The sequence below is a fragment of the Nycticebus coucang genome, chromosome 16 (assembly GCF_027406575.1).
Source record: "Nycticebus coucang isolate mNycCou1 chromosome 16, mNycCou1.pri, whole genome shotgun sequence".
In the NCBI taxonomy this organism is placed as follows: domain Eukaryota; kingdom Metazoa; phylum Chordata; class Mammalia; order Primates; family Lorisidae; genus Nycticebus; species Nycticebus coucang.
In genome coordinates, this window is record NC_069795.1 from 91912226 (window position 1) to 91984314 (window position 72089).

Below are 72089 nucleotides of genomic sequence, written 5' to 3' on the forward strand. Positions count from 1 at the left end.
AGTACAAAGGAAAGCAATATTTCTTTATGCGTGGTCTTTGAACAACTTGCCTCAAAATCATTGGTTAAAATGCACATTCCTGGCCCCCACCACAGGTCTAAAGAACCCAAATCACTGTCAGTGATTCTAAGACCTTTCAAACAAATGCCCCAATGAAATTGGATGGCTGTTAACACAACAAAACAAGACAGATTATGCAAAAGAAGCTGCCTGGTTAATTTATAAGCACGTCGGGTACATACATGAACATATAAATCATTTTCTCAATCTTTCAAAATCCAGAGGTTGGAGTAGGGATTCATACCCAATAAGGACTTGTTCATAACCCTCTGCTTAATCAATGAGGCAGGAAAGATGGTGCAAAGCTTCAAAGACACAATATTTTCTTTCATATACATCCCTGTGCTTCAATGAGAATGTGTGAAGTGGGCCTTCCACCAAAAGACAGAAAGAAGACCTTAAATGTTAAGGGCAAATGGTTGGGTCCTGCATCACTTGGAAAGGAAGATGGCCTTTTACTAATCAATCCAGGCTTAACAGTGTTTATTATAGATGGATATACAAATTTACACATAAACCAACTATATCTCTTGTGTTTGATTTTCCTTTTAACACATACAGACAATTTGTTTTCTCCCTAGACAAGATTTCTTTATTTTTTGCTCTAGGGGCGAAAAAAAAAAATTCCTAAAAACCCAAAGTATTAAAAAAAAAAAAAGTAGCAATTTAGGAAAGATTAAAAGCAATTGTTCTGTTACCCTTAGCAACAGAATCTAGACACAGCCAATCAGCAAAGTTGATGCGTTGTTTTGACACACGTGCACATATTTCTAACATAAATAGCAACAGAGACCTAATAACAGTAGGTTTTAAAGCTGGAAACTGATGTTATTTCAAATGTGTCAATCAAAAAGAACCTATGAAAGTGTTTTTTCTATCAAGCTGACATTAAGTATATGCTGTAATGGCTCCCTAAGTGATGGTAGACTTCCGTCAGGCCACACAGGAGACGCTAAATCTGTAATTACACCTCTTGCTTCTTGGAATGTGTCCTTTAGCACATCTCAAAAAAAAAACTTTAATAAAAAAATAAAATGTAAGTCCTATAGTAAAATTCATCTGTTCCTGTTACAAAAAAGTACGCCTAATAAGAATGAATAAAATTAGACTAGAATTAGCTTGTTTATCCCTAAAATAGATGCATTTCTGTAGTTCCTATGTCTGTTGAATTTATGATCAACTTGTGCCAGTAAATTCTTCTATCTAAATTTTTAAAAGTCTCTCAGAAATTAGCATTTGGGTAGAATAATAGGACAGAACAATAGTATTAGGCTGCCCTGAGGAAAATAAATTGGGTAGTTAAGGGTCCAGCTCTGGCGACATTTATTGCTCATTATGAAAAGGGATGGCTAGGGGTCAGGTTTCACCCTTCCTTGGATAGAATTGGTAGCATTATCATTAAAAATTAAATTAAAAAATTAACAACAGGTGCAATCTTTTGAGTGCTTGTATCAGGTGTGCACCATGCTGAGTGCTTTGCAGATATTACCTTGTGTAATTTTTGCAATGACTAAGTAGGTAGGAATTATTATTCTATTGTGCAGAGGAGGAAACCTGGGTTGTATAGCCTCGCTCCTATCATATGGCTGATAAATAAGTGCCAGACCTTGGGTTTTAATCCAGCCCTATCTTGTTCCAGGCAGAGCCTCTGCCCTTACCCATAGCTCATGTGGACTTGTACGACCCCCTCTCCAAATCAGGAGCCTCAGTGAGACACCTAGGAACTGGATGCAGCCCCTGCGCTGTCCTGCAACAGATGGTTGGCGCTGGTAAAGTCACGTGACTTCCTTGAACATCCTTTTCCTGATCAGCAAAGACTCTAATATCTACCTCCCAGAGCTATTGTAGGAGTCATTGAGATAATATTTGACAAAGCTCTTGTGCTTGATAAGGACTTTAATAAAAATTGGCTTTCTCTTCCTGTTTCCTTCTTTTTAAATACTTATGCAAAGCCAGGTGGTGAGAAGGACATTTTACTTAGACATTCAGTTATTTTTTAAATAAATCACCAAAAAGAAAAGTAACTTTGAAAATCCAAATTATTAAGACTTCAAATATCTAGCTGACCATCTTAGTAAAATACAACTAGAGGCCCAGTTCAACCCTTGCTAAATTAAAATCATGGGAAAACTTTTAAAATTACAGAATCTTGAGCTCTAAAAGATTTTCATTTATTCTACCCAGGGCAGGAACCAGGTAGTCATGTATGTTTTCTTTTTGTTAATACCCTTCCTTTTTTTTTTTTTTTTTAGGGTGAAATTCACATTGCATAGAATTAACAATTTTGAAGTGAAGGGTGGCATGTACTATTTCATAATGTTGAACCACCACCACCTGTATTTAGCTCTAAAGCATTTTCATCAACCAAAAAGAAAGTGCTGTGCCCATTAAGCAGGTGTTCTCAATTCTCTTTCTGCCCCAGCCCCTGGCAACCACCAATATGTGTGTTGTCTCTGTGGATTTACCCTTTGTGGGTATTTTGTGTAAATGGAATAATACGATATGTGATCGTTTGTGTCTAACTTCTACTTAGCACAATGTTTTGGGAGCTCATCATGCTACCTCTTGTATCAGTACTTTTTTTTTCTTTCCCATGGGTTTTTTTTTCTTTTCTCTTTTTTATTGTTAAATCATAGCTGTGTACATTAGTGCAATCGCCTGTACCCATTCCAAGATGCACCATAGATGTGGCCCCACCAATTACCCTCCCTCCACCAAAACCTCCACCCTCCCTTCCCCTTCCTTGGCCCTTTCCCCATAGCCTTGTACTGTATTTGGGTTATACCCTTCATGTGAAAGCTATAGTTTAGCTTCATAGTAGGGCTGAGTACATTGGATACTTTTTCTTCCATTCCTGAGATACTTTGCTAAGAAGAGTATGTTCCAGCTCCATCCATGTAAACATGAAAGAGGTAAAGTCGCCATCTTTCTTTAAGGCTGCATAATTTTCCATGGTATACATGTACCACAATTTGCTAGTCCATTCGTGGGTCGATGGGTACTTGGGCTTCTTCCATGACTTAGCAATTATGAATTGGGCTGCAATAAACATTCTGGTACAGATGTCTTTGTTATATTGTGATTTTTGGTCTTCTGGGTATAAACCTAGTAAAGGAATTATCAGATCGAATGGCAGGTCTATTTTCAGGTCTCTAAGTGTTCTCCAAATATCCTTCCAGAAGGAACGTATTAGTGGGCATTCCCACCAGCAGTGGAGAAGTGTGCCCTTTCCTCCACATCCACGCCAACATTTCTGGTTTTGGGATTTTGTTATGTGGGCTACTCTTACTGGGGTTAGGTGATATCTCAGAGTAGTTTTGATTTGCATTTCTCTGATGATTAAGGATGATGAGCTTTTTTTCATGTGTTTGTAGATCTTGTGTCGGTCTTCTTTAGAGAAGTTTCTCTTCAAGTCCCTTGCCCACCCTAAGATGGGGTCACGTGTTCTTTCCTTGTTAATACGTTTGAGTTCTCTGTGGATTCTGGTTATTAGACCTTTATCGGAGGTATAACCTGCAAATATTTTCTCCCATTTTGAGGGCTGTCTGCTTGCTTTACTCACTATGTTCTTGGCTGTGCAGAAGCTTTTTAGTTTGATCAGGTCCCAGTAATGTATTTTTGATACTGCTTCAATTGCCTGGGGAGTCCTCCTCATAAAATATTCACCCAGGCTGGTTCCTGCACTTTCTTCAAGTATAGTTTCATGTCTTAAGTTTAAATCTTTTATCCAGTGAGAGTCTATCTTAGTTAATGGTGAAAGGTGTGGGTCCAGTTTCATTCTTCTGCAGGTTGCCAGCCTGTTTACCCAGCACCATTTGTTAAATAGGGAATCTTTTTCCCACTGAATGTTTTTAATTGGCTTGTCAAAGATCAAATAACGGTAAGTAGCTGGATCCATCTCTAGGTTCTCTATTCTGTTCCAGACATCTACTTCTTTGCTTTTGTGCTAGTACCATGCTGTTTTGATCACTATGGGATTATAGTACAGTCTCAGGTCTGGTAGCGTGATTCCTCCTGCTTTGTTTTTATTGCTGAGTAATGTTTTGGCTATTCGAGTTATTTTCTGATTCCATATAAAACGAAGTATTATTTTTTCAAGATCTTTAAAGTATGACAATGGAGCTTTAATAGGAATTGCATTAGAATTATATATTGCTTTAGGCAGTATGGACATTTTAACAATGTTGATTCTTCCCAGCCATGAGCATGGTATGTTTTTCCATTTGTTAACATCTTCGGCTATTTCTTTTCTTAGAGTTTAATAGTTCTCTTTGTAGAGATCTTTCACGTCCTTTGTTAGGTATACTCCCAAATATTTCATCTTCTTTGGCACTACTGTGAAAGGAATAGAGTCCTTGACTATTTGTTTGGCTTGGTTATTGTTGGTATATATAAAGGCTACAGATTTATGGGTGTTGATTTTGTAGCCTGAGACATTGCTATATTCCTTGATTACTTCTAAAAATTTTGTAGTAGAATCCCTAGTGTTTTCCAGGTATACGATCATATCATCTGTGAAGAGTGAAAATTTGATCTCTTCTGACCCTATGTGGATACCCTTGATCGCCTTTTCTTCCCTAATTGCAATGGCTAAAACTTCCATTACAATGTTAAAGAGCAATGGAGACAATGGGCAACCTTGCCTGGTTCCTGATCTAAGTGGAAATGATTTCAATTTAACTCCATTCAATACAATATTGGCTGTGGGTTTGCTGTAGATGGCCTCTATTAGTTTAAGAAATGTCCCTTTGATACCAATTTTCTTAAGTGCTCTGATCACGAAGGGATGCTGAATATTATCAAAAGCTTTTTCTGCATCAATTGAAAGAATCATATGGTCTTTATTTTTAAGTTTGTTTATGTGTTGAATTACATTTATAGATTTACGTATATTGAACCAGCCTTGAGACCCTGGGATAAATCCAACTTGGTCATGGTGTATAATTTTTTTGATGTGTTGTTGGATTCTGTTTGTTAGGATCTTATTGAGTATTTTAGCATCTATATTCATTAGTGATATTGGTCTATAATTTTCTTTTCTTGTTGGGTCTTTCCCTGGTTTGGGGATCAAGGTGATGTTTGCTTCGTAGAATGTGTTGGGTAATATTCCTTCTTTTTCTATATTTTGGAAGAGGTTTAGTAGTATAGGTACTAGTTCTTCTTTAAATGTTTGGTAGAATTCTGACGTAAAGCCATCTGGTCCTGGGCTTTTCTTTTTAGGGAGATTTTATATATTTGATGCTATTTCAGAACTTGATAGAGGCCTGTTCAACATTTCCACTTCATTCTGGCTAAGTCTTGATAGGTGGCGTGCTTCCAGGTATTGGTCGATTTCTTTCAGATTTTCATATTTGTGAGAGTAGAGTTTCCTGTAGTATTCGTTAAGGATTTTTTTAATTTCTGAGGGGTCTGTTGTTATTTCATCATTACCATTTCTGATTGATGAAATTAGAGATTTTACTTTTTTTTTTTTCCTGGTTAGGTTGGCCAAAGGTGTTGTTGTATTCTGTTTGTCCATCCTTATCCTTATCCTGTTAATCCTATTTTATTGATCTTTTCAAAAAACCAGCTTTTGGATTTATTGATCTGTTGTATAATTCTTTTGTTTTCAATTTCATTTAGCTCTGCTCTGATTTTGATTATTTCTTTTCTTCTGCTGGGTTTGGGGTTGGAGTGTTCTTCCTTCTTCAGTTGCTTGAGATGTCCCATTAAGTTATTAACTTCCTCTCTTTCCGTTTTCTTGAGGAAGGCTTGCAGTGCTATAAATTTCCCTCTTAGGACTGCCTTTGCAGTATCCCAGAGGTTCTGGTAATTTGTGTCTTGATTGTTGTCTTGTTCCAAAAATTTGGTGATTTCCTTCTTAATCTTGTCTATAACCCTTCTATCCTTCAGCATAAGGTTGTTTAGCTTCCATGTTCTTGTATGGGTATGCAGGTTCCTGTTGTTATTGAGTTCAACTTTTATTCCATGATGGTCTGAGAAGATGCAAGGAATAATTTCTATTTTTTTAAATTTGCTGAGGTTAGATTTGTGGCCTAGGATGTGGTCGATTTTGGAGTATGTTCCGTGGGCTGATGAGAAGAATGTGTATTCAGTTTTGTTGGGATGAAATGTTCTGTAGATGTCTGTTAAGTCCAGATGTTGAGTGGTTGAGTTTAAATCTAAAATTTCTTTGTTTAGCTTCTTTTTGGAGGATCTATCCAGCACTGCTAAAGGGGTGTTAAAATCTCCAACTACTGTGGAAGTGGAGGAAATTGAGTTGCTCATGTCTGTTAGAGTTTCTCTTATAAATTGAGGTGCGTTGTGGTTGGGTGCATAAATATTAATAATAGAGATCTCATCATATAGAGTATTACCTTTAGCAAATATGAAGTGTCCATCCTTATCCTTAATTATTTTGGTTGGTTTAAAGCCTATTGCATCTGCGAACAGGATTGCAATGCCTGCTTTTTTCTGCTTTCTATTTGCCTGGAATATAGATGACCATCCCTTCACCTTGAGTCTATATTTGTCTTTTAATGTAAGATGTGATTCTTGTAGGCAGCAGATATCTGGCTTGAGTTTTTGTATCCAGTCAGCCAACCTGTGCCTCTTTAGAGTACAGTTTAAACCATTCACATTAATTGAGAGTATTGATATGCCTTTGGAGAGTCCAGTGGACATTTTTAATCCTTGTGCAACTGTGGAAGTTGGAATTTGATCAAAATTTTCTGGGTGAGTTTATTTTTGTGGTGGAGGATTACGCTGGTGTTTATGGAGGATAGGTCTGAGAATATCCTGGAGAGCTGGTTTAGTTGTTGCAAATTTCTTCAACATGTGAATGTCATTGAAGTATTTAATTTCTCCGTCATAAATGAAGCTCAGTTTAGCTTGGTACAGGATCCTGGGTTGAAAGTTATTTTGTTTTAGGATATTAAAAGTCGATGTCCATCCTCTTCTAGCTTGAAAGGTTTCAGCAGAGAGATCTGCAGTTATTCTGATATTCTTCCCCTTGTAGGTAATGGTTTTCTTTCATCTGGCAGCTTTCAGAATTTTCTCCTTCATATTAACTTTAGTGAAATTGATTATGATGTGTCTGGGGGATGTCTTATTTGGGTTGAGTTGTGCTGGAGTTCTGAAACTGTCTGCTATCTGAATTTCAGAATCTCTTGGCATGTCTGGAAAGTTCTCCTTCATAATCTCATGGAGAAGAGACTCTGTGCCTTGTGAAGCCACTTCATCACTTTCAGGGATCCCTATAAGACGAATATTGGTTTTCTTCAAATTTTCCGAGAGCTCTCTGAGAGAATGGTCTGTTTTTGCTCTCCATTTCTCTTCTTCTTTGAGGGTTTGGGAGCGTTTGAAAGCTTTGTCTTCAATGTGAGAAATCCTTTCTTCTGCTTGCTCCATTCTGTTACTGAGGGATTCTACTGTGTTTCTCAGATCTTTGAGGGATGCAACTTCTTGTCTCAATGTGTCGAAATCTTTGGTCATTTTGTCTTTGAATCCATTGAATTATTGAGATAACTTTTGGAATTCTAATTTGATCTTATTTGCTATCCAGATCCTGAATTCAATTTCTGACATCTCAGCTATTTGTTTGAGCATGGGATCTTGTGCTGTTTCTGCCCCTTTGATCCTTGGGGGAGTTGATCTACTCTTATTATTCATATTGCCAGAGTTTTTCTGTTGATTTCTCCTCATGATTGTTTTTCACCGTTGCCTCTGGCCATCCTCAGAGTTGGGGAGGTGTCTGTCCAAGATTAGACCCCAGCGGGATCACTCTGTTATTGCTGGATCTTTGTAGGGAGTGACCCTGTGTAGTTCCCCTGGGGCTGCTCTAGCTAGGGAGTTCTGGTTGTGGAAGCAGTTCTGGTTTGTGATACACCCAGATCCAGCAACAGGGCTGGGGGTGGTGCACACTTTGGCACAGAGAGCCCAAGGCTCCAGCAGTCTCTGGCCAGGAGAAGAGCTCTGCGCAAAGGGAGGGAGGGCTCCAAAGGTCATGCAACTACCAGAGTCCCTGTCCAGATGAACAGGCTAGTGTGGAAGCTGGGAGGACACAGGAGAGAGGATGCAGGGTTGCGTGGCTCCCGCAGTTCCTGGTCAGGGAATGTGGAGGCCCGGTGGGTGTGGGTCACCCGTCGGGGCTTGCTGCACAGCTCTTATGGAGGTCTGGGTGGCGCCAAGCCCAGGAGTTTGAGGTTGCTATGAGCTGTAACTTCATGGCATTCTACCCAGGGCAACAGCCCAAGGCTCCAGTGTGCCAAAACCGTCTCACTCTGCTCCTGAGGATTGAGGCTGTAAGGTAGCTCAGTCCCCGCCTTTAGGCTGCTCAGTCAGTAGGTTACTTTGACCTGCCCAATCCTTGCTCTGAGACCCTGAGGGTGGAGCTTGCCGGGTTAGTTCTTTCACAATGGCTTCCTGCGCCCAGCTCAGTGGCTCAGGCTGGGGCCCCAGACAATGCCCAAAGTTTTCCACACTCCTGCTCAAGCTCTCCCCAAGGCAGTTCAACTGAGTGCCAAGTCCAAGAACACTGAAACAGTTCACAGGTAAGGCCTTTCTGGTTTGTAGTCTCACTGCTGCTTGTACTTAGGGTTGCCGGCGGGATTAGGTCGATCGAACACAAGCAACCCCTTGCCAGTTTTTCACTGTTTTTGTCCTCCTCTTGGGGTCCAGAAGTCCCTTGCTGGCTCCCTGTATCCTCAAAGGGATGATTATAGGCATGTCCCACCAGTCAGAGATGCCTGGAGTCTTGTCTCCCCAGACTCGCTGTTCCTAGTTGCAGGGAAGCTGTTACTCGGCCGCCATCCTGTCAGTACTTTTTTATGGCTGAATAGCATCCCATTCTATGGATGTACTGTAATTTATTTACCATTCATCTGTTGATGAACATTTGGGCTATTTCCACCTTCTGGCTACCATGAGTAGTCCTTTTGTGAACATGTCTTTGTATGCATCTGAGTACCTGTTCTCAATTCTCTTAAGTGTCTACCTAAGAGTAGAATTGTAGAGTAATATGATAATTCTATGATTAGACTTTTGAGGAACTGGCAAACTCTTTTCCACAGTGCTGAACTAGTTTACGTTCTCACCAGAAATGTACAAAGGCTCCACTTTCCCCACATCCTGGCTAACACTATTTTTCCATCTTTTAAAATTATGATATCATAGTGGGCATGAAGTGGTAGTTCATGAATCATTTTGATTTGCATTTCCCTAATTATTAGCAATGTTGAATATCTTTTTGTGTGCTTGTTGGCCATTTGTGTATCTTTTCTGGAGTATTAGTTCAAGTCCCTTTTGAGAACCCATATTTTTAAAAGATGCCTCCTCTCCCTTAAAGTAGTTTCTAATGTGCAAAGGTTAAGAAGAATCATTGCTGTAAGGGAAAAGTAAAGAAGAAATAAGAAAGAGGATGCCAGTTACTTATTGTCTTTGCCATTTGCAGGTGGATAAACAAGTATTGGGTGATGTTATCAACCAGTCTTCCACAAACTCCTGTTACACCTGAAGAGTTCAAATGACAGGGACAAAACTGCATAAATGTGATCATGACTTCAAAGTGATATTGAAGGGCAATTTTAAAAGACTTAATTTTATGTTTATAGGCAAATACAACATCTTTTTTTTTTTTTCAAATACAACATCTTGATATGCATAGAATACCTGTTCTAGTGAGGCCAAAAGTGTTATTCTTTTGTTATATTTTAGGATACAGATTTTTCATTTTTAAGAAATTATGACAAGCAAAGGAAAATTATAGGCCTGAATTCAGATGAAAAATACAAGTTATTTCTGTCCCTGGCCAATCAGCATGCTTCTTCCCTCTCATCCACTTTGCCCCTCCTTACCTCTTCCCTTTGCTTTTTCTGTCCTGTAAATGATAATATGTGGAAGAATAGTAGAGAGGTTCATTTGATTCTTACACCCTACTAAGATGCCTATGTGGTCATTGTCAGTTTATTTTAATGTTGAAATCCAAAGACAGTGCTTATCTTGAACTTTCCATGTCAGAGAAATGAGAAAGAAAAAAAAAAAAACCATCATCTTGCAGATATCTAGGTGTCCATTGCTCCCTTTCCAATGTAAATGAGTTGTACTTATGGTGTAGGAATGACATTTTCTTTCATAAAAACAGTTTCATTAGAATGTCAATCTTAGATAATAGCTTTGACAAGAAAAGAAGAAGTATTTGATGACGAAACCTCTATTTTCAGGAAGTGCTATAAGCTGGGTTCTATAAGCAGGTAGCCAACCCTGGAAAAGGAAAGGGAGAAATAGGAGTGGCAGAGGGACTCATCAGACTGTGCTATAGGCCTGACGAATATGTGCTATCCTTGTATCAGGAGATCTGGAGCAAAGATTGCTCATTAGAAGAGTTCCACATTGGCCCTTGGTTCACTGGTCCAGGCCTTTGTTTCACTGCTTTGCCCAGTCATTGGCCAAGGGATCTCAGAATAAAGTGTGACCTTTGCTCCAGCATCAAGGCCTATGCTAATGAAGCCTACATATGGAGGTGCTGGCTCACCATGCTCCCTGCAGTTGAGTACCAGCCACTTTCTTGAAAGGGTTTCTTAGTGGTGCATCTTTGTGTTTACCATAGAAAGCAGTCTGCTCATTTGTCATAACTCAGATGGACAATTACAGTTAAGATGCAAAAGAATGCATGTTAGTTATTTCTTTATCACTAACCTAATGCTTTCTTTGGAGAAGGGATGGATTTTTTCTAAATATGCTGAAGCATCTCAAAACAATATAATTTCTACCCTTCTAGAATTTAGTGCAGTATTTAATGCACATCTTTTTGATTTATCTTTGAGAGGTAATTCCAATCCCAATATAATGTTAGGGTGCAATGTCAACTCATAGATCTGTATAGGGAAAGCTTAGCATGGTGGCTGAGCCACAGTAGGTGACTGGTAAAACTTTATTAAATGAATGCATGAATAAAAGATGCTGGCATGGATATGGAGAGAAGGGAAGGCTTTTACACTGTTGGTGGGACTGCGAACTGATATAGCCTCTTTGGAAAGAAGCATGAAGAACCCTCAAAGAACTCAAATTAGACCTTTCATTTGATTCCATAATCTCACTACTAGGCATATATCCAGAATAAAAAAATCCTTTTATCATAAGGACATTTGTGTTAGATTGTTTATTGCAGGCTTATTTTATAATCACCAAGACGTGGGAAAAACCTAAATGCCCATCAACCCAGGAATGGATTAACAAACTGTGGTATCTGTATACCATGGAATACTATTCAGTCGTACAAAAGATGGGGACTTTACATCTTTTGTATTAACCTGGATGGAGTTGAAATACATTCTTCTTAAAGTATCACAAGAATGGAAAAACAAGTATCCAATGTACTCTATAATAATATGAAGCCAGTAGACAATCTAATTCATGCCCACAGAGGAGCAAAACTCAATTCAATCCAAATTGGTGCAGAAGAGGGGAGGAAAGAGAGGGATTTGGGAGTTCCCACATAATGGGAACAATGTAAGTGTATATGGCACATCTTTTGGGTGCAGGACACAACTACAACAGGGACTCTACCTAACATGCAAACATTGTAATCTAGTTGTTTGTACCTTCACATTAATCTGAACAAACCAATAAATAAACTACATCATGAACTAGAGCAAGACTCTTGAGTGTTGCTTTAGTGCCATGATCTAAAGAGTGGTAGCTTAATTAACACAAAATGCCAGAATCAGGGGCGGTGCTTGTGGCTCAGTCAGTAGGGCGCTGGCCCCATATACCAACGGTGGCAGGTTCAAACCCAGCCCTGGCTGAACTGCAACCAAAAAATAGCTGGGTGTAGTGGTCCCAGCTACTTGGGAGGCTGAGGCAAGAGAATCGCTTAGGCTGAGGAGTTGGAGGTTGCTGTGAGCTGTGTGATGCCATGGCACTCTACTGAGGGCCATAAAAGTGAGACTGTCTCTACAAAAAAAAAAAAAAAAAAAAAAAAATGAATGCCAGAATCAATTCCTATTTTGAGTTTCTTGAAAGTTTTAAACTATGTTCTGTGAGACCTTTCTCTGTTTCAAATATTTGGACCATGGCAAAATCTCAAATTTAAAATACATTTTATAGGAGAATTTTCCACTTAATTATAAAACCCATGTGTATTTTAAGGAAAATTCATCCCACATGTTCCACTATTTAATTTACACTTAACTATAAAATAGTTGTTTTGTAAGAGGCTAAAGTGTCCAACAAGCCTTTGGTATTTTTCTTCCACATTTTTTTTTTTTTTTTAAGAAGTAGAAAGTTTCGGTTAAAGCAAAACTAATGAAACTCATCAGCCTGAATCTTTGGGCTGAAAATGGGGTGGGGTCTCCTGTGGGCAAGATGATGTCTCCTTTCCCCGACCTCCATTCCCTGCCCCTGTGGGCATTGGGTCTTTAGTAGATTGTGCAGAAACTCTGGGTGAGGCCGCAGTAACCAACTCTTGCCTGAGTCTATTTTGGGGGATAAGCCCTGTGTCAGCCACAGTACTTCCCCTGGTGGCCCTGATGTTCTGGCTCAGCAGGAGGAGTCCTTGCCAGATCGCAGAGCCAGGCTGAGGTCTCTTAGTAGTTAGCAGCAGAGTGAAAACTCCAGGGGCCCAAGGAACTCAAAAGAAAGAAAGAAACGTGAAATGCTGATCCCTGGGTCAATGCCAGGAAGCCTCCTCTGAGATGTAGCTACTTCTTTCAAGGATGTCCTGCGGCAAGAAGAAAAAGCCAGGGAGGTGCCTCATTAAAAATTAAGAATTATGTGCAGAGAAGGAGGAGAACAATTAAGTGTAATTTCCAGATCTTTCTATAAAGATAACTGAATGGCACCACAGATGCTTACCAGGCCACGGTGAGTTTTCTTCATCAACATAAAAGGCTTGGGGCATGCAATATTCTTTTTAAATGTTCCCATTTGAACTTACCATAGAAATTAGCACTTGGCTGGGCATTGTTTTAAACTCACAGCTTTCCCTTGAGCACTGCGGCTTGGGAACACTCAGTGAGACCAAATCTGTGGCTCCTTCTTCCCCCTTAAAGAGCTGGGGCTCCATAACTCTCCTTCGCTTAGACTTTAAAGAAGATTTGAGCAATCCCTCTGCTTGGCTGGGGATACTGCTTGATGTCCTTCTCTCTTCACCAAGGAGATGGCTTTGTGCTGATTAGCAGCAATGGTGAGGCCAGAGCCACTTAATAATGGGGACAACAAAGGTATCCTACCAGAAATGGTCAACCTGGCCTGCAAATGTGCCCCATTGTCCCCACATGGCCCCCAGAACTGAGGCTGAGGGGGTACTTTAGGGTGTAAATGGAGTTGCTTGCCGGAAACAATTGTAAAGTCAAACACATAGTAATAATTTGGGGATTGAATGCAATGTAGCTTATCTTGCACTGACAATTAAACTTTGATGGGTCATTACTTGTATTGTTGTTTATTTCTTCTAATTATTCCCACTAGATATTTCATTTTTAAATTTCTCCCCAACAGGGAGATGTTGGGGAGAGGGAGTTAGGCAGGGAAATCCTGCCCCTACCTTTCTAGCATAGAGCCCCATGGATGGTGAGGCCTGAGGGATGGAGAAGTCCTCAGCCTTCATCCCAGTACCCAGGGGGAGATGTGCACTGGAGCTGTGCTCAGTAGGGAAGAAAAGAGCTCCAAACTCATCTCACTGTGATGCCATTTGAGTGATTGATGAGAGAGAGTGAGAGGAGAGAGAGGTGACATTCTATACATAGACTGTGAGTAGTGGAGTGAGCTCTGAGAGCCAGGCCATATCCTTCACCTTCTGCTTTAGGTCTTGCCTCCCACAATGAAGAGAATGAGCAGAATGGAACATGTCAGAGAGACAGAGAGGCAGTGCTGCAGAATTGAACATACTTCTAGGAAGTAACCTGAAATACCAACTGATAGTCTGGTTATACCGAAGACTTTCTTTAGAGTCTATGAAGATTTGAATCTTGCCATACCTTAGATAACCTTGTAAAACCTACTGGAAACACATATGTACAGGAGACACTAATGTCCTTCACATGTATTTTTGGAATAAATAAACCATTAGTTTGGGTCCCTGTTTAACATTATTTTTAAAGCCAAATCAGTAGGAACACTCTTCTATTTTATCCAATAGATGTTACATATGCACAGAGTGCCAAAAAATACACACGTATGTTAAGAATGGAAAACACTATGTTAAAATTGTAATACTCAAGTCAGGTTTGACTTCTGCTATCACAAGAGATACAAGATAGAACATACAAGATAACAAATGTTACCAGTATATATCGAGTATTATAATTTTAATACAGTTTTGTCCTTTCTTAACATACATATACATTTTTTGCCACACTCTATATAATTGGGGATAAGAAAACCAAGTGCTATAAGTCAATGAGCCTCCACTTTGCATGTCTCAAGCATTGCTACCAAGCAGAATATATGCAGAAGAGCTTAGGGTGGGTTTGTCACTTGTGATAACCAGGAAGGTGGGGTGGGTGGAGGCCACTGCCAGAAAATTGGGCTTTCACACCTCTACCATGGAGGCACAGGGCCCTGGAACATGTATTGTGTTACCCATGTAGTGGATGATAAGACAATGACCACAGTCTGGGGGAGAGGTACCTTCTTCAGCATTAAAAAGGGTTTGTCTGTTGGAAACACTGGAACTCACTGGCTGTTTCCCAAGCATTTGCTTACTTCATCATAATCAGTAGGGCCTGTGGGCTCTGGAAATAGTTCTATAGATCACCAATCATTTAGTGTCCCCTCGTTAGCTATCTGGTGACATTATCCCGAATGTATTTCATCAAAACATCTTTCATGAAACATCAGCAACAAGTTTATTATATACCTTTAGCATATGAACTGCACATTAAATCTTTTCAAACTCAATAAATGAATGAAATATATAAAAAGTAATTTCTTATTGCCAGAGAAGACAACAAATATTTGTTAACTCTTTTCAAAAAATGTATTTAATTTCACAAAACCCCATTGATTTGTTGAGACTAGACCTTAAAGTATGGGTTCACTATGGATACTGTTTTGAAAGACACATTTCTTCCTCAAAATGTCATCCATAATGTGTCATTATGCAAAACTCGTCCTGTATGTCATCCTATAATGTGTTATATATTATGCAACATGTCTATTAATTCTTCTGTAAAGAAGAGGGTAAAGTAACTAAAGTTCATGACAAGTTGTTTTTGAATTCTGGCGTTATCTGTAATTAGTTCCTTTGTCTGTGTGGCTCACATTGCCTTTTCAATCTATGTGCCCCCCCTTTTGTGTTCCCCACCTGGGATATTTTTCTCTTTCCATCACATTTTATGCCACACTTTTTTAAAATGGAGGCTCAAGGTTGGCTGAGCCCAGTGGCTGCTCCTGGTTAGTCTTAGGGGACTCTCATCATTCCCATTTTCCTTCACTTCTTATAAACATGCTCATGTGTGCTTCGTGCACTGTGAATACTTTCTTTCAATTTTAGGTGTATTGATTTTGTTTTCCAGAAGAGTAGAATCCAAACATATAGTGAAGCAGTTACTAGAGACATACTTCACCAAAAATATATGGACACTATTCCTGAAAGCCACCAGAGTGTAAGCTCTGAAGGCAGCGATCTTTGTGTCACTGATAATCCTCAGTCCCTGGAACACAATAGATGCTCAGTATGTACTGGTTGAATAAATGAATATCCAGAGTCCAACCACATTGTCAATTACGATTGTTCTCAAAACTAATCCTTCATCAGAACTTCTTGGGAACTATAAAAATCACATGTAACCTTGTGACCCTTCATCTCCTCATTTGTGAAACAGTGATTATGATTAAGTAAGCGGGTGCTTGAGAAATTACTTGCTCCTTAATGACAAAATCCTCTAAGCTAATGTTCTTTGCACAGAATCCCTTGTTCCAAAATCAGCATGCTCTGGGACAGAAAGTAGCTACTTTCATTTCTAACCAGCATTAAGATGGCCAGCAGCTACTGGTACTGCTGTGTGTTTTGAGTCAGCTCCGAAAGGCAATCACCGACTGTCATCACCCACCTTTATTGTCTGAAAAACTACCGAATGAAACTTGGTTTTTATTCTAGTGTAGTGCTTTTGAAAGGAGGACAAGCAGAGATTATTTCTTAAGGTTACAAAAATTACAAAACTACGGCCTAGAAAATGCATTCTTTACTATTAAGAGATGCAGGGGTTTTGAAAGAGGGGATATGGTATTTGCTTAGTAGAGAATTCCTTTGGAAATACTTGGATCAGAAATGCCTAAGAATTCACACCTGTAAAATTCCTCCTGCGTTCAATCCCCATAACTAATTTCTCACCTTATTATGGTATTGGAATTACCTGAAATAAACCGCAAGGCAACTGCTTGTCAGGAGGAGTCCTATCTTCATCTGAGGAGGAAAGTATTAAATATTAGTCAGGTGACAGGAAAGAATGGGAGACGCACACCATAGACCTCGTTGCCTGGAATTTATGAAACACGTCAGTTATCGAGAGGATTCTCAGCAAGACAAGAGAGGGGCAGAGGGGGAAGTATTCAGGTTGCATTTCTAGGTGGAGTCCCTTCTACCCTAAACCCAATACTCTGAGAACTGAAACTTGGCCCCTTTGCAAGATTAGGCTTCCCAAATTAGCTGTCTTTGGTGACAGCAAAAATACCTGCCTGTCCCCTTAAGCAAGACTCTCCACCTGAGTGAGAACCCAGAAGTATGGCCCCAGCCCAGAACAGGTGTTTAACGGGAAACTGAAAGGCAGCAGGCTTCCACATGCACGGCCCCTGAGTACATGGCTGCAGGGATTTGGCTGCACGATAAGCTTTTATTACTGCTAAGCAAAATTAAAGCCCAGTTACATAATATGGGCATAGACCCTAACAGGGGCATATTCGCTGGCTCACTTGGAAACCTTAAGTCTTGTGACATTTTTAGAACGTGCATATCTTTTATTGCCACCAAAACCTGTGGTGAGAAATAATATTTAAGTCTCAGTGTGTTACAATGTTTCTAAATGTATTGCTGTTATCCCTGCTACCTTTTTGGAAAAGTATGCTCACATATAAATTCTATTAGTGTTGTTCAAAATATAGGTGGAGTGTTGGAGGGGGCCTCACATTCATGGTCTTACTGTATTCACCAAGCACCTGTATGAGACCAGCAGGCGGAGGACCATTGTAATCACCCACTCTGGAGAGGAGATTGTAGTGATATGGAGAAATGATTTTATGTTTCTTTTTACTGAAAGCTTTGTTCCAAGAAAACAAATATTGTCCTTTCAAAAGTAGTTTTTGTTGAAAGACAAATTATAAAGTCATAGGAAGGAAGCTATAATTTTTCCTCACTTCAATCTGAAGTGGACATCCACAGTGTTCATCCCCCTTTCCCGCTGTTTGTTTTATGCTCGCGGTGCAATCTAAGCACACGTATTGATCTGAGCGATTGCTTGTTTCTTGGCCCCTCCTCCTTCCATCTGTCAGCACCATGAGGGCAGCCATGCTGTGGTTTTATTGTCTATCCAGTGCCCAGCATTCTTCCTTGGCACATAATAGGTGCTTGCTAAATTTCTCTTCAAGGAACAAATGCTTAAAGAGTATAGTATACACAGAAGCAATATGTTTATATTTGAAAGTATCAAAAAGCAAGAACATGAAGGAAGAAGTGGAGGGTGAATTAATCCAGGTGGAAAAGAAATGAAACCGCCCCTGTTTTCTTGAGATAATTATAGTTGCATAAACAAATATTATCATGCATAGCTCTTTACTAATTTAATTTTTACTTTGGAAAGGCTAAGAGCCTGGATGTGTAGGCAACTCTGATGGCCATTAAGGGGTCATGAGCAGGAAGACACAACTGTCTTGTGAAGAGTTACTATCTGGGGCCTTCTCCACGATAGCTTTGAATATCCTGAAAAGTCCCGAAGTTGAGCACATCCTTGGAGTGAAGAGATTCAAAGTTAATTTAAAAAAGCATTCTTTCTTACCTGAGTGTGAAAAGAAACTTCAATGGATTGTGAAGCGTCATTAGTGAGAGGAAATGTGTTCAGTGAGAAAACTCTAATGGGGTTCCTGTACATGAGGAGTTTCTTCCCAGCTGCTCGTAGTATAGCTTGGGGTCACTTAGCCACTCTGGGCTATCCTTTCAGAGTTGGAATTAGGAAAAAGAGATTTTTCCAGCTCTAAAAATTCCGTAATGTTTTTATTCCTTTACATCTTGCTCTATGTTATGTATCCTTTCTAGAAAAAATAATCCTATATTTTTAGTATTTGCACTTAACTATTGTAATAAAAGTCCCCTTTTCATGGAGAACTTTAATTTTACCTGCAGGAAGACCAGTTATTTGGACCATAAGGCTATAACAAAGGCTTGGGAATACACCATATGTTATCTTACCCTAAATGCAAAATAAATGCATGAGAATAAAGAGCCTGGCAGACCCAGGTGAGTATCCCAGTGATAAAAATCTTGGGCAGGTTTTCCTAAAATGGCTTGCCTGTAGACACTCAATAAGCTAGTCTTTTTGTCAAAGCCCAGGGTTCTTCTAATTGTCCAATTATAAGATTACCCTACTCCCAATATATGGAAAAAGGTTATGTGTTTGCTGAAACATTTAATTGCTACTGGAAACAACTTTGGTTTGGGTCTCGTCAGGAGGAGTAGTTCTGGATGCTGTACTTTGACGCAATAGGATATTCCTGACTAGAATAGGTTAGGTTTGGGAGACTGGCCAACAACCTGGCCAGGGCCATGGGTCAATAGGTTATAGGAGAAGTCCCAAGGAAAGAGGAAGAGAATGACAGAATAGAGTCTTGGTGACAGGCTGGCCAGGCAGAAGGCTACTCTGTCCCTTCAATAAGTGCTTGATAGCGTCTCCTGCACATGCAGAATTTCAAGTCAACATGACGTTTGCCACTAACTCTATGACTCTTTATCTGAATGTGTGGTAATCATTTATGTCCATGTTTCTCTCCCTAACTAGGAGGGCAGGGACTGGTTTATCTTTGAGCCCCTTGTCTTCAGCACAGTGCCTGGCACAATCAAAGTCAACTATCTACATTATTAGACAAACACTCATGATTACTTACATTAATGCTTTTTTTTTGAGACAGAGTCTCACTTTGCGTCACAGCTCACAGCAACCTCCAACTCTTGGGCTCAAGCAATTCTCTTATTTCAGCCTCCCAAGTAGCTGGGACTACAGGCGCCTGCCACAACGCCTAGTTATTTTTATTTATTATTATTATTTTTTTTTTTTACCTTTCTTTTCTTTTTTTTATTGTTAAATCATAGCTGTGTACATTAGTGCAATCAAGGGGTGCAATGTGCTGGTTTCATATACAATCTGAAATAATCTCATCAAACTATTCAACGTAGCCTTCATGGCATTTTCTTATTGTATGTAGACATTTGTATTCTGCCTTTAGGAAGTTTTGCCTGTACCCATTCTAAGATGCACCGTGGTGTGGCCTCATCCATTGTCGTCCCTCCACCTTAACCTCCCCGCTCCCTTCCGTCTTGCTCTTGCTCATGTTGGTCTCGAACCTGTGAGCTCAGGCAACCCACTGCTTCAGCCTCCCAAAGTGCTAGGATGGTAGGCATGAGCCACAGTGCCCAGCCTGGCCATTAATGAGTTTGTATTTATTATTATTATATTATGTGAGGGAAAAATTATCCCAATTATGGATAGATTATAAATTTTAAATTGCCCTCAATCATCTTAGAGAAAATAGCCAGAGGAAAAGGAATTTAATTAGTTGATAAAACATTATTTGATCTTACTAAAAAGTACACTTACCTCTGTTAAATAACACAACTTGGATTCTAACTCTCCCAAAAACAATGGTAAAAGATTCAATAGTATGTATGTGAAGGTTGACAAAGATAAGGACCTGGACCAGGGGTCCTCAAACTACAGCCTGCGGGCCACATGAGGCGGTGTGATTGTATTTGTTCCCGTTTTTTTACTTCAAAATAAGATATGTTCAGTGTGCATAGGAATTTCTTCATAGTTTTCTTTTTTTAAACTATAGTCCGGCCCTCCAAAGGTCTGAGGGACAGTGAATTGGCCCCCCGTTTAAAAAGTTTGAGTACGCCTGATAGACCCTCTCATGTGTTTAAACACTAGTTCTTTACAGCGCAGTTCCCTGAAATCCAAGATTTAGGAATCTTCTGTTTTTTTGCCTAGTGGGTAAAGACCTGGCCCTGTGGTCTTGCAATCCTACCAGCTGTCCTGAAACCTTACAAATTTATCCATTTCTTCCTGTTGCTCTTTTTTTATAGCTTTGTTACATGCATCAAAATTATTTCCAGCACAATGCTAACCTTCTCAGAGATCCATATGTTTAAAATAAAAGAGATTGAGAACAAGCTTAATGTCCTTTTCTTAGAAGCAGCATAAATTCTTAACATTAAAAAAAAAGCCAGTGTGTGACCCTTAAGATAGCACATTGTACCCCTTGATTGCACTAATGTACATAGCTATGATTTAACAATAAAAAAAAGAAAATATAAGAATAGTTCTATACATGCCTTTTTTCTTTCTCCATTTGTAAAATAATTTATACACATATACTACTAACAAACATTTGATATATCCCTTCAGTTTCTTCCTCTGAGAAATATTGTTTATAAAGACACTGCTGTTGAAGGTAAATAATGATACAATTTCGGCCTTTTTGATTCCTAATACCAAAAATGTCCTTTCCAGGCCTTTTCACGATGTGTCTAATCCTCTATCACCCTCACCATCTTAGGCTCGGTGCTGCTCCTGTCCACAAGAGATGAGCAGCAATACCATTATAGGATTCCCTAACAAAAGACTTCCACGGTCATTTTCTAGCATCTTGGAGATTGACAAGGTCCCCTCCTGTTTCCCAAGCCCATTTCCCCCCTTATTCCTGGTGATTTCTTTTCTTATACACCAGAAAGAAAGCGCCTCGCTGAGTGGTGACCTCTCTCGCTACATGGATACCTGCTAGAAACAACAAACCTCACGTGTTAAAACTGCCCCTTGATGTGTTGGGATTGGTGTGATGGTTCCTGTTTGATATACTGGGCTGCTTGGAGCTGCCTTTAAAAAAAATCAATCCATATTAAAAATAAAAGTTCCTTTTGAAAATTACTCTTCATATTTCTTTGGGGGGTTGTGCCACAAACCAGCTAAAAGTGCTGAAAAGTGTCATATAATGAAACCACCATGGCTCTAACAGGCCAGAGAAGGGGAAAATGTTTTGAGCAATTACAATACTTTTCTGTTTTCAATCGATGGTTCAGTGTATCAGTAATGTATGGTTTGTTGCTGGTTGAGAGGACTGCAAACTTTTAAAAGATTTTTCAAGGTGTCAATTTTAATCTTTTGTAGTTTCTTCCAAATAGGTTAAGTGTATATATATGTATATATATATATATATATATACACACGCATATATATATTTCTGTTTTAGAAAAGTGATAAAAATAATTGCCTACGAACTTATCAGAGGGAAAAACTATTCATTCAAAGTTAATGACAAGTTCCCTGAAAAGTTCCCTTTATCCTCTATTCTTTTACTTGTAATTTTTGCTAGTAGATTTTCTATTTAATTTTGTGCATAGAGTAAACAAAATATGCCAAAGTAAATAATTTGAGAAAAGGAATATATGTTTTAAAAATAGAGTACTGTCTTTAGTAAAACAAAATGATTTGGGGACTTTTTTTGTAAGTAGTCTTTTGCTCTCTTTTCTATGGGAGGGAGTCCCTGGTCACATGTGTAACGTTTATGTTTATCACATATGGGCACAGGCATGTTTACATGCAGGTTCTATATACACATACATACACTTTGTTCATTTTGTAAAAAATATTTTCTTTTTTTGGCCGGGGCTGGGTTTGAACCTGCCACCTCTGGCATATGGGATCGGCACCCTACTCCTTGAGCCACAGGCGCCACCCTGTAAAAAATATTTTTAATAACGTTCTTCCCATGACTAGATTCAAACGTGAGCATGCCAGGGGTGACAGCTCACACCTCATTGATGAGGTGGCTCGGGCCAGGAGTCAATGGAGAAAGAGTAACGAATGGCGAGCAGCTGTGTGGGCTTACCTGCCCGCTAAAGGACTAACTCGAGTAGAGTTGTTGCAATGTTTTAGTTGTTTTTTCCTTCATGACCCATTTAACATATGGGAACGTGAATGCCGCTCCTTCCATGGACTCAAAGGATTAAGAAAGATCTGGGGTAGGATCTGACGAGTGTAGAAAAGCATGTGTTCAGCCTTTACAGAAATAAAGGAATGTTCCTATCAGCCTAAAGAATTAAATTGAGAAAAAGAAAAGCCTCGTCATTGCACAGAAACTGGCCAACTGTTTCTCAGGTGGATTTATGACTGGATTTAGTGGGCAATCGAGTCTCATCTACTCCAACTGGCTCGAGGCCTCCCATAAGCCAAACTCCCTATACTGACTCAACTTTAGCTCTTCCGGTTCCCTGGTCTGATCTGATCTGGTCATGTGAGATGCCTTTGTCCTCAAATTGTGTTCCTGCAGCATCTTTTGTCATGAAATGTGGATACTCTTTCAAAGTGTCCTTCTTGTATCTGAACACTGTTGCCTCTGTCATGAGACCTTCCTCAGCATGGTATGTTGGGAAGTGCACTGGCTCACTAAATTCAATGGATCTGGGTTTGAATTCCGGTTCATCTGCTTAGTTACTATGTGATATTGGGCTGTTTGATTCCTCCGAACTCATTTCCCCTTCTGTAAACCAAAGATGATGACAAAGATCTTGTTTTATCGAGCCTTACTCTAATCAAACTAGCTGTCTCTAATTGAGAATTTGTTATGTGTTGGGTAATAGCATCCTTACAATAATCAACAATTCTAATTTGATTTTAATGACCATTTTAAAGATGAGAAAACTGATGCTCAAGGAAATTAAGAAAATTGCCTTTGGTCACAGAGCTAGAAATTGGCAGAAATAGGATTTAAACCCAAAAGGCTTCTGTCTGTTCATTTGAACAATTTTTTAAAGTCTATTTCCTTCTGTGTTATTATCCCTCCACCTTACTTTATAGAGTTTTAGTTAAGATTATAAATGATGCCTGTAAATTATTTAGCACACAATAGCCATTTAATAAAGTCATATTATTAATTGTCCTCAGCCTAGGTATCCTTTTATATTTATTTGTCTATAATACATATTTTGGCATTAGCTTTAGTTCTATCAATATTTTTTAATTAATTTGTGAAAATATCATGTTTCTGTACAGTTGGCTTTACTCCTACACAAAGTAAGGGTGATATTTTGGGAGATGCTTTCCAAAATTACTATGATTTTTTTAGGGAGTGGTGCAATGCCTTTTATTCTATGATTAACAAGGGGCTGACATATGCAAAGTACCCCCCCCACCAAGAATTTGAATTAAATGCGTTCATTCAAATTAATCTGTACCCAATAGATGTCAGAAACTATTTTAGGTAATGAGCATATAAGATAAATAAGATGGAATCTCCTTCAGTCTGAAAATCCTAATTCAATGACTATGAGGAGGGGCACTAATTTCTGAGAGTTACACTGATACAGTAGCTACGTGTGGCTGCTGAGCATTTGAAATACAGTTAGTCTAGATTAAAATGTACTGTAAGTATAAGATACACACCAGGCTTTAAATACTTGATATGAAAAAATAATGTAAACCATCTCATTATAAGGATTACAAATGAAAATGAGAATATTTTGCTTAGATCGTATTAAATTAAATATACTATTATAATGACTTTCATGTGTGTCTTTTAATGTGGCTACTAGAAAATTTAATTTTCCACATATAACTCATATTGTGGCTCATATGAGTTGGATAGTGCTTTTGGATAGTGCTGGCCTAGAGTAATTGGTAAGGGTTTCGAAAATGAGTAGAAATTACCATTTGTACATATTTCACTTCGCAGAACTTGGATCATGCTGTTAATAACTGGTTCATAACTATGTTTTTCCCACTCAGTAATATATGTAGGTGTCATTCCATGGCTGGATGGTGGCTCATTATACAGACGGATTATAATTTACTTGAACCTGCAAACAGTTTGTCCAACCTTTTTTCTTTTCTACTGCACATTGGACAAATAAGAGTTGTCTTGGGCCACTCATTAAATACATAAATACTAATGAAAGCTGATGAGCAGCTAAAAAGGTCCATGCATAATTTTTGTAATATGCAACACCACAGATAAGCAAAGTCCTCAAAGAATCTGCCTGTGGCCCGTGGGCCACAGATTGGGCACCCTGGAAGGAGCAGGGCTAGAACCATGGGTAAAATGTAGGATGTCATGACAAGAGAGCACCGAGAGCCTCTGGGGCAAACGCCTCACTTGGGAGATGAGTAGACCAAGGGCCAGACATGTCGACTGCCTTCCTTTTGGCTCTTTCTTTTTAAGCCAACACTTGAGCGTGACGACTCTGAGCTAAGGATCTTCCGCATTATCTCAATAATCTTCACGACAACTTATGAAGTGGACATTAGTGTTATTTCTTTTTAAGAGGTAAGGAGACCGAGGCTTAGAGGAGGTCACACAGCTTGTAAAGTGACAGTGGTGGGACCTAAAATGGAATCTACATGATTTCAGCCAAAATTTTTAACCACTGGACCACAAGTCCCCAGATTTTTAGATTTAGCTAACTAGTAATTCTAAATGGGAAAAACACAGATTACCCACGTTTTATTTAGCAATAACACAACGAATAATTACTACTCCTTCTACCACTATCTCTTATCACCATCACTTCATAAAGGGAAGAACATTAGAAAATTAATTGAAAAATGTAGTATTGTTTTTTTGTTTTTTTCAAAAAGGACCTCACTTATTGTCTACATTTTTCAGATTTTTATCATGGGATGGTGAAAATAGGGACACAGACAAGTGTGTGTGTTAGGGAGCTGTGCAGGATTCTGCAGGACAAGCTTTGTGCACGGAAAGTCACCTGCTGAACTATGACCAGGCTCAGACTGCTGGATTCTTCTCCAAGTTCTTACTATATTGCAAAAAAAGGTCCAGCTCTTGTCATCACTGCCCTGGTCAGTGTAGCATCCCCCAGTGCCTGGCTACTATATTGCTCCAGCTCTGCTTTGCACAGGCACAGATTTGGATTATTTATCATTCAACCCTGGGGATAGACAGTTGGTTTTTTCAATCATGGTTGCTCTATAAGGATGTAAAGCATTGAGTGTGTTCTGATTCCCCTTCAGGTGGAGTCCTTGGCCTTCAGGAAACTGGCTCCATGGCTCTGCCTTTGTATTTGGGAGCAGACTGATGAGACAGACATGCTGCTCTGGCTGTCACTATGTCAACTTTGTTTTTATGTACAGTTGGCATCTTACTCTGCTTGTCCTTTGCCAGCCAAATAATTCTGAGCTCCCATTGCAAATACAATCTCTCCATGGCTTGATGCTACATCAATTTGGAGATTTCCTAGAGACTGTAGTATCAAACCATGCAGAGTTCCTTATTCTTTTTCTGATTCATATACCATAACAGCACATATTTCATATTTTATGATTCTTAAATAGAAAATGTCTTTATAGACGTTTTAGTTTCTCTGGAGAAAAGCAAGTACAAATGTTCTCATTATCCATAAGCTTAGTGTAGCTGTTGCTTTTGTGTTGACTTGGTTTAGATAGGACTAATACTTAATGACGTTGAATTAAGTAAAACAGCAAGAATGACTCAGGTGGAGTATTCAAGTCTCTGTAGTATTTAAAATAAAACTCAAGTGAAAAACGAAGGATGGGTGAGAGCAAGAGGAAGAGCCTGAGAATGTGATGCTGTATCAGTGCTGGTGAATGCTCCTTGGGGAATCAGGCTAAAGAGCATATACTTCATGCTAGTAAAATGATAATAAAAATCTGTATCCTTACTATTATTCATTATAAAATACATCCTTTTTTTACATTTCATATTTTGACTTATAATACTTCAAATTAATTTTAGATAATTGATTTCTTACGGGAGATCTCATTCAGCTGCACATTGAATGTAATAAATGTTGAAGATGCCAACATTTTAAACTTCCTCCATTTGGGAAATTGGACATCTAGTTCCCATTTTTCCATAACTGTTTTTTAATTGATGAAGGAAATTTTTTTTTTTATCCCAGGGTTACTAACCTTCCTCAGCCTTTTGTGTATTACCCAATCAAAAGGTTTTTGATTATCTAAAGAAATGACACCCACTGGTTCGCCTTTACAGATCATTTTGTTACCTCTTTCAAAGCATCTTAACAGGTTGGGGAGCCCAGATTTACCCTAACAAAAGCCAGGCTGGCCGTGCTCTTTTGTAACCTCCTCCTCTAAGCAATTTATAACTTTCCCTTCAGTGCACAGCTGAATTGGTTATACTGGGATCCAAAAGCCTCTGTGGGGGGTCCTGGATTGTTTTCAAGGGTCATCAGAGGATCTTTCTAGAAAATTATGGCAGCACTGAAAACTCTCAGTGTTCAGAAGGGTGAAGAGAAAAACTTCTTTTTTCCCCAATCTCTGTTGATTTCTGTTTGTTACTTAATCTTTTTAATTATTTTCAACTGCTGGAAGTTTAGAACGTGTCCTGAAGTATCGTAGGTTTGGGGTAGCTGCCTAATGAAAAGTAGAGGAAAGATGAAAGTGAGGGGGAGTGTGGAGGGGAAGAAAAGGGGACCTTGGGGCACAGCTTTGGAAGAAAGAGGGGAACAATTTTTAGAATTTCAAAATCTTAAAAGATTTTTTATTTTTTTTTGAAAGAAATTTACAATTTAAAATTATGGAATCATTAGGCAGGTTGAAGACAAAACTCAGGCTACTGATGAATAAAAAGATGTGCTACATAGCAATTTATTCATTCCTATCTTTTTTTCTATTACACAAATGCTTTCTTTTTGTAAATATGTTAAACCAAGCAGAAGCATACAGACCGAAAGTTTCTCTTTATCTTTCATTCTTTTTCTTAGAAAAAGCCATTTTCCTGTGTTTTAGATGTACCCTTTCAGTCCTTTTTCTATTAATTTACATACATATTATATAATTCAAACATAGTGAATACATTATTTTTGTTTTTACAGTATATTATGATATCCATACTGTATGTTATATTTTGTGACTTCCTTTTTTCACTTTACGGTATGTCCACATGTTAACATGTAAAGATCTATTATATTCCTTTTAATGGCCACACAGTATTTCATAATGTGGATATATCAGAAGTGCCCAGTTAATTTTGTTTTTACAAGCATTAGAGCCCAAACACTTGTGTGAATGTGAGTGCATATCTGCAGGAGAATTTCTTGGAAGGGACGGACCAGCCTGGCTCACTCTCCCCTATTACAATAGCAAACTGAAACATGGCCAGCAAGTGTGCCCTGCCTCCAAGGTGCACGGCCTGCAGAGCACACAGAAAGGTATTTCTGAAAACGCCAAGCTGCTGCTCTTCTGTTTAAAACCCTTTGATGGCTTCTCTTGCCTCAGGATGACCCAATTCCTTGATATGGTTTATCAAGTTCTGTCTCTAACCTCAGCTTACCCCTGAGCTACATTTGTCATGTTTTTTCTTTCTTTCTTTCTTTTTTTTTTTTTTAAGACTGAGTCTCACTCCTATCACCCTAGATAGCATGCCATGGTGTCCTTACAGCTCACAGTAAACCTCAAATTCCTGGCTCAAGTGATCCTCCTGCCTCAGCCTCCCTAGTAGCTGGGACTACAGGCATGGACCACCATGCTTGGCTATTTTTTTTCTATTTATAGTAGAAACAGGTCTTGCTCCTGCTTAAGCTGCCCTCAAACTTCTGAGCTCAAGCAATCCACCTGCCTTGGCCTCCCAGACTGCTAGGATTATAGGCACGAGCCACCACCCTTGGGCTCTCATGTTTTATTAATGCTCCAGCCAAATAGAGCTACTTTGATTTTCTCAGCCTCTCTTTCACACATAAAGGACTCACCTCACAATTCTTCTGTCTGGACACCCCTCTCAACTCCCACAGTGACTTAGTTATTTATTTATTTCATAGACAGGGTCTTGCTTCTTGCACCCTTGTCTAGAGTGCAGTGGTACAATCACAGTTCACTGCAGCCTCGATCTCCCTGTTTAAATGGTCCCTCTGCTTTGGCCTCCCATGTAGTTGAGACTACAAGCAATACCACCACTCCCAGATAATTTTTCTTATTTTTTATAGAGATGGGCATCTCACTGTGTTGCTCAACCTGGCCTGGAACTCCTGGCCTCTGTCTAGCAATCCTTCTGCCTCGACCTTCCAAAGCCCTGGGATTACAAGCGTGAGCCTACTCATGTTTAGATCTTAGCTTAAAGGTAATTCTCTTGAGGAAACTTTCCCTAAACCACCCCAATCTCCAGCTGCGCCTCTTTCCAGTGCACACCTGTGCTCACGGCTCCCTGGTGAGAGGTCCCTGTACATGTTCACTTGTGGTACTCAGTTCTCCACATCCTGGTGCCTCCTTACCTGTGTGAATCTCCCAGACACCCTATAGTTTTATACTATTCAGTGGTAATTGATATATCTGGTATCATAAGATTCTAAAGTACCTCTTAAGTTAAAGAACATTAAATTATTTCACAGAGACTAACAGCATATGGCATTAAAAAAGGCATTTCTCTGACGTGGGGACTCTTGTGTGGGTGGAAAGGGTGCGTGTGGCAGTGGTAGGGGAGGGGAGACTACTTCTTAGCTTTCTCAATTCTCTAACAAGACCTGTCTTTCAGCAATTGTGCTGAGAGTGAAAGTTGATGCAGACTCACAGAACCACGGTGCCGGCAGGTCCTTGGAAATCCACTCAGACTGTGAACTGTGCGTAGGCAGTGTTGCGTCACCTGAGAACCTGTTAGAAATGCCTCATCCTTGACATACTGGTTCAGAATCTGCATTTAAGAAGCTTCTAGGTGATTTTCTTACACATTAAAGTGTAATGAAAATTCCACACTAATTCTCAGTTGGCTCTATATTAAAATCATCTTGTGGCTGGGCACAGTGGTTCACACCTGTAATCCTAGCACTCTGGGAGGCCAAACTGGGAGGATCACTTGAGCTCAGGAGCTTGAAACCAGCTTAAGCAAAAGTAAGACTCTATCTCTGTTAAAAATAGAAAAATTAGCCAGGCATTGTGGTGGGTGCCTGTAGTCCCAGCTACTGGGGAGGCTGAGCCCAGGAGTATGAGGTTCCTGTGAACTATGACACCAGAGCACTCAATCTCAGAGCAACAGAGCGAGACTTTGTCTCAAAAAAAAAAAAAAAAAAAAAAAATGAAAGAAAGAAAAGAAAAGAAACAATTTAAAATAAAATAGAACCATCTTGGGAACTTCTAACAGATACCAGTGCAAGGCTCACCTCCCAAAGATTCTGCTTCCGTTGGTCTAGGTAGGACATTTTAACTTCCCAAGTGACTCTGAAGTGTTGTAGCTGGACTTGTGATTTCCTGACGACCTTCCCCTTTTACTGGCACAGATAAGGATGCTGCAGAGAGCAATTCAGTGGGAAGCTGTGTTAGAATCCACATTTCCTTCCTCTGGTTCTATATCTTTTTCTCCATACAACAGTCTCTGAGTGATCACTTGCTAGCCCTATAAAGGATATTCTAATAGCTACGTTCCATTTTGCAGAGGGACACCGCGACAGGACAATAAATTGGATCCCCCAAACTCCCTTTGCTTTGTTCCCCTGAACTTTCCTTTGCCAAGCTTTCTGTCAGACCGACCCTGGGCCCTACTCAGGGTTTGGCTTCACATCACCCACAGAGGAGTCTCTGGCTTTATCCTCCGACAAGAAAGATGCTCTGTGACCTCCTTTTAACCAGACCAGAAACACAGCTGTGAAATGCGCTCTCCTAAACGTACAGCCTTTCACAGAACACTACCTTTTAAATTCTAAATTCCAAAGAAGGGCCACAGTCTGGAGAAGCATAAATAAAACCCTAGATAATTTGGCACCTATGCCTGAAACCAGCCAGTTTGCTGCCGAGTTTTGGTTTCTAAAGCAAAGTTTTGCCGAGGCTCTCATTCACGGCTCCTATGCTGCTGTTCTCAGCAACTGGAGAAGAGCCCCCACTTTGGATGCAGGTGAGAATGTTTGCTGCTCAACAAGCTGGTAATCCTAGGTGGAGAAGTAAGTGCTTAGAGCCCTAGTTGGGAGGGTCTCAGTGCCTTTTCCTTTGGAATGTGATATTATCACTAGATTAAGAGGCTAGACACCTGGTGAGGAAACATTAGCCTCATTCTGTCTGGGTGTTTTTGATGTCTTCCTGGATTATTGCTGGTTGGGAAATTTTCCATTCTATTAAAGGCCCCATGACCCTGAGCTCCTCAGAAATAAAAATAAGAGAATAGAGGAAGGTAACCACTGAAAATATATATTTAATAAGAGGAATCTCTAGATTGATGGCTTTGTGATTATTTTCAAAGTTTATATTGATTAGGTAGAAAACCTTCATCTGCAAACGAAAACTTCCTGGGGCCAGACTGGCCAATTATAGGGTGATTTATGTGGATTCAGTTTTCCCTACAGGTAAAAGGAGGTAAACTTCCATTTTTATTTCCACAAGAATAGCACATTTTACCCTGTAGCCCCAGGGGCAACTATTGAACAGTCTTAATAGTGGACACAGATGAAAATAAGCAGTGCACGTGTGCCCAAAGAGAATCTGAAGTTATTCTGAACGACTCTGATGGGAGATGCGAAATTTAAATGAGTTTAACCAGACTCAAGAAGTTACAGCTCCTAGCAATGACTGAGTAGAAAATAGACATCCACTCTCAGCTGTTTCTGGGCTTTTATCTTTTGGGGAGACTGCAAATTCTTTAATTCCTACATTTGTGATAAGTGCCCTCTCATCTAAAAATTGGCAAAGTGGAAAATAATAATCTGGTTGGAACTGCAGAAGATTCTTGTTTTTTGCTTCATATTTATTTTCTTTGAAGAACTGTTATGAAATCTTTTTCTAAAGTTCCTGCATGTCCTTGTGGGGGCGTTAAAACCAGAATAGAAGAAAAAAAGACAAAGAGATGTGACACATAAAATTTTTCAAAATTTAAATTCAGTGAGACCAGGAGGTTTTTGTTCTTATTCTTCAATTTTTTAAAAACAAAATATAAAGTACAACAAATAAAGAAAAGTACAACACTGTATTGGTAAGATTGCATACTCTTATTCAACTTTCTAAACCTTTGCCATCTCTGCTTTGAATTATTTTTTAAGAAATTTACTTTTATAGGTATGGATAGGCAAAGCCTATCCTGGGTACCCCTCTGTTACTGCACTTACTATACTAGACTGATTTTATGCTCTTACTACATGTGTTTGTATCAATAATCACTAGATAATAGTATTTTGCATGATTTTTCAAGTGTATATACGTGGTAACATATATAGTGAAGCCATCCTTGTACAAATGTTAACCTCTTTTGCTTCAAATTATATTTTTTCTATTGATTCACATAGCTCTAGTTAATTCATCTTACTTTATCAGTTGTATGAATATGACATGATAGATCCATTCCTCTGTTAATTATGGGTATTTATTGTCAGAATTGTTTATGTTGCTTTAAAATCTTTTGCATGTCTCTTTATGCATAAATATGAAAGTTTCTCTAGATACAGCAAGGACTAGAATGGTTGGATCAAAGGTAGGCAGGTCATCAATAGCCACTGCCAATGTAGCAGGACTTTTTAATCCCAAAGAGATGTCTTATAATTTTGAATTTCAGTGAGAAAATTTTAAGCCCCTTATTAAGTCTCATAATACAATGTGGATTAGCACTCCGCAGCCTGCATCCGGGACACATTGTCCGGCTCTCTGATCTAAGTAGCCAACACCACATCGTTGCCTTTATAAGGCAGTACAAGTGCTATTTCTTCGTCCCCATTCTATTCTTTCAACAGTAGCAATAACAAAACGGTAAAAACCCATGTGGTTGAAACACTTTCACCTTTAAAATAATAGCCACAAAGGAATAGCTCAAATGAATTGGAATTGCAGAGAAAGGGCCTGTAGATTAAATTAAAAATAAATATCCACTGAAGAACTTGTTAGAAACAACAAACTGAGTTAGAGGGCAGGGGATGAGAACTATATTCCGTGCAAAAGCTAAGTTCTGAGTTTCAGTTGTAGGGAGAAACCTAACACTGGTACAGAAACTTACTAAAATTATCTTTTCTTACCAATACTTTTAGGTGGCTGGGTTGTAGAAAAGACCTAGAGGATTTTTCAAATTACATTTTTTTTTCTCATCTTACAAACAGAAACTCAAGGTTTCCTTTTATATATACCTTTTCAGCAATGTTTTCTTAAGGGGTCCAGGATTGATAGATTTATTAGAACTGAGTTAAATTGAACCCAGATCACATCATGTTAGATAGTGACAACTTTGGATAAAGGTAAGATGCTGAAATTAGACACTGAAAGAGAAGGGAAAGAATTGTATTATATATACACTGTATTTCTAAATTCCTGGTACTTTTAGGTCATTGAGGTAGTTAGTAGAAAAGTCTTGGGACTTCACCACCACTCTAGAAGAACTTTAAGGTCTTTGTTGAAGCTCAATAAATGATCAATAAATATATGTATAAATCTGTAATCCAAAGTACATTCATCTATGTATCACAGATTGTTTTCTGGAAAGGTTATACTTGTTATGAATGAATGTATACTTGGCAGGCACTTGCAAAGCCACATATTGGGAAGAAGACAATCCATATAGATATGGCTCTTTAATGAGTGAGACGTTAGCTGGAGTAAGTTATCATGTCCAGAAAAATGCATCCATATTCCCAACTCCTGCTTTCTTTCTTTATACCTGGACCCAACACTTCCCCACTATTTCCTGCTTTGAAATAGGAAATAGTTAAGGTAATAACCTCACTTTGGGGAGCCAGATCTGTTGCCTTTTATTCAGTGTCCACTCTGGGCCTTATCTGAATAGATCCCTACTTTGTTCACTGTCAAATGGTGACCGTACCTCATAATAGTGCTTTTCTAATGGACTGAGTAGTTGTGACTTTGGCTGTGTTCTCAGTACCAAAAAGTGTGGCGCATTTTGGTGGAATTTGTCATTTGTAGTCTAAGTGTACAATTAAATGGGACAAGAAGTAATAGTGGAAAAAAAAAAAGAAGTAACAGTGGGTCTCTTGGCTATCTGTCATCTGACCAAGGGAAAAGCAGCTGTAGATTGTATGAAATGGATGTCAACACCTGCTCTGCCCTTCAAACAATGTTGGAACTCTTTTTCTGGAATGACCATCAGAGATGCTGTTGTTGAGGTGTGACAATGAAGTTCACGAACTCAAGCTAGGAAAAAGTGCTTTGAAGGGCGGACTGGGCACCAGCATCAGGGCATAGCTTCCCCAGGGGAGTACTTCGGAGTTGATCAGAATGATATTCAGCAATGAGGTATATAGCATCTTCTAGAATGAATTCACAAAATGTCATTTTTCTCTACTTCTTAATCCTTTAGGGGTCCTTGCAGAATTCTGAGGCTATAGTAGGAATTTCCTAAATTTAATTATCTCTTTCTTGACATTTCCCGTAGGTTCATATATTCTCTCCGTATGGTACTGTACACATCTTTCCAGCAAAAACCATAGCTAAAGCGTTTGGGTTTTGCATACAGTGGTTGGTTAATATTTCTTGAACAGATATGAATACGATGCCTCTGACAAAGGGTCTGATTGAGCAATGTAAACAGTACTCATCCTTTGAAGGAGTTTGCTGTGCAGCACATGGGCAGCATTGAATTCACGAAAAGTCAGTTCTTCAGGTGCCAGTGATCATGTGGGTTGTTCCTACTGAGAGCCTATCAGTGAGATGGTGAATAATTTCTTCATCACCTAATCTAAAGCCCTTTGTGCAGTACCTGACACTGTAGGTCGATTGTCGAGTTGAAATTTAATAAATGCAACAGGTAATTCAAGGATTTATCAGTCTTAACAACTTACCCCCATTAGCTCATTTAATCCTTATGACAACCATTTGAGAAAAAAGTATTATCACCATTTTACACACAATGTAACTGAAGTCCAGAGATATTTAAAAGTATTGTCCAGCTGCACAGCTAGAAAAGGACAGAGCAGGGATGAAAACTTCGTTTTCCTTATATCCTCAAAACCCAAATCCTACATCCTTTCATTATATCATACTGCTTTGCCTTTAGGAATTTCACTTTCTTGTATGATTCTCAGGGCCATTAATACACCTCCAAGTCTAGAGGGAAACCTCATACCGAACCTACATCTACCCAAACTCAGTAGAAGAGCCAGTTCAAGGAATGGCTCTTGAAAAAGCCTCTGATGTATTCAGTGAAGAATTTAACATGATTAGGGAAGAGATTTTTGATGTTAAAAAGGCAAGTAGATGAACACCCATTGATGTTGGTTTCAGTGAGAAATTTTTTTCTTTTTAAAAATTTTTTTTATTTTTTAAATTTTTGGAGGGGAAATTCTTTTCTTCACAACAGTTCTTTTAAATTTCATTGCCATAATTTTTCCTCATTTAGTCTTTTTTGGCTGATCTGAATTGTATCATAGTTAGATTTGTCCATCTGGTTTCCCCATAGAATTAAATACTGGGACAAAAATTTGCTTCCTACCCTTCACTGCCCCTCTCATTCCTAGAGAGAGTAGAGAATACTAATCTTATTTCTAAAATTATCTGCTTATTTTAAGGGAAAAAGCATACTCCCTAAAACTTCTAAAACTATATAGATATTTTTGGGGTGGTTTCAGAGCTGGAAAGAAACTTACACATTAGTGAAGCTGAGCGACTTGCTCAAGGTTAGAGTTAGCTAACCTCTTAGTTAAAGTGTGGACCTGACGTGGACCCTAGAGATCATCTAGTTCAACCCCTTCATTTTTCAGACGAGTTAACTTAACAAGTGCACACAATTCCAGCACCTTTCAAGGTAAATATCTACGATGTCATCCTACAATGACCTCGCTTCTGGTTGTAGAAATGACTGATGTTTTGTGTGCCTTTGTGTTAACTTATGGTAGACTTTTAAATATACCCACACCCCATAACTACAGTGGACGGAATCGAATGTTCAGCAGCTTTTTTGGAAGCCTCACCATGGAAACAAAGGTTTGGATTCTCTTAGGTTGGATTTCACTGTTCTTCCTCTCGAGCAGATAAATTGAGGCTCCTGCAGGCATGCGCTCTGTCAGATGAGACTTTAAATTTCAAAGTGAAAGATTCTTCTCGGCAGGATATTAAAGAGTGTTGGGGTGCACTATTAGTGAGGAATGCAGCCTGTCCCAATTCTCTTGGCTGAACCTTTGAAGACCACGACTGAGGGAAAAATCTTGTTCTGGGCCTCCTAGACTCTTGGATGCTCTAAAGAAATGTAATTGCTTTTTATAGCTGATAGACTCTTAGAAATTGCATCCAAAGAAAATATAGCCAAGCAACGATCACTAACGTAGAATAACGAAGGTATGAAAAAGTCAAAATACACATTTTTGAGCATAGTATTAGATATTTCTATGCCCAAACAAAAGACCTTAGAAATTTAGTTCCAGAGTGGAAAAACAAGTATCCGATGTACTCAATACTAATATGAAGCCAGTAGACAAACTAATACATGCCCGCCCAAGAGAAAAACTCAATTCAATTAAAATTGGGGGAAGGGAGAGAGGGATAAGAGGGGAGGCAGGAGGAGGAATGTGTGTGCTCCCACCTAATGGGCACAATGTAAGGGTCTATGGTGCACCCCCTGGGTACGGGACACAAATACAACAGGGACCTTACCTAACAAATGCAAACATTGTAACTTAATCATTTGTGCCTGCATATTAATCTGAAATTTAAAAAAGAAATTTAGTTCCACCTCTGGGAAGTAATTTTTGTTAAATAGATCGAGGCCCTGGCTTTGTTAGCTTAGAAAATGTGACAGTTGTTAGGTGGTCAGTCAGAGGGATGGGATTTGACAGTAAGGGGTTTCTTCCATCCTTATTTCCAAGCTGACACGACATGTTTAATGTGGATGGTGTTTGGTTTCGTTATGTTAACAGCATCTCCTTGTGCTCTCTGAGGTATTGCTCCAGTGCTTAGTAATTTAGTAACAGGTTGGAAATGGACTGGGGGTAAAATGAGATTCTGTTGCCATAGGGACAACTACGCACTTCTTAATTTTGAATTAGCATGGTAGCAGAAGGGACATTCTGCCCCAGGGAAAATAAAGTTAGAAGCTGTATTACACATACAAACTTGTTGAATGTTAAAGTCTCCCAGAGTCTGCCCTGAAAGTGCCAGCTGATCAGAGATTGATATTTTCTTATCCCTTCAACATGGGATATGATCATATTACACTTGTGCAAAAGAAAAATATGAATGTTTTCATGACAAAAACTATGTGATCATACTTTGTGCTGCTGTAAGATTTTTGGCTTATTTGAGATGCAAAGGAGTTTGTTTTCTAATCTTTGAAGGCATGCCATTAATTGTTGTTATCAATGTAAAAGGCTGAATGAATTCCTCAACACAAAACAGAACTCAAGATTTAATACTGGTTGTATAGAGACGGAGGCAAGATGGGTGACTATAACCAGCTTTCGGCAGAGGCTTCCATCCAGAGGAGAAATAATGGCCAGAAATAAGTCAATAAAATGGAAGATCAGGAATTGTGCTGAGAGAAAGGATCGATAGGTTCGTACCATCCCTACTGTGACAAGATGGGATTCCAAGGAAACAAATTTCAGGTACAAAACCAATCCAAAGTGGACGGGAATCCTTTCCTGCACCCTCCCCAACCCCCCCAGGAGAGCAGCTTGAAGCGAGTAGAGAACAGAGGACCTTTTGTTTCACTAAAGAGAAGAGACTGAGGGCTGGGACTCCCTCCACAGAGAGAAACTACTGCAAGCCCAGGCAGTCTCTTGCCTGGGCCAAAAGTTGATCTAAAATTCTCCCTACCTTCCTGAACTCCCAATCCCCCCTCCCCACACACATACCTCCTCTTCTGGCAGTCTGGAAGACTACCCCCTGCAAAATCTGCAGCATTGGCAGATTTTTGCTAGGGCAGGGCACCTCATGAGCTGTGGGACAGTTGTGCTGAAACTATAACTTTAATAGAGGCAAGGAGTGACAAGGGGAGAGAGACTTGTCCTGTGTTGGAAAGAGCATAGCTCAGGTCCTGCTACCCACCACTGGGGACTGCGGACCACTGGGTCCCAGCTTGGCAGCCTGTGGTGGGTGGCTTGGCTCCCTACTGAGCTCCCGTGACCAGCGGCCTGTGGCAGCAACTCCTGCCCAGCTCTGGTGACCCCTGCGGCCCACGGCCAGCTTCTTATGATTGCCCCTTGTGACCTGGTGACCTGTGGCCCATGGCCAGTGACTCCTGCCTGGATTCTGTGACCTGAAACCTGCGACCTGTGACTCATGCCTGGCCCCTGCAACCCCCAGCCCCTGTGACCCACAGCCCTCACTGGAAACTCCTGCCTGGCTTCTGCGACCTGGGGCCCCAGGCCAGTGACTCCACCCTTCGGCTCCCCACCCAGCTCCTGAAACTTACAGCCCACTGCCAGGGACTCCTACCCAGATCCTGTGACCCCTGAGGCCCCCAAGGCCAGAGACTCCACCCTCTGGCTTCCCACCCAGTTCCCATGACCCTTGCAGCTGGTGGTAATGCCCTGCAGCTCCCCAATGGCTCCTCTGACCTGCATACAGCAGTACCCCAGACCGGTGGCACCACCCCCAACAGTGGCAGCCCTACCTCTGATGGTGGTGGCAGCTCCCCAGTCCCTTCCACTGGTGCCAGCAGGACCTCCACTGCCTAGATGCTGATGACCTTTTGAACTTTCCCACCTCATCGGTGTTTGTGTCCACTGGGATAATTGATTTAGAACTCTTGACCTGGGCCAATCACCCAGGGACCCACCAAGGTTGTACCCTGATTGTGTTGTTGTGGGAGTGTGGGATTCTCCCCTTCCAGTTGTCGTCTGTCGGGGAGCGGGGTGTCTTAGTTGCTTATATATCTCCACAGCTGAGATTTCAGCCCAAAGCCACTGATTCACTAGGATTGGACAGAGACTAGCTGAATACTGGTCAATGCCATCTAGCCCCACCATACCAAGCAGGTGCCCAGAGTTTCAGGCTGTAGTTCTGAATGAGACCTTTGTAAAGCTCTAAGGAAAAAGCCACAATCACCAGTCCCAGTTCTTTGGTAAAGGACTGGTTAACTACAACTCCAGGAGCCCTCAATTCGATTTTACCTTTCCAGCTTCTCTAGCCAAATGGTGAAAAATAATCCTGGGGCAGAATCAGTGGAAAAACTCTGGCAACATGAATAATCAGAGTACGTCAACACCTCCAAGGAATGACAAAAGAGACAGAACAGAAGATCCCATTCATAAGCAAATGGCTGAGATGTCAGAAATTAAATTCAGAATTTAGATCACAAATAAGATAAACAGAATGGAGGTAAAGATGGAATTAGAAATTCAAGGAGCAAGTCAAAATTTCTCTCAAGAATTCAATGAATTCAAAGACAAAATCACCAAAGATTTTGACACATTGAGGCAAGAATTTGCAGCCCTCAAAGATCTGAGAAATACAGTAGAATCCCTCAGTAACAGAATGGAGAAGGCAGAAGAAAGGCTCTCTGACACTGAAGACAAAGATTTTGAATGCTCCCAAATGCTCAAAGAGGAAGAGAAGTGGAGAGCAAAAACCGATCATTCCCTGAGAAAATTGTGGGACCACTCCAAAAGAGCAAACATTCACCTCATAGGAATCCCTGAATGAGAAGAGGATGGTCTGAAAGGCACAGACACTCTACTCCAAGAGATAATTGAGGAGAACTTCCCATGCATGGCAAGAGATACTGAAATTCAGATAGCAGACAGTGTCAGAATCTCAGCACAACTCAACCCAAATAAAGCATCTTCTAAACGCATTGTAATTAACGTTGCCAAAGTTAATATGAAGGAGAAAATTCTGCAAGCAGCCAGACATAAGAAAATCATACCATACAAGGGGAAGAATATTAGAATGACTGTAGATCTTTCTGCTGAAACTTTTCAAGCCAGAAGAGTATAGTCATCAACCTTTAATCTCCTAAAACAAAACAACTTTCAGCCCGGGATCCTGTATCAAGCTAAATTGAGCTTCATATTGAAGAAATTTGCAATAACCAAACCAGCTCTTCAGGATATCCTCAGATCCATCTTCCATAATGACCAGCACAATTTCACCACCAAACTAAACTCACTCTGAAATTCTTGACCAAAATCCAATTTCCACAGTGGTGAAAAGATTCTAAATGTCCACTGGACTTTTGAAAAACTTGACACCCCAAATACTATCAGGATTATCAATACTCTCAATTAATGTGAACAGCATAAACTGTGAAGAGGCACAGGTTGGCTGACTGGATACAAAAACTCAGGCCAGATATCTGCTGCATATAAGCATCTCATCTTATGATTTAATAAAAAAAAAAAATCTCATCTTAACTTAAAGGATAAATATAGACTCAGGGTGAAGTGATGGGCATCTGTAATCCAGGCAAACAGAAATCAGAAAAAAAGCAGGGGTGGCAAATTTATTTGCAGATACATAGGATTTAAACCAACAAAAGTAAGGAAAGACAAGGATGGTCACTTCATATTTGTTAAGGGAAACACTCAACATGATGAGATGTCAATTATTAACATTTATGTGCCCAACCAGAATGCTCCTCAATTTATAAGGGAGACCCTAACAGTCATGAGCAATTTAATATCTTTTAGCACTATAGCAGTTGGAGATTTTTAACACTCCTCTGGCAGTGTTTGATAAATCTGCTAATAAGAAACTAAGCAAAGAAATTTTGGACTTAAACTTCACCATACAACAACTGAATTTAACAGACATCTACAGAACATTTCATCCTAACAAAACTGAATACACATTCTTCTCATCAGCCCATGGAACATCCTCCAAAATTGATCACATCTTAGGTCACAAGTCTAACCTCAGCAAATTTAGAAGTATAGAAATTATTCCTTGCATTTTCTTGGATCATCATGCAATAAAAGTTGAACTCACCAATAAAAGGTATCTGCATATTCATACGAAGACATGGAAACTAAATAACCTTATGCTGAATGCCAGCTGGGTCATAGATGAGATTAAGAAGGAAATTGCTGGGGGGCACCTGTGGTTCAGTGAGTAGGGCGCCAGCCCCGTATACCAAGGGTAGCGGGTTCAAACCCGGCCTCGGCCAAACTACAACCAAAAAATAGCCAGGCGTTGTGGCGGGCGACTGTAGTCCCAGCTGCTCGGGAGGCTGAGGCAAGAGAATCGCATAAGCCCAAAAGCTTGGAGGTTGCTGTGAGCCGTGTGATGTCATGGCACTCTACTGAGGGCGGTAAAGTGAGACTCTGTCTCTGCAAAAAAGAAAAAAAAAAAAAGAAGGAAATTGCCAAATTTTTGGAACAAAAAAATAACGAAGACAAGAATTATCAGAACCTGTGGGATACTGCAAATGCAGTCGTAAGAGGGAAATTTATAGTATTGCAAGCCTTCCTCAAAGAGAGGAATTCAATAACTTAATGGGACATCTTAAGCAACTGGAAAAGGAAGAACATTCCAACCCCAAACCCAGCAGAAGAAAATAAATAACTAAAATCAGAGCAGAATTAAATGAAATAAAAAACAAAAGAATTATTCAAAAGATCAATAACCAAAAGGTTGGTTTTCTGAAAAATTCAACAAAATTAATAAACCTTTGGTGAACCTAACCAAAAATAGAAAAATAAAATCCATAGTATCATCAATCAGAAACGACAAAGGCGAAATAAAAATAGACACCTCAGAAATTAAAAAAATCCTTAGTGAGTACTACGAAAAACTTTATTCTCTGATATATGAAAATCTGAAAGAAATTGACCAATACTTGGAAGCACGCCGACCTATATCAAGTACTGAAATAGAATCAACTATACGAAATCTCCCAAAAAAGAAGAGTCCAAGACTAGATGGCTTCACATCAGAATTCTACCAAACCTTTAAAGAGGAACTAGTACCTATATTCCTTAACCTTTTCCAAAACATCAAAAAAGAAGGAATACTTCCCAACACTTTCTATGAAGCAAATATCACCCTAATCCCCAAACCAGGAAAAGACCTAACAAGAAAACAAAACTATAGACCAATATCTTTAATGAACATACATGCAAAAATATTCAATAAGATCCTAGCAAACAGAATCCAGCAACACATCAAAAGAATTATACACCATGACCAAGTGAGTTTTGTCCCAGGGTCTCAAGGTTGGTCTTGAGTGGGTTTTATCCCAGGGTCTCAAGGTTGGTCTCATATTCATAAATCTATAAATATAATACATCACATAAGCAAACTAAAAAACAAAGACCATATGATTCTCTAAATAGATACAGAAAAAGCTTTTGACAATATCCTTTCATGATCAGAACACCTAAGAAAATAGGTATACAGGAACACAGTAAGTAAAGCAAGCAGACAGTTCTTAGAATGGGAGAAGATATTTGCAGATTATGTTTCCGACAAAGGTTTAATAACCAGAATCCACAGAGAACTCAAATGTATTAGCAAGAAAAGAACAAGTGATCCCATCTCAGAGTGGACAAGGGACTTGAAGGGAAACTTCTCTGAAGAAGACAGGTGCATGGCCTACAGACATATGAAAAATGCTCATCATCCTTAATAATCAGAGAAATGCAAATCAAAACTACTTTAAGATATCATCTAACTCCAGTAAGATTAGCCCACATCACAAAATCCCAAAACCAGAGATGTGGGCGTGGATGTGGAGAAAAGGAACACTTCTATACTGCTGGTGGGAATGCAAACTAATACGTTCCTTTTGGAAAGATATTTGGAGAACATTTAGGGGTCTAAAAATAGACCTGCCATTCGATCCTACAATTTCTCTACTAGGTATATATCCAGAAGACAAAAAAATCACATTATGACAAAGATATTTGTACCAGAATGTTTATTGCAGCCCAATTCATAATTGCTAAATCATAGAAGAAGCCCAAGTGCCCATTGACCCATGAATGGATTAGTAAATTGTGGTATATGTATGCCATGGAATATTATGCAGCCTTAAAGAAAGATGGAGACTTTACTCTTTCATGTTTACATGGATGGAGCTGGAACATATTCTTTTTAACAAAGTGTCTCAAGAATGGAAGAAAAAGTATCCCATGTACTCAGTCCTACTATGAAACCAATTTATAGCTTTCATATGAAACCTATAACCCAATTATAGCCCAAGAATATGTGGAAAGGAGAGAGTGGGGAGGGGATGGGGGAGGATAACTGGTGGGACCACACCTACGGTGCCTCTTACAAGAGTACATGTGAAATTTACTAACTGTAAAATATAAATGTCTTAACACAATAACTAAGAAAATGCTGTGAAGGCTATGTTAACCAGTTTCATGAAAACATTTCAAATTGTATATAAAACCAGCACATTGTACCCCATGATTGCATTAATGTACACAGCTATGATTTAATTAAAATAAAAAAAAGAAAATAGGTATAGAAGGGACTTTTCTTAAACTGATAGAGGCAATCTATAGCAAACCCACAGCCAATATCATATTGAATGGAGTAAAATTGAAAACATTTCCACTCAAATCAGGAACCAGGAAAGGTTGCCCATTGTCTCCACTGCTTTTTAACAATGTAATGGAAGTCTTAGCCATTGCAATCAGGCAAGAGAAAGTGATCAAGAGTATACAAACAGGGTCAGAGGAGATCAAACTTTCACTCTTAGCAGATCATATGATTTTATACCTGTAAAACCCCAGGGACTCAAACACAAAACTCTTAGAAGTGATCAAGGAATACAGGATACAAAATCAATACTCACAAATCAGTAGCTTTTATACATACCAATAATAGGGAAGCTGAAAAAACAGTCAAGGATTCTATTTCCTTTACAGTTGTGCCAAAGAAGATGAAATATTTGGGAATTTACCTAACAAAGGACGTGAAAGATCTCTATAAAGAGAATTATGAAACTCTGAGTAAAGAAATAGCTGAAGATGTTAACAAATGGAAAAACATACCATACTCATGGCTAGGAAGAATCAACTTGTTAAAATGTCCATATTACCCAAAGCAATTTAAAAATTTAATGCAATCCCTATCAAAGCACCACTGTCATACTTTAAAGATCTGGAAAAAAATAGTACTTTGTTTTATATGGAACCAGAAAAAAACCTCAAATAGCCAAGACATTACTCAGAAATAAAAAAAAATCAGGAGGAATCATGCTACCATACTTCAAACTATACTATAAATCAATAGTGATCAAAATAGCATGGTATTGGCACAAAAATAGAGAGGTAGATGTATGGAACAGAATTGAGAACCAGAGATGAACCCAGACACTTATCATCATTTGGTCTTTGATAAGCCTATCAAAAATATAAATTGGGGAAAGATTCCCTATTTAACAAATGCTGCTGGGAGAATTGGCTGACAACTTGTAGAAGACTGAAACTGGACCCACACCTTTCACCATTAACAAAAATTAACTGTCACTGGATAAAAGATTTAAACTTAAGAGATGAAACTGTAAAGATTCTTGGAGAGAGTGCAGGAGAAACACTTGAAGAAATTGACCTGGGAGAATACTTTATGAGGAGGACCCCCTGGGGAATTGAAGCAACACCAAAAATACATTACTGGGATCTGATCAAACTAAAAAACTTCTGCACAGCCAAGAACACAGTAAGTAAAGCAAGCAGACAGCCCTCAGAATGGGAGAGGATATTTGCAGGTTATACTTCTGACACAGGTTTGATAACCAGAAATCCACAGAGAACTCAAACTTATTAATAAGAAAAGAACAAGTAATCCTATTTCATTGTGGGCAAGGGACTTGAACAGAAGCTTCTCTGAAGATGATAGGTGCATGGCCTACAGACACATGAAAAAATGCTCATCATCTTTAATCATCAGAGAAATGCAAATCAAAACCACTTTGAGATATCTAACTCCCGTAAGAGTGGCTCACATAACAAAACCCCAAAACTACAGATGTTGGCGTGGATGTGGAAAGGGAACACTTCTGCACTGACAGTGGGAGTTCAAGCTAATACGTCCCTCTTGGAAAAAAGTATGGAGAATACTCAGGGATCTAAAAGTAGACCTGCCATTTGATCCTGCAATTCCTCTACTAGGTGTATATCCAAAAGACCAAAAATCACTTTATAACAAAGATATTTGCACCAGATTGTTCATTGCAGCTCAACTCATAATAGCCAAGTTATGGAAGAAGCCCATGTGTCCATCGACCCAAGAATGAATTAACAAATTGTGGTATATGTATACCATGGAATATTATGCAGCCTTAAAAAAGACGAGACTTTACCTCTTTTATATTTACATGGATGGAGCTGGAACATATCCTACTTAGTAAAGTATCTCGAGAATGGAAGAAAAGATATCCAATGTACTCAGTACTATTATGAAACCAATTGACAATCACTCACACTTTCATATGAAGAATAGATCACAACTATGGCCCAAGATGAGGGAGGGCTGAGGGGGGATGGGAGGGGAGGGGGGAGATCAGATCTAGGGAGGGTGAATGGTGGGATCACACCAATGGTACATAATGCAAGGGTACATGTTGGCTCTATTAGTATAGAGTATACATGTCTTAACACAATAATTAAATAAATGAGATGAAGTATATATTAACCAGTGTGATGTAAGTGTTCCTAATTCTGTATGAAGTCAGCACATTGTACCCTGTAAATGCATTAATGTATACGTGATCTATGTGTTTATGATTTAATACAAAAATAAAATCAATAAAACCCCGATTAAAAAAATACTGTTTGCATAATTTAACCTTTATCCCATTTTACTGCTTTATATTAATCTTAAATCACATCAATGTTTATGCCTCACCAAATCACTTTAAGAAAGAGGTGCCCTACAAATGTCTGGAACAGCTGCCAGATGACAGGTAGATGTATAGAATAGAATTGAGAACCAGAGATGAACCCAGACACTTCGTATCTGGGTCACACACACACGTATGTATACATATGTATGTGTGTATATGTGCCATGTGTATGAGAACCTTTGGAATATATTCACAGTTGTGATTTCCATATACCTCTGGCCATTAAAAATGTGATTCGGCCAACAAAATTCACATAGAACACTAGAATAATCACTGCAGTCTCTTTTACTAATATAGCAAGTGTATGATATCATTTAGATCTTAGAAATGAAGATATTACTTACTTCCTCTTTTGATTGTATCTTTGCCTTTGACTATGTACACATTTCAATTAAAAAATGAAACTTTGCTTAATATCTACACTGAATGAGGAATAGTTAGAAACCTCACATAGCAAGTTACTTAATTAACAGTTTTTCCTCAGTGCTAATGATTTCTTGGAATTTGTAGTTTCTTGGGTAAAATATTTGTAATATAAGCGTTTAATATTTTCAGGAATTTATGGACACTGGAACACTGGAAGACACAGATTTTATTTTAAAATTTGATGAAAGTGCAGCATTTGGCCACAATTTGTGAAAGGTGACAAATATCACAGATTTTATTTTCTGGGACACTAAGTGATTTATTTGAGTAAGAGAAGTAAGGGATGATAATCTATATGATATGTAGCTTTTAAAATTAGAGATTCTTTTGCACTAGCAAGTCTTACTTTTAAATTCAAATGTTTTCTGAAAGAGTTAGTTAGTTATACCCTTGTGTACATTTCTTTAATTAGGTCAGTCAGATTGAGCATTTTGAACGGAGAGGAGAGGAAGGAGATGTTTTGAGGCCATGGAAACTAGGTAAAGGGACAGAATGGTCAAAGATAATAATGGTGAGAACTCAGCCACAAGGGACCAGCCTCCGGCCCCTTCCCTACACTCCTCTCTGTGGCCTCTTCCCAACTCCTCTCTCCTTTTATTAAGAAAAATTTCAGACTGCTCTACACTTAGATAGCTCTACAAACTCTTTTCTGGGGATGCAAATATGCCAGAGAGTATACCAAAGAGTTCACTCCTAGGTACGAAATGTTCTTAGGAAATAAAGAATAAAAGCAGTATCCTCCACCGCTCCCTCTACCATCACCTTCATTTTTAAAGAGCTGTGATGAGAGCCAACAGCGAGCCTTAGAAGACTAACTGGAGGACAGCTCCTGAACTCTCTAGTTGTTTATACTCACTTAGAAATCAGTTCAATCATTCAGTCTCTTTGCTCAAAGGTTTGTGGGCCCTTTTGTGCATGGCTGGTTCACTCAGCCTCTTGCTGAAAGCATTCAAGAAGCTAATAGGTCACTTGCTGGAAATATCTGAAAGAAGGTGTAAGCACTTTTGGGTTGCATTGGTTTAGGTTCCTTCCGAGGTCTGTAGCAATATGAGGATCTAGGAGAAGGATGGCAAATGAGTTTCAACACAGTGCTCCTTTGATCAGTTAATATCTGCGTAACACCCTTGGTTGAAAAGAATTCTGAGACCAGTGTTCACGCTCTTGGAGAGAAATGTTCATAATGAATTAGTTCATAGCTACTTTTCTTTTTTTTTTTTTTTTGTAGAGACAGAGTCTCACTGTACCGCCCTCCGGTAGAGTGCCGTGGCATCACACGGCTCACAGCAACCTCTAACTCTTGGGCTTAGGCGATTCTCTTGCCTCAGCCTCCCAAGCAGCTGGGACTACAGGCGCCCGCCACAACACCCGGCTATTTTTTTGTTGCAGTTTGGCCGGGGCTGGGTTTGAACCCGCCACCCTCAGCATATGGGGCCGGCGCCCTACTCACTGAGCCACAGGCGCCGCCCCATAGCTACTTTTCTATAAAAGAGCATTAGTGTGTATAGCTGTTGTGCTAATACAGTTGTGTTTTCCATCTCTATTCTAGAAAATTCAATGAGATGTTGGTTCTGATGTGCATTTCAGATCAGAAACTGTTCCCATAATTTTCTGTTCTTGTCCAATGACTAAATCTTGAATGTATCCAGGTTTGGGGCATGACAAACTGTTGGGCTAAAGAGAGAAAAAGAGCGTACATTTCAAAATAAGGTGCATTCTCAGAAAATAACTCAGCACATTTGTGGATAATATCTCTCAAATAAAGAGTAATGCTTTAAAATGTAGACATTTAGATTGGTGTGAGATAATTTGCTGCTATAGCTGTAATTAAAAGTGACAAGACAGTTGATGTGTGATCTTACAAGGTGATGCAGTAATAAAACCTAAATGTACAACCCTCCATTTAAAACATGACCTGTTGGATGTAGGACGGGTATTAAATCAGTCTTAAGAAATTATTGCCTAAGTTCACGCCTTCTCTTTGTCAACCACAGGATTCCCCATCAAGAGGTATAGAGTGAGACACTCGATGTGTGTGATTTATATGATTTGCTGTTTGCCTCTGTGTGAAAGGCTGTCAAAAGGGATGTGGCTTTTCATCTGACAGTACTCAGCTGTTGGCATTTTGGCATTGTCCCTGCTGAGAAACAAAGATAGGAGATTTAAGGTATTTCTGAAGAATTTTAAATAATTGCTAGAATCAATCTGAGTTCTGTAAAAACCTGTACATATCTTGGGAGTGAAAACAAAGGATTGTTTATATGGATGATCCCTTGCCAAATTTGGCATGTGAAAGCTTATAAGAATTTGCTTACATACCTTAATAGAGTGACTTAATGCCTTAAGAATATAACTCCTTCAAATGCCTCAAATTTCAAGAGGGTTTTACTACTCATGTTTTCTTTTAAGAATGGATGCATTTGGAACAATATAGGTGGGCAAATGATTCTTTAAGCATTATTCTTGGCACCAAAGGGGAATTAAAATACAAGTTTACAGACTGTGTATGCTAATATATCAACAAAGCTAGAAAGCAGTAAGATCAGGGGCGATATTTTCTTCCATAGCGAACAATTGTGATAAGAATGCATTTCTCTAAATAGGATGGGCATGTTGCTTTCGTCTAATTAATCTTGACAAACAGAGGTGAATTAAAAATGTTTAGGGAGATCTTACTCCCAGAGTGAGATGAAGTCAGCCCAGTTATCCAAGTAGTCAGGGACAAAGTTATGAATGAACAAGTGACTTAACAGGCATTTTTCATTATGTTATGCAATGTGCTTTCCATATGTGATACATTCCTCCCAGACTTTAGCAATAAGATAGTATTTGCCTTTTCAAATAAACTACATACCTTCTTTTATAAGACAATTAGACTTTGAATTTCCCTTGTTGAATTGACTGCCAGGAATCTCAGGGCTATATTTAGTACTCAGTATCAGAAACAATATTGTTTTATCTTCCTGACAAAATAATGCCCTTTTTCTTAGATGATATCTGTTCTACCTCAAAGTAATTGCTACCTTTTAAGCGCTACAAAATGGTAAGTCACCTCAAATCCTTTGTAAGGATATAAAATAAAAACTCTAAGAGTTGTTGAAATAATGTCTTATATATTTTGAACTTAAGACCTAAAGGAAAATCTAGAAATTTGGGCTATTAGGATTGTGCAAATAGTTGTAAAACTGAACTTAAATCGGGGAAAAGTTGTGGAAAAGTGTAAGTTTATGGAAAAGCTGAGTTCATACTTACTCTTCAGGTATATAAAGGCGCTGTTGGCATCTCCGCCTTTACACGTGATGGATCGCCATCCTGCCACCATGGACCTCATGGCTGTGCATGTTCTACTGGTAAGACAGCATCTTAGATGACTTTCCTCAAATGCTGACTCTTCCCTTGCTGATAGATGCTTTCTAATCCCCTCTATATTTATTTTTCACCACTATTCCATTATCACTGTCATACTAATTTTATCTGTTTTTTTGAGACAGAGTTCCGCTTTGTCACCTTAGGTAGAGTGCCGTGGCATCATCATAGCTCATAGCAACCAACTCTTGGGCTCAGGTGATTCTCTTACCTCAGCTCCAGAGTAGATGGGACTACAGGCATCTGCCACAACATCTGGCTATTTTTTAGAGACAAGGTCTCCCTCTTACTCAGGCTGGTTTCAGACGCCTGGGCTCAGGCAGTCCACTTGCTTTGGCCTCCCAGAGTGCTGGGATTATAGGGGTGAGCCACCATGCCCGGCCTTGTTATTTATCTGTGTTCATCTTCTCTCCCCCTCATCTCCTAGACCATTGCTTCCTTATCTTGCCTTACATGTTAGAATTGCCAAGGGAATGTACAAATACCACAGACATTCTGATGTGATTAAAGTATGGCCTCAGCATCACAATTTTTGAAATCTACCTATTTGATTCTACCCAAAGTCACAGTTAAAAAGATTAAGCCACTGTCTTTAGTAAATTAAGATTATAGGAAATTGCTGTGAGCTGTGATGCCACAGCACTCTGCCCAGGGTGACAGCTTGAGGCTCTGTCTCAAAAAAAAATAAAAAATAAAAAATAAAAAACAGCTGGGCACTGTGGCAGGTGCCTGTAGTCCCAGCTACTTGGGAGGCTGAGATAAGAGAATTGTTTGAACCCAAGAGTTTGAGGTTGCTGTGAGCTATGATGCCACAGCACTCTATGAGGGCAACACAATAAGACTCTGTTGTTAAAAAAAAATAAAAAATAATACATTAAGATTATACTTATTCATCTTCTTCTGCTCTAAGAATAGTGCCTTACACCTAGGAGGTATTTAAAAAATATTTGTTGATACATCTGGTGGGGCAGCTATTGAGAAGTCTTTCATTCTGTCAATCTGATAATCTGTAGATTATAATAATGCAGGAAGATACTCCGGGGCTCTCTAATAAGACCATTGTCAAAAAAAGATTTTTAAAAATCAAATAATTGAGCACAGTGGCTCATGCCTATAAACCTAGGAGTCTGGGAGGCTAAAGCAGGTGGATCACTTGAGCTCAGGAGTTCAAGACCAGGCTGAGCAAGAGCAAGACCTCTGTCTCTACTAAAAATAAAAAAAGTAGCTGGTATGGGCAGGCACCTATAGTCCCAGCCACTCGGCAGACCGAGGTAGGAGGATCAGTTAAGCCCAGGAGGTTGTGGTTACTGTGAGATATGATGATGCCACAGCACTCAACCAAAGGTGACAGAGTGAGAGTCGGCCTCAAAACAAACAAACAAACAAACAAACATGCGGCTCAGCACCCACAGCACAGTGGTTAGGACACTAGCCACATACACCATGACTGGTGGGTTCAAACCTGGCCCAGGCCTGCTAAACAACAATGACAACTGCAACAAAAAATAGCCAGGCATATGGCGGGCGCCTGTAGTCCCAGCTACTCGGGAGGCTGAGACAAGAGAATTGCATAAGCCCAAGAGTTTGCTGTGAGCTGTGATGCCACAGTACTTTACCAAGGGCGATATAGTGAGACTCTGTCTCAAAAACAAACAAACAAACAAATAAAAACAGAAAACAGGGCGGCGCCTGTAGCTCAAGGAGTAGGGCGCCGGTCCCATATGCTGGAGGTGGCGGGTTCAAACCCAGCCCCGGCCAAAAACCAAAAAAAAAAAAAACAGAAAACGATCAAATGCCATACGGGAATAGCAGAGGGTTATCCTTGCCCCCCAGGCTCCTTCTCTCTCTCTCTCTCTTTCTCTCCAAGGCATATTATTATTTTTTTTTTTTTACAATTTTGGCCAGGGCCAGGTTTGAACCCGCCACCTCTGGTATAAGGGGCCAGTGCCCTACTCTTTGAGTCACAGGCATCACCCATCTCCAAGTCATTTTTATTAAGTCTGTCTTTATAACTTATATATTTTCTTCTGCCTCCCTACAGTGTTTAAATTAGAAGCTTGTCCACCAGCAAGATGTTTTCAAAAGTAACAGCTATGAACAAAATAGTTTTCAGAGAAAGAAACACAGATGGTATTTATTATTCATGGTCTTATCTGTCTACAATCTCTCTTTCTTCCCTTTTCTACTTTCAATTCCCGAAATTCAATGATTTTAGCAATCCAATAACATAGTCCGTCTCTTTGTGATACCTCCTGATAAATTAGAAATGCTTTATTTCTGTGTCTACTTTTAATACAAACATTTCCCAAAAAACATATCAATATAGGTAGGTTATGTGCTACCTGTATGTGGTAAAAAAGGGGCACAGTACTTTTAGTCTTCCTCCTTATATATTACCACATATTGAAACTTTGCCTGGTGATTTCAAACAAAACCACAGTAAGTTATTTTAGGGTAATCTTGCCAAATGAAAACAAAAGCTTATATTCCCGGTTTCTCTTTTTGCAGTTGTGTGCGATATTAATGTTTACACAGTTATGTCTCTTTTCCTGTTACTATCTTCAGACATGTAATTGTAAAATAAAAACAACCTATGGGTGAATATTTAAAGCGATTGATATCATCAACTCAAACCTATATTTTTAAACAAGTGTTTTCAGCGGTTGGGTCTTCACAGCAGGGTTCCGTTCCACAGTGACTTCCTTCTTTCTACTCCCAGAGGCTTGAGTTATGTGCCCAGTGTGAGCCAATATACTTACAAAGGCAAGACACTACCCTTCTCTCCACGCCCCCCGTTTTTCTTCTTCTTCTTGTTTGCAATAAATGAAAAGTCTGAGACTTTTAGCTTCCAAAGAAGCTAGTGATTCAAAAGGATAATGTTTGGTAGGCCTAGAGTTAAGCTTAGAAAGGTACAGCATAGGGAGAGTACTAAATCTCATCTAACATCAGAAGAGAGGCTGGGAAAGTAGCAACCTTGAGTGGCAGTTCTTAAAGTTTGGTAAGGCTTTTTCCTATCTATGGAGTGGAGAACCAAATCCCTGTATAGAGAGAGTGATTCCATTTTAGGAAGTGAAAGCATGGGGATGACAAGTGGGTTAGAAGCATGGCTTAGAGCAGTGGTCTCAAAGTGTTTCCTAGCCCAGCACCTGCAGGTTAAAAATGTTAAGTTCTCAGAGCACCAACCAGACCTCCTGAACCAGAAGGTGGGGGAGTAAACTACTAATCTGTGTGTTCACAATTTCTCCAGGAGATTCTGTTGCATACTGAATTTTGAGACTAGAGGCAGGAAGACTTGATCTGAAGTATTTTCAATTCAGGAGTTATATCTAAATCCCTCTGCACCCGGCACATAGGAAGTTCTCAGTAAGTACTCGTTAAATAAATTAAAAACTAGCACAGAAAAAAAGTATATGAACCAAGAAAGACTTTAGTTCCATTTGCAATTAAGTCAAAAATACAATTGCCTCTTGATGAATACAATGTTATGAATACTTTATGAAATTTTGCCTTATTTGACAGTTTTCTTCTTCATCTTTTCTAGTAGTTGCTCACGGCAAAGTCAAACTCTGTGAATGAAAGATGAGATTTGGTAACTCATTCTTGTTTCTACAGAAGGCCTAAGTACATCTGCACCTGAGAGAGAGCTGGTGATCAACAAGGTGGCAGCAGGGTGCCAGGGAATGGTGACCCAAGCTCCAAGGCCATCAGAGAATATGACCTTAGGGACCAGGCGCAGTCCAGAATGGAGGCAGAGTCTAGGTGGTTAAGAAGAGGAAGAAGGGCTGTGTATTATTACTGAAGCTCCATTGAAATTGTTTTTGAGGAAATTCCAACAGTGAAGCAGAAAGAACAGTGATGTAATCATTAAAGTCTTTGATTGTTATAGGGAAATGTTCGCTGAGAAAGAGAAGAATTCTGTCCGTGAGGGGTGGGCTCCTCCGTATCTGCTCTGTGGCAGTCATTGTGCTGAGACTTTACAAGTTCAGTCCTTACTACCTCACCATATGATGTTAGCATACCTTTCAGAATCTGAAGCCAGACGCAATAATTTGCCCAAAGTTACACAGCCACGAAATGGAATGGAAACTGCCAGCCAACTCCAAGGCCCACATTTCATCTCCTTTTATTAAATAAGATACATGAGATTGTAATTTTAGGAACTGTACTGAAATTCTTATAAGGTATACTTTTTTTACCAAAACACTGAAGATAGATTATATGAACCGTGTAAATTGATAGTTTAAATAAAGTACTTTAGACTTGAATATAAACTTTTTGATCAGAAATGCCATCTCATACTGGAGGGCAGGATGCTCGGGAGAAATGGAATTAGCTGCTGCATTTTAGCTCACAGCAGCATTAGAAGGAATAGAACTTTCTGCCCCTCTCATTTGGTCTTTCTGTGCCAGATGTTTTAAAATATATTTGTGTGTATTTAAATAGAAACTGTTTCTGTCAGTGCCATAAAAGCAATATGTCTCTCTTCCCAACCCCATGCTTGATGTGTATTTATTGTAAGCTCTGAAGTGTCCTAAGTTATGCAAGGGACATCCAATCATACTTCTGTAAAGAATGAGGTCTCAGAATTTTAACACTTCACCTTCCTCTGCCAACATGAATGTTACTTGTCAGACTACTTGGCAATTCAATCAAGGCAGTCTTGGAGCCAAGAGACTTGATTTGAACTGGGCCTTGATTGGTTAGAACCCCAGGATCTTAAAATTTTCTTTGATATTAATTTTTCTTTCTTGCTTTTTTTTTTTTGACGCAGATCTTAACTCTCTTGCCCCAGAGTGTTGTGTCATCATAGCTCACAGCAACTTCAAACTCTTGGGTTCAGGTGATTCTCTTGCCTTAGCTTCCTGAGTAGCTAGGACTACAGGCGCTCATCACAATCTGTGGCTAGTTTTTTCTACTTCTAGTAGATATGGGTCTTGTTTTAGCTCATGCTGGTCTGAAACTCCTGAACTCAAGCAGTCCACCCACTTTGACATCCCAGAGTGCTAGGATTACAGACATGAGCCACCACGTGGACCATTAATCTTCATTTCAAGTCCAATTGGAATTATAATATTGACCTGGAATTACCTCTTCTGGGAGTGGTGGTGGCAAGGAATGACTCAATTGTTTAATTCTGTGAAATCATTATAACAATTCATTTTAGCTCCTTAAAGGAAAGATACAACAAAGTTAAATACATTATTTTCATAGATTATCCTACAGATGCACACTGTAGTTCTAAACACTAAGACTTTGAGTAAAATGAGGTGAAGACTAAGAAACTACCCTTACACAAATTTTTTTTTAAAATACCATAATCACTATTTTACCTTTTTTTTTTTTTTTGTAGAGACAGAGTTTCACTTTATTGCCCTCGGTAGAGTGCCGTGGCATCAAACAGCTCACAGCAACCTCCAACTCCTGGGCTGAGGCGATTCTCTTGCCTCAGCCTCCCGAGTAGCTGGGACTACAGGCGCCCGCCACAACGCCCGGCTATTTTTTTTTGTTGCAGTTTTGGCAGGGGCTGGGTTTGAACCCGCCACCCTCGGCATATGGGGCCGGAGCCCTGCTCACTGAGCCACAGGCGCCGCCCTATTTTACCTTTTCTATGGTTTAATTCTTATTCCTCACTTTTAATAACCATTCATTCCTATGAGAACAGCTTGAATAATGTTTGGTGCCTTAGCAGATGCGCATTGGGGTTGCACAGAAAGAAGTGGGAGGTTCCAGAGCAACACCCAAACTCCCCAGGAAGTACTCCTGCTTTTGTTTCCTTAAGTCCTAGAAGTACATGCAATGAAGGACAGGAGACAATAAAATCGGGGTTGAAATTCAGCCAATACACCCCGGTACAGCTGTGTATAAGAATATTGAAATACTGCTCTAATGGTTGATAAACAGCCCCCACCCCCAAACACACACACACTGTCCCAGTCTCCTTGATGCCAACGCTGGGGCTCATGACTCTCCTGCATCAAAATAGGGGCTTCCAGGACCCTGCAATGGTGTATGTTCTGACTGGGTGGGCTCATGACTTGTAGGTGTTAAATATTTTTAATATCTCCTTCTGAACCCACACAGAAGATTAGAAGATCAACCACATTAGTTGCACAGAAACTCTTGATAAATTCGTTTTGTCTTCACTGACATGTGTAAATCTTAGGTCTTAATATCTGCTGCTGCTACTTCTATATTGCTTTAGGAATTTAATACCAATGTGAGTAGAGGCAGGGGAGAGAGAGAGAGAGAGAAAAAAAAAAAAAAAAAACAGAGAGGGAGGGAGAAGAGAGCCAGTAAGAAATACTAGGAAATAAGTTTGAAGGCCAACAGGCCCACCTTGGGATGAGTTTGGCCATAGTCAATTTTATTGAACATCTTGAAGCATTTAAAACAAAACAATGTCCTGTGGAACCCAGATGCATATAGCCAGGTGCTTTCCTCTTAATATTTAAACCCATTTTATGGAAGATTTAATCCATATGTTAAATCATTGACTTCAAAAGGCATTTCTTGAGAGGCTAATCGAAATGATGAAAAACGGGCCTAAAGATTATGTTCAAAGATGTTATTTATGGGTGGGGGATGGGTCTGAGGAGGGAGATGGAGAAACTTGGGGAGTTTCATGAAGTTGTTTAAGTATGCGAAGTGTTCTAGAACGCCAGAGAACTCTCAAAATTTCATAATCATAGAATCTTTTTTCATTTCCAAAAGAGCATGTTTTTGAGACAGTGTATAATATAGCTATTTGTTCTCTTGAACACATCTCAGGGAAGAAAAAGAAGTTAGGAAAATGAGCCCATTGTTTTTCAAAATTAGTGACAAACTTCAAAATAATTCCAAACAAACCTCAAATAAAACATTTTCCCCCTACTGTGAATCCCATTTAAACTGTTTGGGTCAGTCTGTTTTAATGAGTCGCATTCACGCTGACACATCCACACACTTCAGACAAAGACGACTGTACCTCTAAACCCATTTAAAAATGATGGATGACTGTCAGCTCTGTGAAAGCCGCGCGTGCAGTGGCTTGATAGCCAGGATGAAAGCAATCTACAGGCGCAAGTCTGTTTCTTTTGGCAACGGAAGGAGTTGCTAATGGATTCATCATTTTCTGTTAAGCATGAATGTCAAACAAAAAAACATTTAGGGCTCTATTCAACTGAATTTCCGGCTCGACACTTGCCAGCCACGGAGGCCCTGTGACTTGGAATCTGCACAGTCAAGCCTGATGCTCTGTTTCCAAAGTTCCGTGGGGCCAGTGGCACGGAACTTGGCGCTCTGCCGAGGGTTCCTCCTCCTCGCCCCCCCTCTTCCTCCCCATTTCTCCCATCCACCAGCCGTGCTCCCTAAATGAACGCGGTCTATGGAGTGGGGCTACTGGCCAACTCTTATGACACCAGCTGACTCCACCTCAGAACCCCAATAGAAGGCCGCTCAGACTGCACGAGAAGGGGTGGCAGGGTGAAGAATTCTTAGGGCCAGATGCTGGGGCCTGGAAACTTACTGGTTGGAGTGGGCACTGCATGCTTCCTGTTTTGGAGTCATAAATATGTGGCATGCAACATGTCCCATACTCTTTCTACAAACAGCAACAACAACAACAACAAAATAAACATGCAAATGATACAAGTTAAAATGCCTGGGCTCCAGAAATGCTAAGTTATTCTCCGAATAGAGTGGCACTGGGGGAATGTTCTGGCCTGCAGACACAGCTCTTTTTCTATCCTTGACCAAGATGAGATCCCTGTGTCTGGGAGAAGGGCTTTTCCCACAGAGCATGTGGTCAACAGAGGGAGAAACAGGCTGGGCCTAAAGAGATCAGCAGCATCCACCCTGGCAGTGGAGAGGGGACTGTGTCCAGACCCTGGGCTCTCATGGGCCAGGCCAGCACCAGCTCCACCAACAACAGTGTGGTCTCGAACAAGTCTCTTACCTCATCAATGCCTCAGTTTCCTCACTTGGTTGTTTTCGGGGATTAAATGAAATCATATGAGATTGGGAGTATACTATGCAAATATATTATGTAGGATGAGCTAATAGAAGTTGGAACAGAGAAGTCAAGAGACAGATTCTTGTCAACTACTTTTCATTCTGTGACCTTGAGAAAAATCAGTATACCCTTAAAACTGAAAGAGAGAGGTTTACCGTAATAACTAACGTTATGACTGTATTGCCATGGCTGTCCACATTGTTCAGCCTTTGAAAGTGGCCCAGGCAGGTCTCTCCTCTCCAATGTCAACCCTACTGCCAATCATTCCACCACTCTAGCCCCACAGTGCTGCATTTCCTGGGGGAAATAGGTCTTCCTATTGCCCAGTTAAAACCCAAACATATGGAAGTGTAGAAGTTCATGCTTTAATTAGCAATGAGTGCCTCGACAAGGTATAGCTGGATTAAGACATAGGGTTAATGTCAGTGGCTTAGGGGAGGAAGTAGACACCAGGACAAAGGAGAGGAAGCCTGAAATCAACTTCACTTTTTTTTACAGACATGCCATGTGCCCCTCTTAGCTCTAATTTTAATAATAGTGGGAGGGCAATTGAAATAAGCTGTGGAATTTTGCCGGTGCCTTGTAAATTATAGGACTATAAGTGATTTAATGTAGCATTGATAATGTCGATGACTTCATACAAGGGTCCTCAAACTTTTTAAGGGGCCAGTTCACTGTCCCTCAGACTGTTGGAGGGCCAGACTATAGTTTAAAAAAAAAACAAAAAACTATTAACAAATTCTTATGCACACTGCACATATCTTATTTTGAAGTAAAAAAACAAAATGGGAACAAATACAATCACACCGCCTCATGAGGCCTGCGGGCCGCAGTTTGAGGACCCCTAGCAGACAGAACTTGCAAGGGAACAAATTAATTGGTATTACCTAAAAATATTTTAATCTAAAATATAAAATTTCCCCCCAAAGTTAATCATAGTATATACTTCAAATGTGTATTTGTCACAACATCATTTATCTGTTTGTGTATTTGTAATGCATACATACTCACTGTGAGTTTGGACACTTTTAACTCTGTATTCAACACCTCACATAGTTCCTAGCACTCGAAAAATATTTGTTGAATTTAATAGATATAAGGGCTGGAAGATAAAGGGGACTAAGCGATCGTTCTCCTAGTATATTCAGGACTTGGTCTACCTGACAGTCAAAGGTAAGGATGCTTTTCACCTGAATGTTAAACTCTATAAAAGATTAATTGCCACATGATTTAAAAAAATGCTTCCACTTAGATGATACTTTAATCAAATTGAATGCCGTTTTGTTGACGCATTTAGCTAAATGTTAAATGCCCATAGCTCTTGAAAATATAATAGAACTCACCCTGGAATTACCTATACATATATTATAGTGTAATGGCAAAGCTACATCCCAAATGTCACTTTAACCTGCAGAAATGGTCAGATTCCTATTCCACAGGGCTGGTTTCAATGAGGAATTTTCAGAATGATGAAACCAGATTTAGCTGGTAGCAATTATTGGTACATTTCAGATGAGCTCAGCATGAAGAATAAGACTGAAGAAAGATTAAGTCTCAAATACTAAAGAAGAGGAAAAAATGAAAAGAAAGACCAAAAGGGCTTGAAAAGCAGGAAGAGACTGGTTACCTGCAGGATGCTGGGGTTCTTATGTGAGATGGTGTGACCCAGTCTGGGTTAGAATGTTATCTCTATGTGATCTGCAGAATGTCTCTCTTGACTGTAGCAACTGCAGAAGAGTGAATTAAAGTCTTAAGGTGAAAAATCAATAAAGAAAAAAAAAGATAAAAGCAATATGGCTGGAGAGCATTTCAAAAACCATATAAAAGTCTCTTAAATGACCATGGAGGACTAACCAGTATTTATAAGGGTTTAACAGGGATACCAATGAGAATTAGATTTGTAGTCTCCTCTGAGGAGCAGAAAGACTTCTGAGTAGTTTATGACATTTAGCTGGCCTTTGTTTCATTCTAGTGTGTGACATACAGAAACACAGATTGCATAAAGGACTACCCGTGATGACAAGAAATTCATTGTAGGGATATTATGAGAGAGTTGGCATTCGGATAGCACTCGTTGCCTGCTCAGTGGTGTGAATGGAGTCCAAAACACCGAGTACCTTTCCTGTGCCTGGCTCTCCTTTATTCCCAAACTGGGAATTTCTCTGAACTTTCTGCCAGAAACAGATAGTCATTTAATCCCAGCAATAACAATGCTTTCTCTAATATATCTTTTAAACATCTGCAAAATGATTTCTTCTTTCATTATAAGAAGTAGAATTCATTCCAAACCTTTTCCTGGTCAACCAGCTTCTTAATTTAAATGAAAAGATGATGAAGGGCGGCGCCTGTGGCTCAGTCGGTAAGGCGCCGGCCCCATATACCCGAGGGTGGCGGGTTCAAACCCGGCCCCGGCTGAACTGCAACCAAAAAATAGCCGGGCGTTGTGGCGGGCGCCTGTAGTCCCAGCTACTCGGGAGGCTGAGGCAAGAGAATCGCTTAAGCCCAGGAGTTGGAGGTTGCTGTGAGCTGTGTGAGGCCACGGCACTCTACCGAGGTCCATAAAGTGAGACTCTGTCTCTACAAAAAAAAAAAAAAGAAAGAAAGAAAAGATGATGAAGCAAGAGGAAAAGAGTCAATGATACGGAAGGAACTCGGTTTGTTTCCATACGGTCTTCCTTGGGTTCCCATCCCGTCCTGGGTACGTTTTCACCACTGAGAAAACTTCAAAAATGAAGTTCTGGCAATATGAATATACTTAATTAGGAAGAACAAAAGTCTGTGCTTGCCTTTGGTAAAAATGCTTGAAGGGAAACTTTACAGAATCCAGACACTGAAAAACGTAGACATGTAGCAGAAAGGGCACGTGTGCGTGGAACTGTAAGAGAGACCAAGAAGCTAACGCCTAGAAGCCAAGAAAGGACGCAGAGAAGAAACCTAGATTAATGAGGCTAAATCAGGCTTCCCGCCGGGCTCCATCTGACTCCATAGGAACTGCCCATGCTCCCAATGCCAGGGGCTCAGTGAGCTCTCCATTTCCTCTTCTGAGGCCACCAATGAGATTGGATTAGGGCCACCCAATGCCCTCTTTTTTTTTTTTTCTTTTTAACTTAATCACCTCTTTAAATGTTCTATTTCCAAATACAGTCATATCTTGAGGTATTTGGGGTTACGGCTTCAGTATTTGAATCTGAAGGGGGGGGCATAATTCAACCTGTAATAACAGTCACTTTTAGGAATCTATCCCAGGGAAAGAGGGAGACATGCCCAAAGTCTTCCTCCCAGCAGGAGCCCTGCCCATGCCTATAAGGAATTTTACCTTTACCGGGGTGAGCCTGAGGCCACCACTTTTGCCAGCTCCCTGACCAAAGCACGCATTTTAATACCTGGCATCTGTAGAAAGAAGGCCCTCAGGCAGCAGCTGAAGGGACTGTTTTTAGAGTAGCCTTGTGGGCTGAGCCACATGTGTGGTCTGAAGCCAGGACAAAATGGAAAAGATAAGAGGAAGCTGGGAGTTAGGCTTTCCCCACCTATGATACAGAGTGTGGACCCCTTAGAGCCCTCTGGGGACTCCAGTGGTTTCCAAAGGATACCAGTGTGCCCAGGGAATACTGACAAGAAGGGTCATTACCAGAGACAGAAGCCAATGTGTTAGTGAACTCATGGGTGGCATCTGCCCCTTGGGATTCCTGTGGTTGTTTGAAGTTAAAATTCTGCATGGACGAAGTGAATTGGTGAGAAGTACCTCACTCCTGTTAAGTAGAGCTCTTCTGTGTGTGGATAAATACATACACATATGCATATGGATTTATGCATATACAATATACGTATATTGGAATATTTACTATACATACTACTGAAGAGATCTGAGGAAATTCATGTTTTGCTTACTATAAAAAAAGTGGGGAAAAGCCTCCAAATGTTCAACAATTTGAGGATTAGTAAATAATTTTATGCTCCTATAAAAATAATTTTATGTAGTTGTTAAAAATCATACTGTGAAAGAATATATATACTCATGAGAAATATTTATGACACAGTGCTAAATTAAAAAGATAAGACTAGGTGCAGAATAATAGCTTTTTGATTAATAAAAATTCTCAATCATCTATTAAAAGTGCCAGGTGCATTATTTAGATTGATAATTTAGACCAAATTGTGATTATCTTTTGATGGGATATTCAAACTATGCTTTCTTAGTGGTGATCTTCTGTGCTTTTTTTTAAGTTTTCTGCACTGTGCATATAGGTTATTTATAAAATTTGAATTTTAAAAGGGTTTAATAAAAGAAAAAGCAGCTCTGCTAAAATGGTATCCAGACTGATACCTGTCATTAGACTGTCTATGTGATTTGAGAAGGGACTGTTTCCTCTTTTTCTTCCTTGAAAATGTCTTTCCTATATTCTTCATTAAAATATCATTTTGAATAAAATAACCAAGTAGCCAACGATAATTAAAAATTTGCAGGGTGTCCCAAAGGTCTCCATACATACATACATGGGGAAAATGGGGAATGGTAGGTTAATATACATTTATTTACATAATATTCATTATGGAATTTTATAAAATATTTACAAAATGTTTCTCTGTGTGTTGGTTATATAAATATAAAAATGTTAAAAATATAAAATATAAGGTAAAACATAGTATGATTTTGTTAATTTTTCTATGTATGGCGACCTTTCTTGGGGACACCCTGTATTTACTTAGAAAAGAGAAAGTTGGTATCTTCATGTCAATGTCCTCCTTTAAGACATTTTCTTGTATGTCTCTGAGATCCGAAGGTCTAGGAATAAATACAATAAATATTTTCTTACCACACACACACGTCATAAATATCTACACCGAGTCTTTTCTTCCTTCGGCTTTTTACACACTGGCCTGTTACTTGTGTCTCCACTGGAGTGCATCAATACTGTTTTGCATTGGCCAAGGGGCTATCAAGGAATTTGGGTGATAAGCCAAATTCTTTTAATTCTCATCTCCTATACTGAATTAAAAGAACAATCCCTTCAAAATATTCTCCATGTTCTACTTACCTACGGAATAAATACATGTATATTTCTATAATATACATATTGCTTTTTTAAAACTTAGCTAATTCTGCCCTGGACACATTCCATTTGTGGTGTCCTGTAGTCTATTATAAGCTTTTTTTCTGCCATCTTAACAGTATATGATTTGATTCTTTTGTTTGTGAAGAAATCATCCTGTCCTTTTCTTTATGGAAGCTGACCTAGGTCTCCTCATTTTCTTTCTTCATTTAAAAAGCTCATTTTAAATCTTCCATTTTAAGTCTTCTTCAATGTACACCTTGTTTTCTTGAACTGGTGTTTAGTTAAAATCAAAGAAGAATATAAAAAAGGGAGATGATATTAATTCAAGCTGAATTCTTTGGAGAGAAGTAATTTTCATTTTTAGAATATATTATGAAAAATAAATCATTGGTAGGATTAATTGAAATGTTGGTCAGGGTATCTATAATTATATCAGATGCTCTAAAAAGAATTTTAATTAAAAACCCCAGTAATTGATATTCTGTGTAGAAATCACATACCTATGTATATTTCAAAATACATATCTTGAATATTTAACATACCATTTAATCCAGTGCATTGAGTGTTTAATTAAATTATCCTATGAAGGTAACACATTCTCCTGGTAGGAAGTTTACCAAATGGGGGTGGGTAAGACTGTGGTAAGGCAGAGGGCACCTACAAGATAAAGAAAAGGCTCAGAATCTACCTTTCAGGTTAACAAAGGCTGGTGAAAACAAGCCCGCCTACTTCATTCATTTACCTGTGGACTTATCCTAGAATTTTCTTTTTAAATGAAAAGAGGGCAAATAATAATTCCAAAGGATTATATGTTTGCTTTGATAAAATACAGTATTTTTATTGTGATCTAAATGGAGAAGAGGATAACATCTTTATTGGAAAGGGTTCTGCCCTCACTTTTATTACAGTCAACTTTTCCTTCAGATTTATGTAAACTTAAAAAAATTTTTTTGTTTTGTTTTCAAATCCTTAGTGGTGGTTATTCAATACATTTTGAATGAACGAGTGAATGAATGAAAATGAATGATGATGTTTTTAAAGTTTTAAAATTTATTATGAAGAATTTCAAACATAAACGAGTCTTGAGAATATTATAATGAACTCCCAGATAATGATCCTTCAAATTTAACAGTTACCAATTTAGGTCTACTCTTGTTTCATCTCAGCTTGTTTTGTTCCCTTGTTTTTTTTTTTTTGTTTGTTTGTTTTAAAGCAAATTCAGAGGCTTTGTATTTCATCAATAAATAATTTATTATGTACCTCTAAAAAACAAGGGCTCTTTTTTTGTGTATAACCACAATATTGTACCAAAATTAATATCTTTGATATCTGGTCAAAAATTTCATGGCTGTTTTTTAAAAACAGATATCAAACTATATATATGTATATATAGTTTGTTTAAATTACAACCTAAATAGGTCCATAAATTGCAATTAATAGACCTCTGAAGGTTTATTTAATATATTCATTCTCCCCCATCTTTTTCCTTTTGTTGTTTGTTTGTTGAAGCTTGTCCTGTAGTTTTTTGTCTATTGATTTTGTTGTTCATATCCCCTTGGAATTATTCAGGATGTTTTCTTGTCTCCCCACTAAACCCCCCCCCCCCATAAATTGATAGTTGGATATAGAGGCTTGATCAGGCTCCGGCTTGACTTTTTTAAGTAAGAATATTTCATGGGTGGTATTGTGAACATCCATGGGGGGAGGGATATAATGTCTGGTTGTCTTTCTTTTTGAGATGTTAACAGCCATTAATGAACTTTGCCTCGATCCATTAATCCATTAAGTGCTTCAGAATACACTATTGTATTATTCCTTCTTCATTTACTAGCTTGAATGTCTCTCTAAAGAAGAATTCTTTACCAACTATTTATTTACCTTGTGGTATAGTTCATATAATTAAGGCAAAATACATGCTTAATTCTTTCCCTATAGTAACCAGTTTTCAAAAGGATGAATTAGATTTCTAATATTGTCTAAAAGTAACCAAGGAATATTTTAGGGTATCATTACCAACTCATGAATTTAAACATACTTGATAAGTCACAACCCGTTTTAGATAATCTCATTAGTCAGGAAGGACCTTTTTTTACCTGACTGTGGAGTCCATTTGACAAAATTCTAACAGTCCTAAAAATATTTTTCTAGTTTTCTGTGTGACAAGATGTACATTTCTCGACCCACACTCAGAATCATCCATTTTCTCAAGGAGCTCTAATTCCCTCTAAAGGAAAGTAATATGTAAAGATCACCGTCTGGATGGCAGAAGTGGTCACTGCCTGTGGATTGCTTCAGCAGACGGAACTAAGGAATACAAATTTTTTCTAAGGCAAAATACATTATGACTTCAGACTACTTAAGTTCAAATTCAGGACCATAGGATTTTTACTAAAACACTTCTTTCATCTGCATTCCTTTTTTCCACGTGAAAATTTCTAATGCTAAGTGGCTAACTTCTAATATAATTATTTGCTGTATCCCACAATAAACATGTAGCAGAATCAGAAAAAAAATATTCAGATTACCAACAATAATGTGATTACTGAAAATAGTTGTGTTTGCCAGTGGTCAGTCCTGAGAATATACAGTTGTCCTTTGGTGTCTGGGAGGATTGATTCCAAAACCTCCTTCAAATACCAAAATCTGTGAATGTTCAAGTCCCTGATTTAAAAAAAGGTAGTATTTGCATATAACCTATGCACATCCTCCTACATATATTAAATTATCTATTACTTACAACACCTAATACAAGGCAAATGCTATGTGAATAGTTGCTGAGTTGCTATATTATATTGTTTAGGAAATAATGACAAGAAAAAATGTCTGTACATGTGAAATAATAAGAAAAAATTTTGTATATGTTCAGTATAGACACAATTTTTTTCCTAATATTTTTAATATTAGGAAATTGAATATTTTAATATTCAACGATTGGTTGAATCCACAGATACAGAACCCACAAATTCAAAGGACTTACTATTCCACTGGGGATGAAAATTACTGCAATTTAAAGTTAGTTGACATATTTCCATTCTTTGTGGTTATGTTGCCAAACTAGGCACAGCTAGTATAATACCCACAAACACACACACAGAAACACACACACAAATTGTGTTACCATACACTTTCTTCCCCACCTTGCCTTTTTTGCCCCCCATTATGTTCTGGGTGTGATTCTCTAGAACTAGCATGTGGAGATACTCCAAATTCCTTTCAGTGCTCCACTCTGTGGATGGCCAACATTGATCTGTCTTTTCCCTACTGATCTGGGTTGTTCATAGTATTTTACATTTAAAAATGCTTGTGCAAACCATTTTAATGAATGGTTTTGTGTGTTTGGTGTGTTTGAATGTCTTCAGATTTTGCTGGTGCATATTTATGATAGATTTTTATAAGTAGGATTTACAGTAAACACATTATTAATAGAATATTACCAAATTCCTTTGCATGGGTTTTGCACCATTTTTTTTTCCCTCTAGTAAAGTATGAAAATGACTTACCATTGCCTCAAACAAAGATTATATTGTCAAACATCTCAAAGTAGATTTAATTGGCATTTCTCTATGAAGGAGGTTGAATAATTTTTATATGACTAATGGTTACTTGTATTTCCTTCTAACTAAAGTGTTTTATATCTAGCCCATTTTTCTATAGTATTTTGTCCCTTTGACGTGCCAACTTTTTTAAGATTTCAAAGTATTATAGGGATACAAATGTTTTTGCTGATGGGGTCACTTCTGTAATGCTGGAGTTAGGACTGTAAGTACGGCCATGACCCAGAGAGTGTTCATTGCACCTAATAGGTAGGTTTCCACCCGAGCCCTCCTCTAGAGCTGCTCCCTCCTGCTTGATTTCTCTTTAGTTTTACTTCCCCCTGTGCACATGTGTGCTCGGTGGTTAGTTTCAACTTAATAGCTGGTACATGTGGTGCTTGTTTTTCCATTTTTATAGAAAATACTTCACTTGGGATAATGGTATTCCAGTTCCAACCAAATTATTGCAAAAGGCATGAATTCAACTTTTAAAAAAATGGTTGAGTAGTATTCTTTGGCATGTACCATATATCTACAACATTTTGTTAATCTACTGATGAATTGATGGGCACTTGTGTTGTTGCACATTTTTGCAATTGTGAGTTGTGCTGTAATAAACATTTGAGTTCAGGTGTCTTTTCGATAAAATCACTTCTTTTCCTTTGGGTAAATACTCAGTAGTGGGATTGCTGGATTGAATGGTAGGTCTACTTATATTCTTTGAGGAATCTCCATATTGTTTTTCATAGAGGATATATTAATTTGCAATCCTACCAACAGTGTATAAGTTTTCCGTTCTCTCTGCATCTATGCCAGCACTATTGTTTTTGGACTTTTTTAATAAAACTAATTCTGATGGAGTAAAGTAATATTTTATTGTGGTTTTAATTTTCATTTTCCTGATGATAAGCAATGTTGAGCATTTTTTCATATGTTTGGTGGTGATTTTTCTATCTTCTTTTGAAAAACCCGTTCATGACTTTTGCCCACTTTTTAATGGGGCTATTTGTTTTTTCCTTGCTGATTTGGTTGAGTTCTTTATAGATTCTGTTTATTAGCTCTTTATCAGATGTATAGCTTGTGAAAGCAGAAACTTGCTAATGTAATCAAGTCCCATTTATTAATTTTATTTTTGTTATTGTCCCATTTATTAATTTTATTTTTGTTATTATAATTGTCACTGGGGTCTTAGTCATAAATTCTTTGCCTAGGCCAGGTGTGGTGGCTTACACCTGTAATCCTAGCATTCTGAGAGGCTGACACTGGTGGATTGCTTGAGCTCAGGAGTTTGAGACCAGCCTGAAAAAGAGTGAAACTCCCATCTCTCCTAAAAATAGAAAAACTAGCCAGGTGTAATGTCAGGTGCCTATAGTCCCACCTACTTGGGAGGCTGAGACAGGAGGATCACTTGAGCACAAACGTTTGAGGTTGCTGTGAGCTGTGAGAAAGAGAGAGAGAGAAAGAGAGAGAGAGAGAGAGAGAGAGAGAGAGAGAGAGAGAGAGAGAGAGAGAGAGAGAGAGAGAGAGAGAGAGAAAGAAAGAAAGAAAGAAAGAAAGAAAGAAAGAAAGAAAGAAAGAAAGAAAGAAAGAAAGAAAGAAAGAAAGAAAGAAAGAAAGAAAGAAAGAAAGAGAAAGAAAGAAAGAAGAGGAAAGATAGAAATTCTTTGCCTAGGCCAGTATCTATGAGAGTTTTTCCTACATTTTCTTCTTGAATTCTTATGTTTTGTGTCTTCAGATTGTTTCTTTTTGCTTACGATTACTTTGGCATTCAGACTCTTCTCTGTTTCCAAACAAAGCATAGAATTATTTTTCTAGATCTGTGAAATATGAAATTGATGTTTTGATGGGAGCTGCATTGACTCTGTAAATCACTTTGGGAACTATAGACGTTTGAACAATGTTGATTCTACTGATCCATACACAGGATATACTTTTCCCATTTGTTTGTGTCATCTGTAATTTCTTTCCTCAGAGTTTTGTAGTTCTTTTTTGCAGAGATCTTTCACCTCCTTGGTTAAATATATTCCTAGGTATTTCATTTTCTTTGTAGCTACTGTGATTGGTGTTAAGTCTTCGATTTGACTGTTATTGCTGCATAGAAATGCTACTGATTTGTGTACATTAACTTTGTATGTAACCTGAGACTTTGATGAATTATATATCAATTCCAAGAGTCTCTTAGTGGAGTCTTTGGAATTTTCTCTTGATATAAGATATATGGTGAGCAAAAAGTGATAGTTTGACCTCTTCTTTCCCTATTTGGATACCTTTTATTTGTTTCTCTTGACTGATTGCTCTGGCTAGGACTTCCAGCACTATGTTGGATAGAAGTGCTGACAGTGGGCACCCTGGACTTCTCAACTTTTCATATTTTACATCAATTGGGTTACTTACTCTTGATGATATACATTGTGACTATTTTATTTAGTTTGTCATTTGACTTTTCAATTTGCTTATCATGTTTGCTATTCAATTTTTAAAAATTGTGCATTATTATTAATAAGTACATTACTTTTTTGCTTTTTGCCTCTGGATTGTGAGTCTTGGTTTGGAAATTGGCTTCCTATCCAAGTTAAAGAGAAATTCTCCTGTGTTCTTCCAAGTCTTATTTCTGGACTTACATGGTTTCATTAGACTTTAACATTGAATTATGCTACATGTGAATTTACTTTCTTGTGTGGTATGGGAGTGGGTCCGATATTATCTTTTCCCATGTGGATTTCTACCTATCCCAGTACCCCTTATTAGAAAGTATATATTTTCCCTGTTGATCTGAGATACTGCCTTTTTGTGTACATTTACAAATACATTGAATCTATTTCTAGGTTTTCTACTCTGTCTTATTGGTCATTCTGTCTACACCATAATGGTTTACTTACAGAAGCTGAAACTATATTTTAATATTCAGTAATTCTGGATTACTGTCCCTGTTCCCCACCCCTAACCCCTTGCACTTCCTTTTCAGGGCTTTCTTGCTATTGTTCTTCCAACTGAAATTTATAATCATTTTCTTTAGCTCCTGAAAAAAGCCTTAGTATTTTTTATTAAAATCACATTGCATTTAAACATCTTGCTGAGAGAAAATTGACATCTTTAGACTATAGAGCTTAACAATCCCCAAACACAGTCTTTATAGTTGCTCATGACTATTATTTTTTATCTTTTGAGGTTTTTTATAATTTTTCTCACATGGATTTTGGACATTTCTAGTCAAATTTACTTCTAGGTATTTATTTTTCTTTTTGGTTATTATATAAGAAGTCTTCTATTACATATTCTAACTGCTGTGTTTGTACAGAGGAACGGTATTGATTTTTGCATACAGTTTTATAAACTGCTACTTTACTAAGTTCTCCTTTTGTTCAAAAAGCTTTTTGGTTTGTTCTTTTGCATTTTCCATATATATTATATTGTATCATTTCCATTTCTTTCTATTTTTCTTTTATAGTAATTAATATGCTTATATTTTTGTCTCTTTCAGGGTAAATTGTATTTTTCTAAAAAAAAAAATATACTTTTCGGGCGGTGCCTGTGGCTCAAGGAGTAGGGTGCCGGTCCCATATGCCAGAGGTGGTGGGTTCAAACTCAGCCCCAGCCAAAAAAAAAAGAAAAAAACCACACACACACACACACACACACACAAACACACACAAATATATATATATATATATATATACTTTTCCTTTTTATTTATTTATTTATTTATTTTTTTTTATTGTTGGGGATTCATTAAGGGTACAATAAGCCAGGTTACAGTGATTGCAATGCTTAGACAAAGTCCCTCTTGCAATCATGTCTTGCCCCCATAAAGTGTGACACACACCAAGGCCCCACCCCACTCCCTCCATCCCTCTTTCTGCTTCCCCCCCCATAACCTTAATTATCATTAATTGTCCTCATATCAAAATTGAGTACATAGGATTCATGCTTCTCCATTCTTGTGATGCTTTACTAAGAATAATGTCTTCCACTTCCATCCAGGTCAATACGAAGGATGTAAAGTCTCCATTTTTTTTAATAGCTGAATAGTATTCCACGGTATACATATACCACAGCTTGTTAATCCATTCCTGGGTTGGTGGGCATTTAGGCTGTTTCCACATTTTGGCGATTGTAAATTGAGCTGCAGTAAACAGTCTAGTACAAGTGTCCTTATGATAAAAGGATTTTTTTCCTTCTGGGTAGATGCCCAGTAATGGGATTGCAGGATCAAATGGGAGGTCTAGCTTGAGTGCTTTGAGGTTTCTCCATACTTCTTTCCAGAAAGGTTGTACTAGTTTGCAGTCCCACCAGCAGTGCAAAAGTGTTCCCTTCTCTCCACATCCACGCCAGCATCTGCAGTTTTGAGATTTTGTGATGTGGGCCATTCTCACTGGGGTTAAATGATATCTCAGGGTTGTTTTGATTTGCATTTCTCTAATATATAGAGATGATGAACATTTTTTCATGTGTTTGTTAGCCATTCGTCTGTCATCTTTAGAGAAAGTTCTATTCATGTCTCTTGCCCATTGATCTACGGGATTGTTGGCTTTTTTCATGTAGATTAATTTGAGTTCTCTATAGATCCTAGTTATCAAGCTTTTGTCTGATTGAAAATATGCAAATATCCTTTCCCATTGTGTAGGTTGTCTCTTTGCTTTAGTTATTGTCTCCTTAGCTGTACAGAAACTTTTCAGTTTAATGAAGTCCCATTTGTTTATTTTTGTGGTTGTTGCAATTGCCATGGCAATCTTTTTCATGAAGTCTTTCCCCAGGCCAATATATTCCAGTGTTTTTCCTATGCTTTCTTTGAGGGATTTTATTGTTTCATTCCTTAAATTTAAGTCCTTTATCCATCTTGAATCAATTTTTGTGAGTGGGGAAAGGTGTGGGTCCAGTTTCAGTCTTTTACATGTAGACATCCAGTTCTCACAACACCATTTATTGAATAGGGAGTCTTTCCCCCAAGGTATGTTCTTGTTTGGTTTATCGAAGATTAGGTGGTTGTAAGATGTTAGTTTCATTTCTTGGTTTTCAATTTGATTCCAAGTGTCTATGTCTCTGTTTTTGTGCCAGTACCATGCTGTCTTGAGCACTATGGTTTTGTAGTACAGACTAAAATCTGGTATGCTGATGCCCCCAGCTTTACTTTTATTACTAAGAACTGCCTTAGCTATACAGGGTTTTTTCCGATTCCATACAAAACGCAGAATCATTTTTTCCAAATCTTGAAAGTACGATGTTGGTATTTTGATAGGAATGGCATTGAATAGGTAGATTGCTTTGGGAAGTATAGACATTTAAACAATGTTGATTCTTCCCATCCATGAGCATGGTATGTTCTTCCATTTGTTAATATCCTCTGCTATTTCCTTTCTGAGGATTTCATAGTTTTCTTTATAGAGGTCCTTCACCTCCTTCGTTAGGTATATTCCTAGGTATTTCATTTTCTTTGAAACTATGGTGAAGGGAGTTGTGTCCTTAATTAGCTTCTCATCTTGACTGTCATTGGTGTACACAAAAGCTACTGACTTGTGGACATTGATTTTATATCCTGAAACATTACTGTATTTTTTGATGACTTCTAGGAGTGTTGTGGTTGAGTCTTTGGGGTTCTCTAAGTATAAGATCATGTCGTCAGCAAAGAGGGAGCGTTTGACTTCCTCTGCTCCCATTTGGATTCCCTTTATTTCCTTGTCTTGCCTAATTGTATTGGCTAGAACTTCCAGCACTATGTTGAATAGTAAAGGTGACAGAGGACAACCTTGTCTGGTTCCAGTTCTAAGAGGAGAAGATTTCAGTTTTACTCCATTCAGTAAAATATTGGCTGTGGGTTTATCATAGATAGCTTCAATCAGTTTTAGAAATGTGCCACCTATGCCTATACTCTTCAGTGTTCTAATTAGAAAAGGATGCTAGATTTTATCAAATGCTTTCTCTGCATCTATTGAGAGGATCATGTGATCTTTATTTTTGCCTCTGTTAATATGGTGGATAACGTTTATGGACTTGCGTATGCTAAACCAGCCTTGCATCCCTGGCATGAAGCCTACTTGATCATGATGAATGACTTTTTTGATGATAAGCTGTAATCTATTGGCTAGGATTTTGTTGAGAATTTTTGCATCTATATTCATGAGTGAGATTGATCTGAAATTCTCCTTTTTGTTTGGGTGTTTTTCTGGTTTTGGTATGAGGTTGATGTTTGCTTCATAGAATGTGTTGGGGAAGATTCCTTCTTCCTCAATTTTTTGGAATAATTTCTGCAGTACAGGAATAAGCTCTTCCTTGAAGGTTTGATAGAATTCTGGAGGGAAGCCATCTGGACCAGGGCATTTTTTGGTTGGAAGATTTTTTTATTGTTTCTTTGATCTCAGTTCTTGAAATTGGTCTGTTCAGGAGCTCTATTTCTTGCTGGCTGAGTCTAGGGAGAGGGTGTGGTTCCAAATATTGATCCATTTCCTTCACATTGTCAAATTTCTGGCCATAGAGTTTCTGGTAGTATTCAGAGATGATCTCTTGTATCTCTGTGGGATCAGTTGTTATTTCCCCTTTATCATTTCTGATTGAGGTTACTAGAGATTCTACTTTTCTATTCCTTGTTAGTCTGGCCAATGGTTTATCTATTTTATTTATTTTTTCAAAAAACCAACTCCTTGTTTCATTAATTTTCTGAATGATTCTTTTGTTTTCAATTTCATTGATCTCTGATTAGATTTTGGAGATTTCTTTTCTTCTACTGAGTTTAGGCTTAGATTGTTCTTCTTTTTCCAGTTCCATAAGATCTCTTGTGAGATCGTTGATGCGCTC

The 72089-nt window shown here is 38.8% G+C and overlaps 1 long non-coding RNA gene across 1 annotated transcript; it reads left to right on the forward strand.

The window, feature by feature from the left end:
- Positions 1 to 8458: 8458 nt before the first annotated feature.
- LOC128567955 (uncharacterized) lies at positions 8459 to 53127 on the forward strand. Its single transcript, XR_008374962.1, has 3 exons — positions 8459 to 8591; positions 48617 to 48707; positions 52336 to 53127. It is a non-coding gene; the product is annotated as an uncharacterized LOC128567955 (long non-coding RNA).
- The last annotated feature ends 18962 nt before the right edge of the window (positions 53128 to 72089 follow it).